This window comes from Anopheles stephensi, unplaced genomic scaffold (genome assembly GCF_013141755.1).
Source record: "Anopheles stephensi strain Indian unplaced genomic scaffold, UCI_ANSTEP_V1.0 ucontig365, whole genome shotgun sequence".
NCBI classification, from domain to species: domain Eukaryota; kingdom Metazoa; phylum Arthropoda; class Insecta; order Diptera; family Culicidae; genus Anopheles; species Anopheles stephensi.
Window position 1 is genome coordinate 174570 of NW_023405308.1, and position 58874 is coordinate 233443.

The 58874-nt window shown below is 41.5% G+C and overlaps 3 protein-coding genes and 1 long non-coding RNA gene across 22 annotated transcripts; 3 read left to right on the forward strand and 1 right to left on the reverse strand.

Moving 5' to 3' along the window:
- Window positions 1-26366: 26366 nt before the first annotated feature.
- Window positions 26367-31141, forward strand: LOC118516616 (protein ALP1-like). Of its 6 annotated transcripts, XR_004907968.1 has the most exons (4): window positions 26367-26591; window positions 27084-27383; window positions 29725-29736; window positions 30139-31141. XR_004907968.1 is itself a non-coding variant. In XM_036062589.1 (3 exons), the coding sequence occupies exons 2-3, from the start codon at window positions 27085-27087 to the stop codon at window positions 29602-29604; spliced, it is 1167 nt and encodes a 388-aa protein (XP_035918482.1). In that variant the 5' UTR covers window positions 26367-26591; window position 27084; the 3' UTR covers window positions 29605-29670. The 6 variants fall into 6 exon arrangements, 2 of the variants coding, with proteins under 2 accessions (XP_035918482.1, XP_035918483.1); XR_004907965.1 differs by lacking the exon at window positions 29725-29736; XR_004907966.1 differs by lacking the exons at window positions 29725-29736; window positions 30139-31141 and adding an exon at window positions 28010-28336.
- Window positions 26635-32427, reverse strand: LOC118516618. Of its 8 annotated transcripts, XR_004907974.1 has the most exons (4): window positions 32033-32427; window positions 31708-31919; window positions 28402-28584; window positions 27751-28335 (listed from the first exon to the last, which is right to left on the reverse strand). XR_004907974.1 is itself a non-coding variant. In XM_036062591.1 (2 exons), exons 1-2 carry the CDS (start codon window positions 32178-32180, stop codon window positions 27971-27973), a joined length of 513 nt encoding a protein of 170 aa, XP_035918484.1. In that variant the 5' UTR covers window positions 32181-32427; the 3' UTR covers window positions 27751-27970. The 8 variants fall into 8 exon arrangements, 1 of the variants encoding a protein (XP_035918484.1); XR_004907975.1 differs by lacking the exons at window positions 27751-28335; window positions 28402-28584 and adding an exon at window positions 26635-27019 and having other exon boundaries at window positions 32033-32421; XR_004907973.1 differs by lacking the exon at window positions 28402-28584 and having other exon boundaries at window positions 32033-32420.
- Window positions 32428-34699: 2272 nt separating this feature from the next.
- LOC118516619 lies at window positions 34700-38929 on the forward strand. 6 transcript variants are annotated; one of them, XR_004907977.1, is made up of 5 exons: window positions 34700-35071; window positions 38224-38309; window positions 38393-38590; window positions 38639-38773; window positions 38904-38929. XR_004907977.1 is itself a non-coding variant. In XM_036062595.1 (3 exons), the coding sequence occupies exons 2-3, from the start codon at window positions 34964-34966 to the stop codon at window positions 38081-38083; spliced, it is 2127 nt and encodes a 708-aa protein (XP_035918488.1). In that variant the 5' UTR covers window positions 34700-34865; window positions 34933-34963; the 3' UTR covers window positions 38084-38104. The 6 variants fall into 6 exon arrangements, 4 of the variants coding, with proteins under 4 accessions (XP_035918488.1, XP_035918489.1, XP_035918490.1 ...); XR_004907976.1 differs by having other exon boundaries at window positions 38393-38773; XM_036062595.1 differs by lacking the exons at window positions 38224-38309; window positions 38393-38590; window positions 38639-38773; window positions 38904-38929 and adding an exon at window positions 36126-38104 and having other exon boundaries at window positions 34700-34865; window positions 34933-35132.
- Window positions 38930-38931: 2 nt separating this feature from the next.
- LOC118516620 lies at window positions 38932-42082 on the forward strand. 2 transcript variants are annotated; one of them, XR_004907979.1, is made up of 4 exons: window positions 38932-40381; window positions 40528-40853; window positions 40939-41021; window positions 41574-42082. It is a non-coding gene; the product is annotated as an uncharacterized LOC118516620 (long non-coding RNA). The 2 variants fall into 2 exon arrangements; XR_004907978.1 differs by having other exon boundaries at window positions 38933-40853.
- The last annotated feature ends 16792 nt before the right edge of the window (window positions 42083-58874 follow it).

A 58874-nucleotide genomic window follows, 5' to 3' on the forward strand; every position in this document is an offset into this window, starting at 1 on the left:
ACGTAAACTCCTTTTGGTGTCGTTGACTGCCTTCAACCGCCTGTAGTACCTCAACTGAATTAGACATCCAGTTGTGCAAAGGGAATCCTCCCTAAAGGTGGATGAATTTGACTTCTTGGGCTAGTTTTATAGCATCTCCAACGTCTTCAACGCTTGCCAACATGTCATCAACATAGTGGTCCTCCTTTATACATGTTACAACTTGTGGGTATTGATCTCGGAACCGATCTGCGTTGATGTTCCTAACGAACTGAGCACAACTGGGTGAACAGGAGGCTCCAAACGTCATTCGTAACATGACGTATTCCTCAGGTTCCGGTTGATCGCGCTTCCACTTCCACAGAAAACGTTGACTCTGTTGATCTTCCTCTAGAATGCGAACCTGGTGATACATTTCCGATATGTCTGATGCAACAGCTACCTTTCCTTCTCGAAATCATTGCAGGACACTGGACAACGGGGAGAGCAGGTCCGGCCCAGTCGACAGTGCTGAGTTTAGGGAATGTCCACGGAACGAAGCGGCGCCATCCCATACAATTCGGACTTAGTTGGGTTTGTTCGGGTTGAATACAGGGAATATAGGCAGATACCACACCCTCGGATGATTCGACTGATTTTCTTCAGCAGTGAGCAGTCGAGTGTAGCCCTTCGCCAAGTACTCCGTCAGCTTGTTGTTCATGACCACTCTGAGATGAGTTCACGACCCATCCTCCGCTCGAGGCACTCCATTCGTCTCAGCGCTAAGGTCCGGTTCTTGGGCAGTACCATGTCTTTATACAGCCACAATAATCCAGTGGTATACCTGCCTCCTGTTGGCAAAGATAAATTAGGCAGAGAGACACCTTGTGGATCGAGTTCAGAACGCAGAGAGAGAATTTATTATACCTAGCTTTGTGCTTTTATAAATTAGGTAACAGTATATTCATGCAAGGTTGGTTCATGCAGACTTGCTATAAACTCCATATTTCCACACTCCTCGTCATAAATATAGTGTTCAATTTGATCCTGTTTTAATAAGTCCTAATGCTGTTGCAAATCGTGTTATCTTTTGTGCTCCTAACGGTTTTGTAAGTAAATCTGCAAGCATACATTCAGTTGCACAATATTTCAATTTCACTATATTCTTCCTACACATATCTTTTGTATAATGGTATCTCGTATCGATGTGTTTTGATTTCCTCTTTTCATAATCCATTAACGCGAAATCAATAGAACTACTATTATCTTCTTGTATAACAGTTGCTTCCTTTTGCTCTAAATTCATTTCTTCTAACAGTTTACGTAGCCAAATTGCCTGTTGTACAGCCTCAGATAGAGCTATGTACTCAGCTTCCATTGTAGACATCGATACGCAAGTTTGTTTTCTACTTGTCCAGCTTATAGTGGCTCCTCCTAAACGGTATACATTTCCACTACATGATTTTCTATCACTCGTATCGCCAGCCCAATCTGCATCGCAATATCCTACAAGTTCAATTTTCTCATTTGGGCTTCCTAACTTTAACGCATGATCTATAGTAAAAATTAAATATCTTACTACCCTTTTTGCTTCCAACCAATCGGATTCTGTAGGATTACTAACCAATCTGCTTAATATTCCTGTAACGGCCGCTATATGTGGGCGTGTATAAGTTGCCAAGTAAAGTAAATTTCCTATCAGCTGATGATACGTGTAATTATTTTCCATTTCTTTACTTTCGATTCGATTATTGTATTGATTTGGATCCATGGGATATTTAGATATTTTTGCTTGTTCTAAATCGAAACGTTTTGCTATTGTTCGTATGAAACTGTCTTGTATCAAGCTGAAAAATCTATCTTTGTTCCTGATTACGCGCATCCCTAAGAACCAATTAATGTCTCCTAACGATGAAACTTGTAATGTTTTACTTATTGTGTTCACCACGGTTTGAATTAGGCTTACATTATTTCCTGCGATAATCATATCGTCCACGTATATCAGTAAATACAATATTTCATCTTTACGTTTCATCTTGAAAAGACATGTATCTGCCTTGCATTGATCGAATCCTATTTGCTTCAATATGTTTGATATTGTTTGATGCCACACCCTGGCTGCTTGCTTCAATCCGTACATACTCTTTTTCAAACGACAAACTAAGTTTTCTCCGCCTTTTTTAACAAATCCTTGCGGTTGTTTCATGTAAATTGTCTCGTTAAGCGTACCATACAAATATGCAGTTTTTATATCCAAATGTTTAACGCAAAGCTTTTCGTGTCCTGCTATTGTTAGCAATATTCGTAACGTGCACTGATTCGCTACAGGTGCTGTAACTTCCTCATAATCAAATCCCTTCCTCTGTCCAAATCCTTGTGCAACAAGTCAACATTTCCGTTCGCACCCAACTTCCTTTTAAACACCCACTTGCATCCGATGATGTTACAGCCAGATGGAGGATACGTGAGCTCCCATGTGTTGTTGCTCGTTAGGGATTTTAACTCATCGTTTATAGCCTCTCTCCACTTCTCCTTTTCCACGGATGCTAGAGCCTCGTTGTATGTCGTCGGCTCATCGAAACTTGTCTTCACCAGGCCTAAAAAATAGTCAAACAAATTAGCTGGTGGTTTACCTCTCGTCGAACGTTTTGCAGGTAGTTCAGCAGGTTGGTCTTGGTCATCTGGACTTGATTCAGAACTTTCGTTATCTTCCGCCGAGTCAAAACTCTCCTCCTGCTCGTTTATCGGGTTGCTTCCTTCATCAACATCGTCACCACGATATTGATGTCGATCGGGATCAACGTCTATCTCGATCTCATCATCCGGAACTCCATCACATTCCGCGGATGGTACTGATGATTCGTTGAATGCAACGTCGCGACTTATCACGATGCGATCGGTGCTTGTGTCCACAAGCCTATAAGCTTTTTCATGCTTACAGTACCCGACGAATTTCAATCGCTTCGCTTTAGACTCCATCTTGCCGCGTTTTTCTTTTGGTATTTGTACCCACACTTCACACCCGAACACTCTAAAATGGTTGTAAGATGGCTTCCTCCCATACCATTTTTCAAATGGCGACATACCAATTATTCGCGATGGTAGTCGATTCTGGGTATACGTTGCAGTAAGTATTGCTTTGCCCCAATAGTTGCTTTCCATTTGTGCGTCTTGCAACATACACAATGCCATTTCTTGCAAATGTCTGTTCTTTCTTTCGGCAACACCATTTTGTTGTGGCGAGTATGGCACCGTTAACTGGCTCATAATGCCCTCTTCTTTGAAAAAATCCTGCAACTTTTTCCCCGTATATTCACCGCCATTGTCCGACCGTATGGCCTTAGGAATCGTACCGAATTGAGTTTTGCAAAATTTCACAAAATTACGTATCACTTGTTCCGCGTCCGATTTATTCTGCATCAGAAACACAAACGCCATCCTTGTGTGGTCATCGATAAAAGTGATGAAATAACGATTACCACTTGGTGTATGTGGAAAAGGCCCACATACATCGGTATGAACAATGTCTAATTTCTTTTCACTCCTTTTGTTCAATCTTTTAAATGGCGCTCGAACCATTTTCCCTTCTAAGCAACTCGTACATACACTACTCACACCGCACTCTTCCAGCTTCGATTTATCGTTAAAAAGTTGCTTTATGATTCGAGGATCTCGATGCCCAAGCCGTCTATGCCATAAGTGATGACAATTGTTACTAACGGTTGTACTCACCAACGCATTTTCGCCGCTACGTAGTTTGTACAAATTTCCGCTTCTGTCCGCCACAGCAATAACTCGTTCCTGACTTTTTATTTCACATGCATTTTCTTCAAAAATCACTTGCATTCCCTTTTTCATTAATTTGCTCACAGATATCAGTCCGCTTGCCAATGATGGTACATACAGCACATCACACACTTTGATCACGGCTCGTCCACCATCTTCTGATACGCACACTAATGTTCCCGAACCTACGCCTTCGATTTTTGCTTTCTCACCGTTGGCCATCGTCACGTACATTTCGCCGCAACTTTCCATTCTTTTAAAGAATGATCTATCGTTCGTCATATGACTCGATGCACCACTACCACTATCTAGTGGTATACTTGCCTGGTTCTACACAACCAGCCATCCACGCAAATTCTTCAGCGATATCACTATTTGCTACTCTCGCAGAATTTGTAGCATCATCCTTCGCTCTTCTTTGCACTTGCGTTCGGTTCAAAAACCTACATTTGCGCTTAATGTGCCCGGCTTTGCCGCAATGGAAACACACTGTGCTGGTATGTGTATTTCGCTCACTAGTTTTGTGCTTACTTGCCGAACACTGGAATACTTTACTTTCGGCTGCACTAGTACCGGCGCGCTCTCGTCGTTTCTCTCCTTCAGTCAGGAGTTTACTCTTCACCAACTCTAGCGTTAAATTGTTGGCGGAAATCTGATCTAATGCCGTTGTAAGTGGATCATATGATTCCGGCTTTGAACATAACAGCATAGCCACTTGCCATTTTTGCGGTATCGGCTCTCCCAAATCTGCGATCTGTCTGACGAGATTGGAAAACTTTTGCAGATGTTTTTCCATATCTCAACCTTCTGCTAGTTCCAAGCGCGTAAGCTGCTTTAGCAGGTAAACCTCTGATCCCGCCTCGTGATAGCTTTTCAAAGCATTCCACGCATCTTTAGCTGATTCTACATCACGCACTAAACCGACTTGGCTATCGTCGACACACAGCCCGATTGTCGCACGAGCTTTCGAATCTTTCTGTGTCCAAACAGGCGTCACAGGTTCTGGCTTTGCTTTACTAATAGTGCACCACAGCTCGTCGCGCTCGAGGAGCATTTCCATTTTAAACTTCCATGTTTGGTAGTTTTGATTCGCGAGCTTCGGCACTAAGAAACGTTGCGAGTCAGCCATATCACCTGGGCCCATAACCTGTTGGCAGAGATAAATTAGGCGTAGAGACACCTATCTATTCTTACCTCGATGTCTCGGCATTCGCAAAGCTGTACTCCGTGTGATGTTACCGATTCACGTCCAGCATATTGTTGGCCATTTGCGTAACATCGTCCAGACACCACCCATCCAAGACGCGTTTTTGTAGCAATCGGTTCGTCAAGATGTCCTTCTACGGTTTTAAGAGGACGTATGAGATGGTAATTATCCATACCTAGTAAGATCCGGGGAGATGTAGCTCCCTAGATGGTATGGGCAGCGATGATAGGTGCTGATATTTGGCCGTAAACTGATCCATCGTCAAACGTTGACTGGGCAACCCTAAGCAACGAACCGTACGGATTGCAGGTACCTCGTAACGGCGATCATATTCTCGAATACCAGAAAGGTTGACACTGACTTCCACTGACTGCGCCTCGTCGCAGTGTTGACCCCCAGTCCAGCTAAGACAGAGCGGTTTCGGAGTACCACTTATTCCGAGTTCCTTGATTAGGGCGTGTTCCATGAGACTCACGGATGAGCCTTCATCTAGTAGTGCAATCACGTTTACTTGGCGTCCCTTAGCGTTTCTTTGTAGAGTTAGCATTTTGCCTTTGATTTTGTTTATGTTAGTACGTTCATTTAGATTTCCATAAAAGTTTTTGTATGAATTATTTAGTTGCTGTTCAAGGTTTTTATAGGAATTATTGTAATCTTTAAAGAAAAGGCTATTTTTCCATCTGAAGAAGGATTTAATTTTAGGTTTAGTAAACTTAATCCACCAGTCTATCCATGTTTTGTAGTGTTATTCTTGTTTTGTCCAATTGATCCAATTATGCTTAAATTCATTTTTCACAGCTTCATTAACGGAATTTTCCAAATGCCCATAGTTTTTGTTTAGGCATTGGATTTACAATGAAACTTGGAGCTCCTAATCTGATCGTGTAAGCTTTATGGTCACTAAATGATACACTAATAGTGTAAGCACTTCTCAAATTATTACGTAGATTTTTTGAAATGTATATTCTGTCCATACGAGAGGCTGAGTTGTGTGTATAAAATGTGTATTCTGTTGTTGTTTTTATAAGTCCGAGCTATCGTAAATTTGAAGATGTTCTGTCGTGTTTTTCAGCGCTGAGCTATAGTTTAAGGTTCCAGTAGCGTATTTTTTTAAATAATGCAGTTGAAATCACCGGCGATCACTAGATATTCATATGGTTTTCTTAACACGTTGTCTGCCACCATACATGCCCACTGAATTGCCCCGTCAGGCCACGGAATCACTCTTTGAAACGATTGCATTTGCTTTTGCATTTTTTCTCTTTTAAATCAAATTCACCAATTCTCTTTGTTGTCTCAGTCGCTCCACAATGTCGTTTGTTGGGCTAATTCCATGGAATTTCATTCTTGGAACCCCCTCTCCCCTCCCTTCCCTTCCCTTTCTTTAAGTCTCGCAAAAGTCGGTGACATTCCGACTCCAACTACTGCTTGCAAGGGAATCGGATGTATCAGATTCTGACAAAATCATTTCTATAAATTCCTCATTTTTACCTATAATCAATTGTTCTACTGTGTGCTTCCCTACGAGGTGATGATTTTTTTCGCTGGGTTGACAACCTGCTGTTTTGATCACTTTAGTTGCACTTCGGATTTTTAAGCGCAAGGTTCACTGATCACCCCAAGAAATGTTTGAAGCAAACATGCCAAAGTTAATCGAAGCACAGAGCAGCGATGAGGAAGACATCAGAATACCAAAAAAGAATACTAGAAACAGAATAGTATCCTCTGATTCTGAGTCTGATAATTACGATGGTAGTGATTGTGATTGTGATGAATCTGCACTTCCAGATGTTTTTAGAGAATTGTAGTTAGAAGAAGAAAGAAATCCAGAGGGCTCACCGCAACAAAAAAGCACAATCCAATCAACTGCATGGAGTGAATTTATCGGTCGACAAAAATCATTTGCTTTTGTGGAAGAAAATTAGTTAAGTTTGCCGCCTTTGGATATGACACTTCCATCTACCGTTATGTCGCGGAACAGGTTCGAGATATTACTCAGTAATCTCCATTTCACCGATAACACGTCCATATCCCCTAAAGATCGGCAAGGAAAAATAATAAATTTGATGGATAAACTACAAGAAAAGTATCAAAAAGTGTACACACCAGGAGAAAACATCGTTATTGACGAAACATTGATTCCATGGCGTGGCAGACTCATCTTTAGACAATACATTCCAAGTAAAGCACACAAATACGGAATTAAATTGTTTAAGTTATGTTCAAGCGAAGGATTCACATGGGCTTCTAAAATTTACTCTGGAAAGTCTTCGGAGGGTATCAGAGAAACTGGATTGGCTCATAATGTTTGTATAAAACTTGCTGAAAAACTTTTCGAAAAAGGACGAACATTATATGTTGACAATTTCTACACAAGCTATGAGCTGGCTTTAACATGCTTAGATCGGAAAACTCATCTTGTAGGAACCTTACGGCATAACAAAAAATCTATGCCAAGAGATGTTTTGGACTGTAAATTAAAAAAAGGTGAAATGATTGCAAAAGAAGACGAACACGGAATTGTGGTTCTGAAATGGAAAGACTCTCGCGACGTAAGAATGTTATCAACGAAGCAGGCTCCATACATGGTACAAACTACAAAAAAATATAACTCGAATCAGCCTGCTACAAAACTAAAACCACTAGCTGTAGTAGACTATAACAAAGGAAAATGTGGGATTGATGAATTATTCGGACCAAATGGTCGCATATGCCACAACAATGAGGAAAGGTTTCAAATGGTACCGCAAACTAGGAATCGAGCTTTTATTGGGAACCTCTGTAGTAAACGCCTTAGTGGTTTTAAAACTGCAACAAAGAGAAACATCGGAATAAGAAAATTTAGGGAGATGATTGCTTCGGAATTGCTACAAATACCCGTCAAAAACACAACCACATTCGGTCCGCAACAAGAAAATCATGTTTTAGCCATCCGTCAAGATTCCAATGGGAAAAAAATGCGACGCGCATGCAAACGATGCTACAACAATGACAGGCAAAGCATGGGCCGATCAAAGGCACGTAAAACTGTGAAAAGATCGTTTACGTATTGTCCAAGCTGTCCCGATCAACCTCAACTTTGTGATGAGTGTTTTATGATTGTGCATCAAAAGTAAAGGATGAATAAATGAACTCCAAGATCTTATAATTATTGTTCATTCTCATTCTCATTTATTTATGAAAACATAATAGAAACTCATTTTGACATTTTAATCATTTTTTAAGAAATAATAACCGTGAAAGAAAAGCACTCTGAAAGAACCGATCAAATACGTGCAAATGTATCTCTTGTAACTCGTCTTTTACAATGCATAATGTGTCAGTCACTACGTGGCTGACGTGGCCCGATCGGAAAAAACCCGTCAGCCACATAGTGGCTGACGTGGCAGACAACGTGTTAAATAGTAAGCCAGCGTTTGTCGAAAAAAGTATTCTCTGTTTTGCTTTTGTTGTGTGCCAGAGGGAGCGTATACATTTAATACTTTGATTTTGTCGTGAATACACAATGTGATGAGTCTACTATCTATGCTCTTCTCCAAATTTGAATATTTTAGTCCGTAACGTATAGCTATAGCCGTTCCTCTCTTATGATGATTTATGTTAATGAAAGTTGTGTAATTTCTAATGGATAGATCATGCTGATACACTTTTGCATGCAGACTATGTCTACATCCGTTTTATAAATAAATGATTGAAGACTTCCTAGTTTAGTTTTTTTTTATTCATAAAGAACTGCCTGGCCGTATTGCTTAAATCTAAATAACAAATAATAGTACAATTCACGATGGTTTGGAGACATTTCCTTCTCCAAACCGTGAAAGGGCACCTTATCCCGGGTGAGCTCGGTTGATCCGTTAATAATACAACCGTCATCCAGTAGCCGTGGTAGTGTTGGTTGCGAGGGTCGGTATCGTAAGTGATCATCTCATCCCGTTTGTTTTGGGAAATGCCATTTTCAGATTTCGGCGTGTCGAGATCCAGCGTTCTTCCATCCCTCTGCCTTGTCAGCACTGATTGACCGTTGCAATATGCCCTTGCAACGGTGTAACTTTTGGTCCTGGATCATCCAGGATATTCCGCCAATGCCATACCAAGCCCCTCTACAATCGCACTCATTCATACATTCATTCATTCAATCAGTCATTCATCATCATACACACAAGCGGGATACAACAAATATAACAGACAAACAGTAGGAGTGAAAGGAAAGGAGGAAAGGTACTAAACTACAATACTATTTACTCGGCAGAACTCAAAAATAGTCCTCAGGTAGGCATCATCCCCGCCCCCCAGCAGATCTCGAATTGGAACGTTGGGCGTTCTGCCAATGTCCCGAACTGCGTCCAATAAGGAGGGTCGTGCTGCCTCGTACTCCAGACAAGACCATAGAATATGATCTATGTCATGGTATCCGAGGCCGCAGCCACATGTTTTGGAGTCTGCCCGTAATATACGCTGGAGATGCGCACCCAATGCTAAATGGTTAGACCTAAGCACGATCATCATTCGAATGAACGCACGATCTCCTGAGATGCCTTGGAACCAGGGCTTCAAGCTAACTTGGGGAGTGATCGAATATAAAAACCTTCCAAGCTCATCTGTGTCCCACATACTCTGCCACCGAGCCATGCAGAGAGATTGTGGGGCACACATATGCTCGTGAGGTAGGATAAGCCTATCAAAAAGAGACCCTTCCGAAGCGCCCTTTTTGGTCAATTGATCTGCCTTGACGATTTACATTTTATGGACTGCTGGGGTGTACCTGTACAGAGGCAAAATCATGATACGTGCTCATGATTTTGCATTTAGATACTATCTCATGCAGTGTGTTGAAGTTCTCGATTATCGATGGGTTTGAGACAGTAGAGCGTATGAGAAAGCGAAGCGAGAGTAGCTCAAAACGGAGCGCTAGCGGCATCCCTCCACACATCACTTTGAGTGACATCGTGTGGGTTGATTTCATACAGCCCAATGCGATTCTTAGACGACGATACTGGATGCGTGCTAGACGGATCAGATGCGTCTTGGCTGCCAAATGGAAGCATATGCATCCATATTCCAAGACGGACAGTATCGTTGTCTTGTATAGCTTAAGGATGTCTGATGGGTGCGCACCCCACCAGAATCCGGTAATCGTTCTGAGAAAATTAATTCTTCTGGAGCATTTTTTGACAAGATAGTCAATATGTGACCTCCACACATTCTTGCTATCGAACCAAACGCCTAGGTATCGGAAAGTTATGGCAATGGATATCATTTTGTTATGCAGAAGTATATCAAATTTAGGGTTCACCAGATTTTTGCGTCTATTGCTCTCGGTGTCATAGAAAAACAAGAAAATGAGCATTTCTCGGGAGAAAACTCGATTCCTAGGTTTCTGGCCCACACTTCTAGGTTGTTCAACGTGGTTTGCAAAGGTTTTTGAAGATCGGCGATGTTGTTGCTGGCGACTGATACAACACCGTTGTTTCATAGCTCAACCAATTTCGGATCGCTCTTCACAATGTTGACTGCTCTGGTGGTGTTTCACTTTAAGACTAATTACAATATATTCAGGTACTTCATACAATTACTGCTTACCAATACTAATATGCCCTAACTGCTATAAAATATTCTAATTCATCGCAATACATGCCTTCTTATTGCCTACTCATAGGCGCATTCCCAAACAGTAGTATCAGTGCTTATAGGAGACATGTGTCCCAGTTCTAAGTACTCCTTCATGAATGCTTGGTATGCTTTTCTAAGTGCTGGATCGCGTTCTAGTCTTCGCTCAAAAAGTTTAAACCGACGGATGGCTTGAGCTCTGGACAGGCCGAGTTTTTCTCCGAAGTCGGGCTGTTTTGGTAGACGGACAATATATCTACCTGTGTCGTCACGTTCAGTGGTTGGTTTATAAAATGATTCGCAATGCCGTTCCTCGGGTGAGTATGCATCATTAACCGTTAAATTTTCTAGTTGCCAAAATCGTTGTAGGGATTCCTCCAATGATGCCATGCAGACGATTGAATAGGAAGTGGTAGGATGGGTTTTAGATGACACATTCTGATCAGCTGTAGTACCGGTCACTACTCAACCGAAAGCACTATTAATCATGACGAGTTGATGAGGTGCGGGACGAAGCTGAGTTGCATTCTCAAATAATGCATGGTAATGACAAGCGCCGAGAATGATATCAACGGGAGCAGATTTGTCGAACATCGGATCTGCTAAATTCATGCCAGGCGGTATCTTTCAGTTCTTGGTGCAAACATCGCGCGTTGGAAGATTCGCTATCAAATTGTCGACCATCAAAAACTCAGTGTTGATCGTAAACGCTGTCACTCGAGAGGCAATCTGTCTTCGTAGATTGTCCTGCTCCAACAATGGTAACGTGTACGTTACTCTTCTTCAAATTAAGCCGTTTCGCGAGTCGATCGCTAATTAGCTTCGGCTGCGATGCGCTGTCCAAAAGCGCGCGCATAGGATGAGCAATTCCGAAATTATCAATGATATTCACCAAAGCAGTTTGGAGCAATACCTGCTCGGGTGCTTGCTGTAGTGCTGCTGCAAATGTGCGTTGTGTGTTATCGGTGGCCGTGTGATCGTTAGCGGTGTTGTGTGTGTGTGGGATTCTCGCGTAAGCAATATATGCATAAACGCGCGGTCATCGCGAAACGATCGCCATCCTTAGGCTCCATTCCTTCAAATCGTGGGCATTTTAACAATGAAGGCGAGGAATTGCATAAAATGCAATTTGGCGTTTCATGTGACGTGGTACCAAAACTAGTTTTACGCGGAAAGGTTATTCGCCGTGAGTGATTCAGTTCATGACCCTGTGACGTATGAAGGTTGTTTACTAACAACGTCTCCAATACACGCAAACGACGGTGCCGGAATGTAATCAAATTATCGTAACTAGGCTCTGTGTTGCTGCATTGGTTCTGTCAAATCGTCTCGAGCAAGTCAGGTTTGGTATCGGCTCCACTAAAAACGTGAAAAATTGTGTGTAAAATTATTTGTCCGTTGTGCTTCCCTGCATCAATCGTTTGTTTGTGTATCATTCTATCCGTACTTACCATCTCCTTGCTTTAACGGTTGTTGTTTGTGTCCTAATTTGGTCAATTTTGTTTAGCGTCGCTCAGCTGTTTGTTGTTGTTTATTCCGTGGGCTTGTGTGTTGCGCTGTGTGTGTAAATGGCTCCTGTGTGTTCGGCCTGTGCAGCGGATGCCTCCGTGGCCAACGATGTGCTGTACTGCTGCTTTTGTGATGCGGTTTGTCATAGAAACTGCACCTCAGTTCCTGACGCCGTTCTGGAATGCATCGGCCCTTACCAAAATGTCCACTGGAGCTGTTCCTCTTGCACTGTAACCGTTGAAAACCGCCGCAGATTGCCCACGAAGGATGGTAGCTTCCAAGCGGGCTTCCAGACGGCGCTAGATTCCATTGTCGCGTCGCTCAAAGACGCCATTCTGCAGCCTCTCACTAGTGAGATTCGCTCTCTGCTATCTCCTCGGAAGGCCGGCTTAACTCTTGTCTCTCACCAACCAGATCATGGTGCGCCCACCTCCTCTCCGATCAGGCTTCCTCCTATCCTTAGCACCGACCGTCCTTCTTCCTATGCCGCGATCGCAGGACAAACCCCCGCTCCGAGCCTTGTCGGAATTTCGGGCACAAATGCGGTGACGTCACCTAATCTAGTAGCGACTCAAGCGCGCAATCCTCGCAGATTTTGGTTGCACCTCCTTGGAGTTGCACACCATATCACGACCGACCAAGTGAGAGCATCGGTGATACGCCGTCTCAACACCGAGGACGTGCTTGCTTTCTCTCTCTTGGCTAGAGGTGTTGATCCAGCTTCTCGACGCTCTCTATCTTTTAAAGTGCGTGTTCCAGATTCCTGTCGTGAGTTGGCTCTCTCCCCTGAAACGTGGCCTGTTGGCCTCCGTGTGAGAGAGTTTATCACCGCTACTCATCACGATCCAGTTAGACGTCCACCGGCTCCATACAATACTCCTGTTTTCACAGCTAGTAACTCTCTCATCGCCGCTCGACACCGTCGTAGAGAGGCTCCCTACATCAACCGCACTCAGTCTCTCCACAGCACACCTTCCTCTCCTGGACACAGTTCGGACTTGACTTTGATCCACGCTACACCACTCACTTCACTTCCTCATCCCGCTCCCCCTAGCAAGCGTAAGAGAGTTCTAACTTGTAGTCCCCATCAGCAAACATTGGACCAATTCTTTCGTGCATAATTCGGCGCCCAGGAAAAAAATTTATGCATACTATCAGAACGTGTGGAGTCTCCGCACGAAACTCATTAACTTCCACCAGGCCTTTGCTGAATCTGACTATAACATATGTGTCCTGACCGAAACCTGGCTTGATGATTCGATCCTATCGTCGCTTCTTTTCGATGAAAACTTTATCATCTTTAGATGCGACCGCAACAATAGGAATAGCAACCTTTCGCGTCGTGGTGGTGTGCTTATTGCATGCTCATCACAACTTGCGGTCTCGTCGATCTCGTCACCATGCGCATCGTTGGAGGCGGTGTGGGTTCGCATCAACCTGGGGACCTCGCACCTGTACCTTGGAGCCATCTACATTCCGCCATACAGCAGCTCATCCTCATCTGTAATTGATGATTTGATGGAGGGCATCGGTGTAGTCCTGGGGCGCATGCGCTCCGAAGATAAAATTATGATTTTTGGCGACTTCAACATGCCGGGCATCTCGTGGACTGCTGATCCCCATAATAAACTGTGGTTTTATCCTTCCGATTTTAGGCAGCGGGATACGACGTTCATTGACGGTCTGAACTTTAACCACTTGAAGCAACTCTCAGGGGTAACTAACGGTAACGGACGTCAACTGGACCTGATATTTGGCAATTCCGCTGCAGCCGCGATCTGTGATTCAGTACACCGAGTGCCTTTGACGATTATTCCCGAGGACGCTTATCATCCAGCATTGGAGACGTGCATCACCGTCATCGCGTCGCCCTCTGATCGTCCGTCTCGTTTAGTTTTGACGCGTGAGCTGAACTTCAGGAAGCTCGACAACAGAAAATTTATTCGTCTCATCTCGACATACGACTGGAGCTCCCTGGACGCTGCTCCTAGTATTGACGAGGCTGTAGCCAAGTTTACGTCTGTGATTTTGTCTTTCCTCTCCCAGTGTTGTCCCTTTCGTACCCCTCCTCCAAATCCCTTGTGGTCAGATAGACACCTTCGTTCACTTAAGGCGGATCTTAAGCGTGCGCTTCGTGCGTATCGAATGCACCGCTCCACTTTTCACCTGCGTGTCTTCAAATACGCAGCATCTGCTCATCGCAGTTATAACAGGATCCGCCTTCGTACCCATAACGCGCCCAACAATCCCATCTTTATACAAATCCTAGGTCATTCTGGAGATACGCCAATAGACAACGTGGATCCTCCGGTATTCCAACAAATATGTCTTTGGGCGATTGCTCTGCTTCCTCCCCGTTGGAAATATCTAATTTGTTTGCGCATCACTTCGAGGGTCTTTTTGTTGATCCGACCCACTCTACCGCGTCTCTTGTGGCCGGGCTCTCGAGTGTTCCTTGGGACTATATTAACGCTCACTCGGTGCATATCGACGAGCAGATGGTGCTCACTGCACTTTGTCAGCTTAAGCGCTCCTTCTCTCCTGGTCCTGACGGCATCCCTTCTTCCGCACTCATTGACGCTAGAGAGGCGATTGCTCCTGTGTTGATTCGCCTATTCACTAGGTCGGTTGATACAGGAGTTTTTCCCTCTCTTTGGAGATCAGCTTGGCTGATCCCAGTCTTTAAGAAAGGTTGCCGGACGTCCCCCTTAAATTATCGAGGCATCTCCATCCTCTGTGCAGCGTCCAAAGTCCTCGAGTCTGTGATCTACTCTTCTATCCTTCCTATTGTTTCCCCGTTAATCCCATCCTCCCAGCACGGTTTCGTGCCGAGACGCTCTACCCTGTCGAACCTTATGTCGTTGATGATCGATCTGTTTCCGCACACAGCCGCTGGTAGGCAGGTTGACGTCATCTACACAGATTTTTGAGCTGCGTTCGACTGTTTGTCGCATCAATTGCTTATGGCAAAGCTCGAGCGAATGGGCTTCGGTGGAGCCCTTCTTCTCTGGCTCTGTTCCTTTTTGAAGGACCGGTCGTACAGGGTAAGGGTCGATGGGGCTCTGTCGGACCCGTTCATCAGCAAATCTGGGGTTCCTCAAGGTAGTGTCTTGAGTCCTTTATTGTTTTCACTCTTCATCGCCGATTGCATTCAATCGCTTCCCCATAACGGTTGTTTGTTGTATGCCGACGATGTCAAGTTTTATCTTCCTGTGTCTTCGTCCCGCGACTCCCGCTCCCTCCAATCCCACATAGATGCTTTCGCTGGCTGGTGCATATCCAACGGGCTCGTTCTTTGTGTCTCGAAGTGCTGTGTAATTTCGTTTGGTCGCTCTTCTTCCAAACATTTACACCAGTATCGGCTCTACGACTCTACACTTCCGCGAGTTTCATTGGTCAGGGACCTTGGGGTGTGGCTGGACGACAAATTGTCCTTCGAGCCGCATCTCAACTCGGTCCTTGAGCGGGCTAGCAAGGTGTTGGGTCTAATCTCTCGTATGTCTACTGAGATTCGAGACCCGTTATGCCTGAGAGCGCTGTATTGTTGCTGGGTGCGTCCCATCCTGGAGTACGCCAGTGTTGTATGGTCCCCCGCTGGTGTCACCGCTATGAACAGGTTGGAGAGGGTGCAGAGGAAATTTACGCGGATAGCCGCTAGACGTTTACTGAACGACCCCAGCACAACCTTACCTTCTTATTCGGAGCGGTGCCAGCTGCTGGGTTTGGTTAAGCTGGAGGATCGTCATGGTCATGCTCGCAAATTATTTATTGCCAACATCCTGCTTTCCAACATTGACTCCCCCGCCCTTCTGGCAGCTATCCCTTTATATGTCCCCTCCCAACGCTTACGCGTACGTCCTCCCCTGCTTATCCCTTTTTGTCGTACGCGGTTTTCCCAGAGCGATCCATGGATGCGCGCGTTACTAGCATTCAATTCGGTTGGTGATCTGTTTGACCACAATATCTCCATTAATTGTTTCCGCTCCCGTCTTTTGTCTTCTTTATCCTAAAATCTGTTTTTCTTTTCCTCACTAGCCATCTCTGTCTGCTCCCTATATCCTCTTTACGCGTAATGTATGTTTAGTTATAAGATAAATTTACTCTGTAATGCCCTTGTGGCAAACAATTTGAATAAAGAAGAATAAGAAGATGCGTGCTTTTCCCAATCGCGTAATGTTATAATTGGCAATTTAGTGCATAGTAGGTGCTCAAGTATACTGCCCCAAGTGTCCGTTTCTTCTCCTAAGTGTTGCAATATCTTTTTGTGCCTCTCAAATTAATCCACAAGATGGTGTAGTGTTGTAACGCTCTCCTTTTGTGCAGCCGAAATGGCAAACATTGCTTGCAAATGGCATTTTTTCAGCAAATACTCATTAGAGTATCGCTCCGCCAAAGTGTTCCAGGCTAACTCATAATTAGCTGCGCTTATGGTGATTGATTCTATCACCTGAGCCGCTGCTTCTTTTACTGCGGCGCGCAAGTAATGAAACTTTTGTATCGCTGGTAGATCGGCGTTGTTATGAATCAAGCACTCAAATGTGTCGCGGAAAGTCAACCATTGCATATAGTCGCCTGTGAATTCTGGCGGCGCGATGGTGGGAAGCTTGATGCCCTTAAGTGGGTTCGATCCAGTGCTCGGGTGCGCGGTAGGAGCTGGTTTTGCCTGCAGTTGAGATTGGACGTGAATCAATCTATCCTCGAAATTCTCTCGTAATGCAGCATTCTGCGTTGTTTCTTCCAGCGTGGAAGCGGAATCCTCCAACCCTTGTTGAACACTCTCTAGATCCTTGCATAATATTTCGAATTTTCCTAAACGAACCTCCACCTCTACTTGATCCCGTGCGTGAACGAAACTATCCAAAAACTTCTCGTACCGCGTAAGGGACGCCAACAAAATTGTCCGACGGGACGCCAAAACAACGGGTGGTACGGGCATTGTGCAATCGTGTGTGTGTGTGAGTGGGTGACCTGCAGTGTAATGCGTGATGCGGCAAAAACAGCTGTACGGTGCACGAAAATCCAAACCAAATGTGGTACGACACAGAAAACGGTGAACGATGGGTCGATCAAACTCGCAAAAAACACCAGAAATTCGAGCTATATATCTGGTCACGGCACCATGAAGAATTCGCGGAGTTTCGGATCGATGTGTGTTGCAATAGTTACCAAGCGTCGTATTCAGATTCCAAATTCGAAGAGGGGTATAATTGTGTTTTCTGCCCTATTTATAAACTTTCTTATGAGCGTCTCCCACGCGAGCGACACTCATCCCTACTCACTGTACCCATCTTGAAATATTTCATGTATCATAAACTTGACGAAACTAGCTTTCGTCAAGCAGATTTGACGTCTAAGCGTTAACACCCAACTGACATCTGTTATACAAAAGAGGCTAAATTTCAAAAAAGAAAATTCCCGATCCTTGCCATAGCTGCTCGCTTCATGCGCGAATGCCAGTTACGCTCTTAGAGCAGCTCAGCACCATACCAGTTTGCCGTTGGAACGAGCAGCACAGCACACACCCGTTCGCTCTCGCGTGCAGTGGCGCTCAAACATTTTCTCGCTTTCCGCAATGTGCCGTGCACTGCTCGAACCATAATCCTCCGCTTGAGAGCCCCTAAGTGGGAGAGAGCGAACACACGTGTGCAGGGGCGCTCGAACTGTTTCTCGCGCGCCGTTTTGGTACTGGCATGCAGCGCGCATTTTAAAACCGTCTGGAAACCCCTGCAAATTTTTGCTTCTCTCTTTCTTTATTCGCTCTGCCCTGAGCACGCTGAGCGACAGTCGTGTTCTAAATGTGATGGAGGGAGGACGTCGCACGCGCACGGATAAGCCGAAGCGCATGACCCGGTGTTTCAATGCAGATGGTGTTGGAATTGTTCGTGTATTTGCGTGTAGGTGAGCTGCGGTAGCCTGGAGTTTCACACGGTGATGATCGATTCGTGTTTGCCGCTTCCCGTAACATGTTTTCTGTGAGAGATGAGGTATGATGCAGCATCTCATCTACGACGAAGAGCACCATTTCTCAACTCACCCTCTTGTTTTTTCCCCTAAACGAACACTGGCGAACACGAGGAGTGCAACGGAATAGTGAGATACATGAACGGGTTTGTTAAATAAATAATAATTCAGCGTAATATCACAATTTAATCCGAGTGTTATTGTTTGTTTTGTTTTCATTTGCGCTGCCATGGCGCCTCTGGCCTATGACAGCTTGGATCCGAAGGAAATGGGTGAAAAAACTACGTGAAACCACGCGTTCGAACTGTTATAATTACCTAAATCTGCTGCTCTCTAAGGCAAGATTAAGTATCGAAATTTAGGTAAAAGAACTCGAAAAACGCCATAAGCCTGCTATAAAATGTCAGTTGGGTACCCAACTGACATCTGTTATACAAAAAAGCTAAAATTTACGCTCTTAGAGCAGCTCTGCACCATACCAGTTTGCCGTTGGAACGAGCAGCACAGCACACACCCGTTCGCTCTCGCGTGCAGAGGCGCTCAAACATTTTCTCGCTTTCCGCAATGTGACGTGCACTGCTCGAACCATGATCTTCCGCTTGAGAGCCCCTGAGTGCGAGAGAGCGAACACACATGTGCAGGGGCGCTCGAACTGTTTCTCGCGCGCCGTTTTGGTACTGGCATGCAGCGCGCATTTTAAAACCGTCTGGAAACCCCTGCCAATTTCTTCTTCTCTCTTTCTTTATTCGCTCTGCCCTGAGCACGCTGAGCGACAGTCGTGTTCTGAATGTGATGGAGGGAGGACGTCGCACGCGCACGGATAAGCCGAAGCGCATGACCCGGTGTTTGAATGCAGATGGTTTGGGATTGTTCGTGTATTTGCGTGTAGGTGAGCTGCGGTAGCCTGGAGTTTCACTCGGTGATGGTCGATTCGTGTTTGCCGCTTCCCGTAACATGTTTTCTGCGAGAGATGAGGTATGGTTCAGCATCTCATGTACGGCGAAGAGCATCATTTCTCAACTCACCGTCTTGTTTTTTTCCCCTAAACGAACACTGGCGAACACGAGGAGTGCAACGGAATAGTGAGATACATGAACGGGTTTGTTAAATAAATAATAATTCAGCGTAATATCACAATCTAATCCGAGTGTTATTGTTTGTTTTGTTTTCATTTGCGCTGCCATGGCGCCTCTGGCCTAGGACAGCTTGGTTCCGAAGGAAATGGGTGAAAAAACTACGTGAAACCACGCGTTCGAACTGTTATAATTACCTAAATCTGCTGCTCTCTAAGGCAAGATTTAGTATCGAGATTTAGGTAAAAGAACTCGAAAAACGCCATAAGCCTGCTATAAAATGTCAGTTGGGGGGGCAAGCCCACTGGTCCTGTCGAGCAGTTTCCGCACAAGGTCCTCAGCTTTGTACCCAATTTTGTGCTCGTGTGCAACATTCCATATTGCTATCCCTCTTTGCCAGTACGGCAATGATCGTCTGTGCTGCTCTGTCAATTCTTCCACAGCCTGTGTCGATGTGTATGCGTGTGTATGGCACTGCTCGACCGTGTAAACGCGCGGTATTGGTCGCGTCGGTGTAGACTTGACAGGTACGGTGCCGGCACGGAAACAAACCATTGGCCGCAGTTGTTGTTATGGATTAGAATTGTGTTTAGGCAAAGCAAATTTGCCAGCCAAAACATCCGCGTCACGTCGAGATCGCTCCTGTATCGGAGGGACCGTCGCATTAATCAATTGTGTTAAAAATTTGCGGGAAAAACGTAGTGCAATGAAAGCCTTTGGCTCTCTTTCGGAGCCGGCGTAGGAAGCTTCCGGATGTGTTTCGGAGCCGGCATCGGATACTATCGGAGTGTTTAAAGAGGCGGATGAGGTCTCTGAGGGCCAAAGCCTCTTTTAATAAATGATTTAAAAAAGAGCTGTTTTGTTTGTGAAGCAAATAGTGGCAAGGCGAAAGAAAACACATATCACAATACATACAAACAGCGTGATCACACACACATGTATACCCCTGGAGCGCAAACGCTCACGCACACCACTCCATAAGCCCGAATCCGAACGTCCTCAGAATGTCCTCAGCCCATGTAAAAACGTCCTCAATTTTGTATGGCCGGCGGGCTTGTGACACAAAATTAGGACGTTGCATGCGGATTCGAGCACTTGTATGACGAGTGGGAGGTTAACTGTCAGTGAGAATAAAGCCATTCTTTCGCGCGTTCTCTTTCAGTTCGGACCGAACAGAAACAGAACAGAACCTTCCGTCTCCTAAACATACGCCATAATTCCTTCCGAAACCCTTCCGAAAGCCTTCCGTGGATGTAAATCCGTTGTGATAACCGTCCGCCATCCGGTTTACATTCGATGAACATGGTTCCGGTTCATTTTATGAGCAGGGTTGTGTTGGATAGAAATGTTAACAAACAGAATCTCAGAAACATACACAAGTTATCCTCGAAATAGTTTGGAATTTCGTAAATCTTGTTGAGGAAGTTTCGTTAACGAATATATTTACCAAAAAGGGCGTAAAATTGTGCTCGATCCACCGAATATTATGCACAATGGAGGTAAAATGGCAAGTTTTACTGTACAAAAGTGAAAACGGCTCCAAAATCGGTGAAATAATGTGTATATAAGTGGCCCATGGTTCCCGCACATAAGTGCGGTAAGCAGACGGAGATGGACACAGTTTTCCCGGTGATGGTGAACCGATCGGAGCGCGGTTTGTGTTTCAGTTCAGTGATAAATGGCCAATAAAGTGGTTTCAGTGAAGAAACGGTGCATTTCCGCTGCTTTTAGGACGAAATGTAGCGCGTGTAGGCCACACAAACAACAACAACAACAACAACAACAGCCGTCAAGATTGGTTGACACACAATTTCTCGGGAAATCCCCGATTTCTCGAGTTTGGAAGTGAGTGAAAACGGTCGATAAGGTGGTCAAAATGTTGCGCAAGCCGAAAACGGGGTAAAAATCGGCCGATTAGTGCGAAAGCTACGTGGTCCAAAAAGTGCATCAGAGGTGGGGGTGATGCAGTGTCGGGTGTGTGTTTTTGCGGCCAATTTCGCACGGATCTGTCCGGAAGCGGTCCTTTCCGGTGTGGAAGTGTGCAATCAATTGATCGAACCCAAAAAACCGCAGTGAAATACGTCTTAAGTAGGCTAAATAAGTGAAAAAACGGAGGTGGCAGAAGTGTGACAGTAGTGTGACAGCACCACCACGTGGCGGATATACCGCGTTTAATGCAAAAGTGTAAATAACTTGCTCATTTATGGATCGAATTGAGTGCGGTTTGGATTGTAGTGATGTGAACCGAGTGTGCAATCCGTTTCCATCGGAAAAACGGTGGAAATGCGGAAATTTATGGCAATTTTTAGGCAGACGGCTTTCCGGCTTCCGAATTTTGACACAAGCAAAATCGGTTTTCCATCCGACAAAAATCGCCAGTACCCAAGCGACAAAAAATAAAACTGCTCAAATTGCAAGCAGCTTTTCTGGTAAAATCGGAAGTGGGTTCGGAATAGCTGTTGGTGGCTGGGAGGGTTTGCTGGGACATGTTGCAGTTGCTCGACAACTGCTCGACTACTGCTCGAATATGGATGCTGGAGCCAAAAGCGTCAGGTATACTTTGGTGTCAGATTATTCGTCACAGCGTCTCAATGAGTGGATTTGAGTTGGCGAAAAGTGCTCGATGTTTTTCTAGCGCTGTTTGAATTAATCAAAGCGTTTGCGAGTGCTGCTTTGTTATTTGAATTGTACGGTATCTTAAAAAACTGCTCTAAACTGCTCGGATATCCAGACAGGTGCAAATAGTGCATGATATATACTTTGGAGTGTGTGTGTTTACTGGTTCAGAGTGTCTTTAAGAGTAAAATGAAGTGTGCGATTAGTACTCGATTCTTCAGGCACTGCTGGAGTGACACAAATTTTCGGTAAGTGCGTGTTTTGTTGTTACTACCAAGGCTACTATTGCTAGTAATAGTTCAGAATATAACACTCCTCCCAACTTTAAATGAGATTTAATTCATTTCTAATATTCTGATTATTCTTTCATTTGCCTTGCTTTTATCCTCTTTGATCTGCGTAGTTTAGGCGAGGATGATTCACTGCTTTATCTTTTTGAATGCATATTTTCTCTTCTGGTAGGTACTCTAGTTTCATTATTTCCTGTCGTAGCATCATTGATATAGGTATAGGCAAAGTAAGGTGAAATTCATCTGAGAGCTGAGCAGCACGAATCTGATTGGTATGCACCATTCTAACATTCCAATGTAAATTAATTAAGTAAGTGCTAGGACTTATTTTCTCTAATACCATCGCGGGTATCCACCTAACAATGTCTTCTTGATGATTTCTATATAATCTCCACGGCTAAAGGTATGATGAGTGGGTCTAACTGGTTTCGTTACACTGTTAGTGTTAGGATCTTAACTGGATTGCTCGTATTTAGTAATGTGCGAAGCACATAGTTAAACAATAACGAAGATAGAGTTTTGCCAGTGGACGTAGATGGAATTTTACAATAACTTAAAAGAATCTTGGTAATCTTTTTCTGAAGTGGTGGTATTGGTTTAAATTGCTCATCTATCAGATATTTTTTCAACACATTCTTGATCGTCTGTACCCCCCTCTCCGCTAGTCCGTTGGATTGAGGGTGATAAGGAGGAGATCTCAATACTTTTATATTATTTGAATTACACGCATGTATAAACCCAGATGAGTTGAAAGGTGGACCATTATCCGAACACACTTCAGAAGGCAACCCAAAATACGTATACATTTCTTCCAATCGTTCCAATACACTCTCTGTACACGTTCTTCGTAGTATTTTTACATCTACAAATTTTGAATAGGCATCCACTATTATCAGAAAGGTATTTCCATCAAAATGAAATAAATCCAAATGGATTCTTTGGAATGCATGAGAGGCTAGAGGCCATCTAGACGTAACTATTTCCCTTGGTACCTTTTGCGTTTTTTGACACGCGGGGCAAGACTTTAAAAAATTCACAATATATTTATCAAACCTTTTCTACCAAAAATATGATCGTCCGATCATTTTCATTCTGATCACCCGATCATGATTTTCATGTAGTTTCTCCAGCACACGGCGTTGAAGGGCCTTGGGTACCACTACACGAACCTCAAAATAAAGACAATCATTTTCTATTTCAAAATTATGTCTGATCGTTGCATATTGCTTAATTTCTTCCACTACTTCTTTAGGCCAAACGGTTTGTGTCATTTTGAGCAGTTAAACGATCACAGCATCTTTGTGCTGATCATCTTTTATTTCTTCGTTACCAATAAATCCCTGTACTTTACTTTCAGTAACTGATATGTGCTCAATCCGGTTTTCAGTTGGCAACGGTAAACGAGATAACGCATCGGCATTGCTAATACATTTACCAGGCCTATGTACTACGCTATAGGAGTAATTAGACAAAATTACGGCCCATCTGTGCAATCTAGAAATTGCCACAGCAGAAGAACTCTTGTGTGGGTTAAACATTTGTTTGAACGCGGAACTATCGGTAACGAGAGTAAAACTCGTACCATACAAATACCTGTGATTTTTTTTTGTTCCAAATACAACTGCTAATGCTTCTTTATGTATTTGCCCATAATTTTGTTGTGCGGGTGTGAGTGTTGATGACGCAAAATACACAGGCTTCTCTAATTGTCCCGCTAAGTGAGATAAAATAGCACCAACTCCGTACGGGCTGGCATCCGTAGTTAGTATTAGTGGCTTTGTTGGATCGGACGTCTCTAATACGTCATTGGAGATCAACAAGTCTTTACACTTTTTAAATGCGTTTTCACACTCGACTGACCACGAGAATCTACTTTCTCTCCTTAACAATTTATATAACGGATGTAATTCCAACGACAGATTTGGCAAAAAATTGTGGAAGTAGTTCAAAAGACCAAAGAACGGCTGTAATTTCTTAAGAACGACTATATCTTTAGGTGCTGGAGCAAGACAGCACTTAAGCTTGACATGGACGAATTCCGTCAGATGTGAGCATGAAACCGAGATGTTCAATTTCTGTTTCAAATAATCGCGATCTGGCGCAATATATTTGCACTTTATGCTTATTTACTTAATCCAACACATGGAATAAATTTTCCTTGCATTCGTGTTGCGTACTGCCACCAATAAGGATATCATCTAAATACGGAGTAGATTTTGTTCCTAGCAAAATTTGATCTATTATAGACTGAAATACTGAGGGCGCCGAACTCATCCCAAATGGCATTCTTGTTTACCTGAACAATCCACGGTGGTTATTTATAGTACATAACTCTTGAGCTGTGCGTGACAATCGTACTTGGAGAAAGGCTCCCGTTAAATCGATTTTGCAAAAATAAATTGAAAATCGATAAATTTGCTAAGATGTCTTCAATAGCAGGCAACGGATAATGCTCCGTACAAATAAAGCGATTCAATGTAGCTTTCCCATCTAAACAAATTGTAATAGTGCCATCTTTTTTTGGCGTAATTACGATTGGACTAGCCCAGGTGGACGAACGAACAGGGACTATAATTCCCTTATTCACCATGCGATTTATTTCTTCTGCATTTTCGCGAAATTTAAACGGTTCCGTGTATGGCTTATGAAAAATTGGTACAGCACCTTGTTTAAGGATAAAATTTGCTGTAAAACCTTCTATTGCCAGACTGGCATCCCCAGAAAATACGTATGGGTATTGGTGTTCAATTTCAGACTTTCGACTGGGTTGAATAGAGACTAAGAGACGAGTAATGAAGACTTACCATTTATCTCCGTTCTGGCATTAGGACATCTAAGCTCGAGCGACCGAGGAGCGGTATAAGCATCTTCTTTTTCGCCGGTTCTACAACAAAACTGTAAAGTGAAACGAAATCTTCATACCTGTTTTTTACGCCTACTGGTAACTCTCCTATTGGACGAATAGTTTGCCCTGATACCGTTTGCAACACCCTTGTCGTCCCACGCATCGGAACGTGAGATAGTTGCTCCTCGTACGTCTCTCTCGAAATCACCGTCTCGCACGCACCAGTGTCCACTTCGAACCGCACACGCACACCTTCAATCTCCAGATCCATCATTGCGGGTACATCCGTCCGCAATGTACTCGTACTGTTGGCACCGGCTCGAACGATCAAGTTGGTGATCCTCTCGTTTTGGCTCGTAGTTTGCGTAACACTTCCATTGTTTGGCAGGACAGGCTCTCGGGGCTATGATCTCTACCACAACGAAAGCATTTATTATCTCGATGCCTTGCTGGTAAAGAACGCGTAGACAAACGCTTGCTCTTTCTTACTGGCGTTCGATCCGACGACTTCCACGATGTGCGTTGCTTGAACGCTGCCAATTTCGATGATCCTTGCATTTCTCTGCATTCCTGCTCCGATGCTTCCCAACTTCTTCCAATCTCACAAGCTTTTTCAAACGTGAGATCACCTTCTGCTAGGAGCTTGGTTCGCAACCCGGAGTTTTGCAATCCTGCGACGAATCGATCTCGTAGCTTGCGACAAAAACGTGCCGAAATCACACGATTGTGATAACGATTTTAGCTCGATGATGAACTCCGTTATTGTCTGGTTTGCTGCTTGTTCGCACTTGTGGTACTTGCAGCGTTCGGCTATTATGTTGTCCTTTGGCGCCAAATGCTGCTTCAGCAGCTCGATCTGGTTCTTATACGTATTTGAACACGGATCCTCTGGCGAACATATTCGATTGGCTATCGAATAAAGTGACGGTCCAGCCATTTTCACTAACATTGGCACTTCACTGCTTTCTTCCACATCATTACTACACTACCGACACTGATCTCCGACACGAGATTTACCGACAAATCGTCGGATGAACTGCTTTACTATCGATTAACTTCACACGATGTACACAAAAGCAAAAGTTCCGTTCCGCGTTTATCCTTTTTAATCCTCGTCGCCAAAATTATGTTATGGTTGCGGGTAGTTACGGTGTGTTGATACTTTACTTTATGACATATAACGGAGAAAGAACGGTTTAATTAGTTTGACGAGGGCTTTTATACTAATACTACCTAAGATGTACGTGTGATCAAGGTGGAGCACTACTTCTACTAAGGCTACTATTGCTAGTAATAGTTCAGTATATAACAGAAACATACGTGGTGCCCGAAGTAGAAGGATGTTAACTCACACAGTTACCCTACGATGGGGTTCTCGAAACTAGTCAATTAAGATGTTGGGCTGAGCCCACCGGATGGTAAATTGAGGGTAATTTATGTTCAGGATAACCGAGTTGTAACGTCCAGATGAATGTTACCCATTGTGTACACGAATAGACCTTTGCGACCTGGGCAAGGCTAAGGCTGGTGGCATTGCTCGGTTGTATACGACTTTGGTTGTATACGACCTCGAGAAGCGTGTCATTGCTCGTCAGATTTGGTTGCACGACTTTTTTCGGTTTGACATTTGGATGTAAACAAACAAAGAAGGCATAAACACAAATAAATCAGGTTCGCGAGTTATCCGTTTCGACAAAATAAGCGAGTTCATCGTTTTTAACGAAAAAAGAAAATTAAATGTGAGTTTATCTGTTTTAAACTGGTTATAATATTAACCATATATATGGTTATATATTAGGTTTATTACAAAAACAGCTGCAACATGATCGCTGCAGCAAACACCAGGAGGAATACACCTCCTCCGACATACGGCCGACACAAAACAGCTTCTCAGTTTCGGTAGCCGGGCCTGTCCACCGGAGTGATGAATATTGGTCATCTTGTCGTGTATAATTTGCCCTGAGCATCCTTTTGGTACTCGGTTACATTGTGAACAGACACATTCGGCATTGTCTCGCTCCGCCTTTCGAAGCCTAGCACCTCCGCATACGAAGGAGTTTCTCTTTTTTATTTTATCTGTGCCAGCCAGTCCTGTGAGACTGAATCACACCCCGGGCCGATCAAGTTCAATAACGTTTTTGCAGACGCATGTGGAAACGTCTGTTATCTGTTGGTTAGATGTTATAAACAATACAAAGTTTTTACTTCAAATATTTTTTTTCTATTTGCAGAATGGATTCTGATACTGAACAAAAGATTTTACGGAGTACGAGCCTCGCCTTGCGTTACTTATTGTTGCAAAAACAAAGGCGGAATGAAGTCAACAGTATATTTAAGGATCGCAAGCTAAACGGGCAATACTACGTGTTGTTTCCAAAACTTCAACAAGACGAACAGAAGTTTTTCGAATATATGAGGATGTCAAAAAGAACATTTGACTACATTTTGGGAAAGATAGAACATCTCATCACAAAACAGCCCACACACGTTCCATACATTAGTCCAGAGGAGAGATTAATGGTGACTCTCAGGTATGTGGTTTTAAATCTTAGTTGTAAGGATTTTTGTAAATCTATGGCGGTTTATATTAAAGTACTAGTATCTTTGCTCATAGTGTTAAAACGTTATGTTACAAAGGAAAGCGTCAGAGTTCCCATGACATACCGAAGGTGAGCCGAACTCACCAACGATAGAAGTTAAGGATAGGATGTAAGGATATAAGGAGATGTTTAAGCTAGGGCAAAATTTTGATCGGATTGAACGAAAGCCGAAGCCACTTTCATTAAATACGGAGCTTTCGGCTCCTTGCAAAATTTATAAATAATGGTACAAAACTTAGAATCAACTCTCTTTCTACTGCGCTCTACAACCGAATGGTAATTGAATTGAATTGGTAAATGAAGGCATATTTGGTAGTTTATTAATTTTTAAAGTTTATAGGAACATATGAATTCTGTTAAACGTAAATAAAAACACTTAAACAATAACGTAATGCAATTCATGTTAACAAAAAATCATTTTTTATAGATAACTATCATCTAAACAAACTGTAACTATTACCTTTTCCCTTATTACCTTACTATTACCGTAACTATTATTATTTATTATCTTAAATATCTTAACAATTATCCTTATAATTACTAAATTTCTCTTTTAGCACGCGGTGCCCAAAACGCAAAATTTCGTCGCGTACTTCAATTTGATCCTCTATCTCTAATTTGTCCATTAACGTAACCAAACTCATCATCGCGTAATAGTTGCCAGTCTTTTGTTGTTTCGCCATCTCGTGCCTTTCCTTTTCCATGAGCAACAGATTTTCTAGTAACACAGCATCAGAAGCGCGTTTTGGCCTGCTGCCTGATGGTTGGCTACTTGATGTATGCTTTTCTGCGTCTGCTGCCTTTCCATAATCCTGCGGCTGGTTATATTGGTTCTCCTCCGTCATGAGTTCTTCCTCGAGGTACTCTTCGGTTTCATGTGCGGCTAATAATCATACATGAAATGATGAATGATTTAATGTAAATAATTCGAAATATTTTTCATACATACATCCTGCTAATTCCAGATTACCCATTCTGGGTCTGGATGCAAGCGTATCTTTCAAGAAACTCATCTGCTTGAAAAATTTCCATCGGATATGCTTGTATCCTGACCCAGATGGCTGCTGCGTTTCAGAAAACTTGCGTGCAAAGATGTCACGCAAAATACGCCATTTGTGTTTTGCAATTTCTCCTGAAACAAAACAAAATGTACCACACATTACATACATGTTATGAAGCTTTACACTAAATTTAATATTTTGTAATAAGTTATTTTTATATAATTTTAATTTCTTCTTCAAAAATTCCTTTGTAACCAATATTTTGTTTTTTTTTTGCTTTCAGATTTTTATCAACTGGAATCCCCTTCAAGTCATTATCGTTCAGCTTTTGTATGGCTCATAATACAATTGGAAACATTATTTATGAGACATGTGATGCGATTTGGAACACACTCAACTCAGAATTTATTCCGCTTCCGACGACGTCTGCATTTGAGAGAGTGGAAAAAGAATTTTTGGACCAGTGGAATTTTCCTAACTGTCTTGGGGCCATTGATGGAAAACATGTGCGGATTAAGGCTCCCGCCAAATCTGGAACACAATATTTTAATTACAAGAAATATTTTTCTTTGCATTTGCAAGGTGTTGCAGATGCTAACTGCAAATTTATTTGCGTAGATATAGGAGAATACGGAAGCCGCTGTGATAGTGGTGTATTTAATTCATCCACATTGTATGAACTCATACGTTCTAATCGTTTGAATATCCCGGCTCCCAAACCTCTTCCGGGGACTACGCGAAGCTTACCTTATGTCTTCATCGGCGACCAGGGTTACCCTCTGAAGAACTTTTTGCTGCGCCCCTACCCAGACAACAATGCAGATGCTGCAAAATTGCATTTCAACGAGAGGCTCTCCATTGCAAGGCGATGCGTAGAATGCGCTTTCGGAATACTTGTAGCAAAATGGCGGTTCTTAAAAACCGAACTACAAATAACACCGGACCACGCTACAGTATTAGTGAAAGCAGCATGCTTGTTGCATAATTTATGCATTGATTTTAGAGAGACTGTTACAACTCCTGGTGATTCAAATTCAGGTTCCGTAAATTGCAATTCTAACGCAAGATATAGGGCGAATAATCATGCCTCTCGTGAGGCAACAGAAATTAGAGACAGTTTCAAGGACTATTTTTGTAGTAGACATGAATAATTTCATAAATGGTTTGTAAAATAAATAGATTTCACAATCTTTAGGCAATTCGACTGCTTTAATCGATATGGCTGTTTAATTACTTTCTTTTTATGATGCTGCACATTGTTTGGCTATCAGTATACATTGTTGGTTTGTAGATTATATCCTTTCTCCTATTTGCAGTGATGTTTGCATTGTTTTTAGTTAAATTTATGTATTCTCGTTTCATGTTGTTATTCGTAACTATACGACTGTAAGTGATTTTTTTATCATGCCAATTCTATCAGCTGTTTTGCTGTAAGCATTTTTTTCTCATATTTTAAAATGTATCATGTGCATACCTTTTTTAAGCTTGTTTTCTCAATACTTTCAAAAATTCCCTTTTTCATCGAACGTTATTTTCCAAACATACAACTTTCATCAGGAAAATTTTATTAAAATTATGATTAAAAAAAGGATTATTTTATTTATCAATAAACCTATATTTTTTGCTTATACATGAAAAAAATTATATGTACATTAATATCAATATTTTTTGGCCATACTTTTCAGCAAAAGTATAATTTTTCGGATGTCGGCAGTTTTTTAATTATCGTAAATGAATTGAGCGATTTCGATTACAGTATTCGAAGCGCAAGATACTAAAGAGTCTTAAATACACATACCACAGCACCATTCGCGAAACGTAGTGGTACACCGTTCTAGCTTCATCATGACCACGAGCAACATTGTACGTTTTACTGCTGTTTTCTATGGATTCTCCATCAATTCGGGATTATGCTTTTTAATGCTAGAACCGGCAATGCAAAAAAACCATTCATCGTAGCGGATATAGAGCGATTCATCTTAGTTTTTCATCAATTGTGGAAAAAATATATAAATGTAATAAAAATATTAAATAAAATATTATTAAAAACATTAATTATGTGACATTAATATTATAACTCCTTAGAGAGACTGAGATAATGAGATTAAGAACTACGTAATACTGAAACAAAACAGCAGCGAGACGTAATTATAGATTACATTTTAAAAAGATAACTACTTTATAGTTGTTATGGGTTCATATGTTCTGATGATGTGAGTATTGTTATGTGCTCATATGTATCGATGCTGTATTGTTAGTTATTGATTGATTTTAAAGTAACGTTTTCTATCCTAAAACCAGCGTTGTGGTCCATATTATATTTTGCGTTAGTACTATTAAAACATTTCTATCCATATAAAACTATTTTGGGGTCGAGCAACGCCATAGCAATGCACATAACATAGTAAGATAAAAAATACGCTAGAATGGTAACAATTGTAATAGAACAAAGTGTACCAATTCATTTGATTTTGCGCATTAAAATGAGAATACTTTCATTTTTATTTACTTGGATGTAATCCAAATTTTCGATACAGTTATAACGTTTGGGAATGAATAGTTCCTAAAACTTACAATTAGATTTAAATCATCCGTCTGATGAGACAGTAAATGGTTCGCATACTTATTGTCTTTGCTATAAATAAGTACCACAAAACAATAATAAATATTACCTGTACATGTGTGAAAGTGTGTGTCTCGAAGGAGTAGCGACGTACTATATGCAACCGTGAGAATGGTCCTCTTATTGTGCTAACATGTAACGAATGAAAACTCATTGAGCCTCGACTCATCATTATATTAAAAAATATATGATATTTTTGAAATCAAATAATTAGCGAAAAATTACTAAAAAACGGTACAAACCCTGGATGTAAATTATTCCTTTTTCATTATAAAGTTATTACACTTTACTTTTAAATCCGTCTGAACCTCGATGCTGCTAGGATCGTATTGATAAGATTGACAGGAACGTAAAATTTTACTTGTCGACGACGATTTCAAATTGGTAGATGAGTTGTCCTAACTATGCGAGTATGCAAACGATGTCAACATAACTAGTCATCGTTCATGAATCTTCTATTTTCTTGCATGCCAAAAACAAAGAAAAACTATAACAAAAATCAAATCAAGATTTCTCTACTCGGTAGAATTAATGATCGGTAGAAATCAGACGTTCAATAGACCTTGCGAGAACAATACACTACTGTTTAAATACACAGCTGTTTCAGATTGCAACAGTTGTTCTTACTCACCCAATCCTAAAAATACGTTTACCGGAAAAAGATCGTTATCAACAAGGGTCCGCCGTTAATATCCGATTCTGGTTAATCAAGGAAAAGCCCAATCTTATCATTATCATCCGGGGTGATATACAACGCAACGAAGAAACTAGCGCGAGAGTATCGGGTCTGTTCATTCTTCACTTATTCAACCCACTCGTTTGCCGGTTTGTTCCCGCAGCAAACTGGATACATGGATGGATCGATAAGATACAACGAAATATCAGATGCAGTTAATGAAAGACTAGTTTTATGAGAACCTCCATGCCACACACAGCGACTTTTAACAGATACATACCTTCAACATTAAGCTCCGCTCCTATCTCATTCCACGCTTTATTTGTCACCGCTCTATTCTTATACATGCGATCGCGCAGATCCCAAAGAAAGCGCCGTTCTTGCACTAAAGAGATCAAAAATTCTTCGTCAATTACAGTTTTTGCCATGGCGATGTAGCTGTTTGTAGCAAAATCACTTGTTTACAAATAATCCCGCAATCCGTCATTTGAAGAAAAACAAAGGTTTTTTTTGAGTTTATACCAGCGAGTTCACTCGGTTTACACGACCGTCCGACCAAAATCAAAAATTTTTGATTTTGGTCGGACGGTCGTGTACAACCAAATCTCAGCTGTCAAATCCCATACAAATCCATCCGACTAGTTGTATACAACCGAGCAATGCCACCAGCCTAACTGTCAGTGAGAATAAAGCCATTCTTTCGCGCGTTCTCTTCCAGTTCGGACCGAACAGAAACCTTCCGTCTCCTAAACATACGCCATAAGCCCTTCCGAAAGCCTTCCGTGGATGTAAATCCGTTGTGATAACCGTCCGCCATCAGCGGTTTACATTCGATGAACATGGTTCCGGTTCATTTTATGAGCGGGGTTCGTTCAAAATGTAATCAAACAGAATCCAAACATAAACAAGTTATCCTCGAAATAGTTTAGAATTTCGTAAATCTTGTTGAGGAAGTTTCGTTAACGAATATATTTACCAAAACATTTACGAAAACTGGGGAACCAGATAACTTGGGAAATGGTGCTGGTGCTCTGTCAAATCGACCGAAATTCACCTTCTGAATACATACACCTTGTTCTAAATACATACACCTTGCTCTAGATACATACACCTTGGTTGTGCCTGGTCAGTGTTATGTCACTGTAGCAGTGACAAAGTGCGCTCCGTTTTTATATTGTTAAAAAAGGGGGTAAAATTGTGCTTGATCCACCAGATATTATGCATAATGGAGGTAAAATGGCAAGTTTTACAGTACAAAAGTGAAAACGGCTCCAAAATCGGTGAATTAACGTGTATATAAGTGGCCCATGGTTCCAACATATAAGCGCGGTAAGCAGACTGAGATGGACACAGTTTTCCCGGTGATAGTGAACCGATCGGAGCGCGGTTTGTGTTTCAGTTCAGTGATAAATGGCCAATAAAGTGGTTTCAGTGAAGAAACGGTGCATTTCCGCTGCTTTTAGGACGAAATGTAGCGCGTGTATGCCACACCACCAACAACAACAACAACAACAAGCCGTCAAAGTTGGTTGGCAAATAATTTCTCGGGTTTGGAAGTGAGTGAAAACGGTCGATAAGGTGGCCAAAATGTTGCGCAAGCCGAAAACGGAGTAAAAATCGGCCAACTAGTGCGAAAGCTACGTGGTCCAAAAAGTGTATCAGTGGTGGGGGTGATGTAGTGTCGGGTGTGTGTTTTTGCGGCAAATTTCGCACGGATCTGTCCGGAAGCGGTCCTTTCCGGTGTGGTAGTGTGCAATCAATTGATTGAACCCAAAAAACCGCAGTGAAAAACGTCTTAAGCAGGCTAAATAAGTGAAAAAACGGAGGTGGCAGAAGTGTGACAGTAGTGTGACAGCACCACCACGTGGCGGATATACCGCGTTTAATGCAAAAGTGTAAATAACTTGCTCATTTATGGATCGAATTGAGTGCGGTTTGAATTGTAGTGATGTGAACCGAGTGTGCATTCCGTTTCCGTCGGAAAAACGGTGGATATTCGGAAATTTATGGAAATTTTTTGGCTGACGCCTTTCCGCCCACTCGTCATACAAGTGCTCGAATCCGCATGCAACGTCCTAATTTTGTGTCACAAGCCCGCCGGCCATACAAAATTGAGGACGTTTTTACATGGGCTGAGGACATTCTGAGGACGTTCGGATTCGGGCTTATGGGGTGGTGTGTGTGAGCGTTTGCGCTCCAGGGGTATACATGTGTGTGTGATCACGCTTTTTGTATGTATTGTGATATGTGTTTTCTTTCGCCTTGCCACTATTCGCTTCACAAACAAAACAGCTCTTTTTTAAATCATTTATTAAAAGAGGCTTTGGCCCTCAGAGACCTCATCCGCCTCTTTAAACACTCCGATAGTATCCGATGCCGGCTCCGAAACACATCCGGAAGCCTCCTACACCGGCTCCGAAAGAGAGCCGAAGGCTTTCCTTGCACTACGTTTTTCCCGCAAATTTTTAACACAATTGATTAATGCGACGGTCCCTCCGATACAGGAGCGATCTCGACGTGACACGGATGTTTTGGCTGGCAAATTTGCTTTGCCTAAACACAATTCTAATCCATAACAGCAACTGCGGCCAATGGTTTGTTTCCGTGCCGGCACCGTACCTGTCAAGTCTACACCGACGCGACAATACATACCAATACCGCGCGTTTACACGGTCGAGCAGTGGCATACACACGTATACACATGGACACAGGCTGTGGAAGAATTGACAGAGCAGCACAGACGATCATTGCCGTACTGGTAAAGAGGGATAGCAACATGGAATGTTGCACACGAGCACAAAATCGGGTACAAAGCTGAGGACCTTGTGCGGAAACTGCTCGACAGGACCAGTGGGCGCCCACTGGTCCTGTCGAGCAGTTTCCGAACAAGGTCCTCAGCTTTGTACCCAATTTTGTGCTCGTGTGCAACATTCCATATTGCTATCCCTCTTTGCCGGTACGGCAATGATCGTCTGTGCTGCTCTGTCAATTCTTCCACAGCCTGTGTCGATGTGTATGCCTGTGTATGCTACAGCTCGACCGTGTAAAAACACGACAATTCTACGTGAAGTGCGATATTGGTATGTATTGGTGCGACGGTGAAGACTTGACAGGTACGATGCCGGTACATAAACAATCTATAAGGCAAACTGAACTAACATATATTTTGTTTCTTTTTAGAAAAGCGAATTTACCAGCCGAAAAAAACATCATGACGTCGAAATCGTCCCTGTATCGAAAGCGTCGTCTCATCCTTGAAGAAGAGGAACGAATTATGCGGGAAGAACGTGATGCAATGGAGGCTTCCAGCTCTGTTTCGGTACCGGCATCGGGGGCTTCCGGCTTTGCTACGGAGCCGGCATCGGAGCCCATGAATTTAGGTAAGTTACACAGGTTTTCTAGGTTTGCTTGCACATTTTTAAAGCTTGTGAAATGGTTACAAACTGCGTTTGTTCTTTTATGCGTTGGTTTACGTTTTCGACCGAAATTTGTCGATGCTGAGCAGAAGCAAAGTGTAGTGTAGTGGGTGGAAAAAGTGCAGTGCAGTGAAAGTTGCCTCGTTTTCAACCCCATTTCGGAAACGATAATTATTTTTGTAGAAAAAACTATTCTCAGCTACTATCGTTTATGTTAGCTAGTTTATACACTGTTTCGTATAGTTTTCTTCCGTGCTAAACAGAAGCTTTTGTTTGGTGTTACGAGAGTGAAAGATAGAATAATGAGTTTCCTCGTTCTTTAATCCTGCCATTGCAAGAGAATCAATTAATTCAGATAAACCCTGGCGAGAGGCAAATTAGTTATTTTCCGTCACCATCCGGGAATCGCGAACCCACCGGGTTCTAATCCGTTTAGTCGCGTTGTGTTTTTAGCGTCAATGTTGTAGCATTCGCTTCGCAAAGTCGATATGCGAGGTCATTCGTATGGCCATTCGGGTTGTTATTACTGTTATGACGATACGTGAAGATCCGTAAAAACACCTATTTTACGTGGTAATTGTTAAATAGTTAAAAACGTATTGATTGTCTCTAATAACTATGCGTCCGTTGGTTACGCTTTCGGGTGGATTCATGTGGCAAGCCTTTCTGGAATTGGTTTATTTAACCCTACAGCGTGCATATGCGGCAAGTTACAGTTTAAGTAAATGGTCACATTCTAGAATTAAGTTTCAAATGAATTTACATATTTCTCTGCTTCTACTGAGTATCGTTTATAATGTGATTGCTCTGCTACACATGTTTAAAAGGTTAAAACTCAAACCGCCTAATTTATTGATAACTTGTATCAAATGGTCGCGTTCGCAACAAGTCAGATGTAAGCAAGCTTCAAACGTCTAATTTTATTTTTTATTTTGCTTCGTTTATGTTTCTCTACAGATGTTTTATATGATTCCAATACTGTATCAGTAGATAGCGTTGGTGGTGGTATAGTGGGTAGTAGTATAGATGTAAATACTAACGATATTTATGATGAAGTAGAAGAACCGGCTGAACTTCGCGATGATTTTTGGACGGAAGCTTATAGCTTCTTGAACGATTTTTCAACGTTGAAAGACGCTTTGAAATATTTGGCAGTGGCAGGGCATCTTTCTCGAAGTTTTCTCAACTTGCTGTTGGCGATTTTAAGAAAGTTTGGACACCCTGATCTACCGAAAGACGCTCGTTCGCTTCTCAAAATACCCAGAGTAAGCAATGAGATTCAAACCGTTGCAAGTGGACGTTTTTGGTATCCGGGTATTGAGGTTGCCCTTAGAAATGTTTTTAAAAATAGCCCTCCACAAGTGACGAATTTAAGCCTTCAAGTATCGATTGATGGACTTCCACTCTTCAAAAGTAGTGTCACTCAGTTTTGGCCAATTCTATTTAAGGTAGAAGAGATATCCGATTGTCCGGTAATGGTAGCGGGTGTATTTAGCGGCCAAACCAAACCCGGTAGTCTCGAGCAATTCCTGCGTCCAATAGTTGACGAAATTAACAATTTACGGTCAACAGGCATACAGTTTGGTGATCATGTACTTCCAGTATGTATTAAGGCCTTCATTGCTGATTCACCAGCACGGGCTTTTATTAAGTCTGTTATGGGATTTTCGGGTAAACACGGTTGCACGAAGTGCACTACCGTTGGAGTGCATGTGCAACCCGAAGGTAAGGTAATTTTTAATCCTTCACCTGCACCCCCGCGTACTGATACTAGTTTCCGTGCAAGAGAGGATAAAGAACACCATAAGACAATACATACCCCCTTAGAAGACATTGAAGGTTTAGATATGATCAAGAGTTTTCCAGTTGCTGATCGATTGCATCTTCTTGATTTGGGTGGTAGTCGTAAATTTCTGCAGGGATTTATGAATAATAAAATGGTTAGCTTTGATCGGTGGACAAGTGATCAAAAAAAAAATATTTCTCACTTTTTGGTTAAAACCAAGCTTCCTTCCGAAGTACACCGACCATTTCGATCGCTGGAAACAATTCAGTATTGGAAAGGAACCGAGTTTAGATCTTTTCTGCACTACGTTAGCCCTGTAATATATAAAGATTTCATGCATGAGGTAGGCTATAATCATTATCTACTCTACTTTTGCAGTATTACAATTTATTCTTCGTCAACCCATGCGCACTTACATTCTCTTGCACGTAGAATGCTTCTTAAATTTGTTTTAGATTTCCCAATTCATTATGGTCGCACCCATATGAGCAGCAACATACACAATCTTCTGCACGTTCATGAAGACGTTGAAGTGCATGGTGAATTGGACAACTTCTCGGCATATCCTTTCGAGAACTTTTTACAGTTTCTTAAAAGGTGTGTGAGGAAAGGTTCTAAATGCTTAGAACAAGTAGCTGGTAGATCCAAACTGTTTGCCTCGATGAATGTAATCTCTAGTTCAAACAAAAACGTGTATCCATGTGTAACTTCGGATGGCTGTGGGTTGCATATTACTGCCAGTTTTGTTTTAAAACCTGTGTTTAAAGATCAGTGGTTATTAACAACATCTAACTCAATAGTTAAATTTGTAAGGGTGGAAATCTCCTCCCAAAATATTTTTATTATACATGGCATTCAATACGAAAATAACGTAGATTATTTTCACGTTAATATTGAAGACGATGTTTCGCGTATTGAATTAAAATCTAGTGAAATTGGTATTTACAAACTAAATTCTTTTCTTCCATCATTACCAGTCACCTTGACCATTGAATCTATAAAATGTAAATTAGTAGCCGTTAATTTGCCTCCTCGTCCTCTAGTTTATTTCAATGTAGATGAATTTGTAGACGATACACCCCCACTTATATTATTTATTCCTTTGTTACACAGTTTTAATAATAATTGATAACATGTTAATGGTGGTGGCGAATTGGTGGCAGTAAAATTATTATAGTCATTAAAACCTAGTACACAGTTGGAAGACAGTAGAGATGCATGAGGATCAACAATCCAACTAAGTTGAAATGAGCACCATTTTTCAATTAGCAACAGACGTTGACGACATGGAATAATGCCCTAACGAATCGCCAGGGAACACATCCTTTTCAGAAAGGAAAAAAAGTAAAAAATGAGTAAGGCATCGGTTCTGAAGCTTGTATAATGTGCTTGTAATTACGTTTTATTTAACCCATATACTTTGCTCCAATTTCAACAGGTGCAATCCAGGAATACGTTTTCACCCAGTCTGCTTTACACATTGCTCATCGTTTTCCTACTGCTAGGAGGAGATGTGTATCGAACACCGGCAGACGGAAAATTGTTTGTGTCTCACTCAACATCGGACATCGGATCGGCAAGTCGAGGGAATCAGTTTCATCATAATGTTTTAATAAATACAAATTTAACAGCACAGGTAACTTAAAAGCAAAACTCAGAAATCGAACTGCTTACACAATTTTAGTTTCAATTTTTTTTTCTTTCTCCCTGTATGATGGATCGCGACAACCATAACCTTTTTTTCCGGGGGCCCACACCGGAAAATGGGGGAACTGGGACGAAATTTGTTTAAGTTATTTTACCGATGTCGAACAAAAGGGTAAGCATACCATCGATTTAATGTTGTACAGTAGCAACTAACTAACCACGTATTGTGTATCCAATTTAATTATGTTTCCATGTATACCACGTCTTTCATCGATCCTCTGGAAACACACGTGCTCAATCAGGACGCTTTTCTATCACGGAAAAAGGTAAGCACATTATCAACTAATAGCACGATTTTCTAGCATTTCAATCCATAACGACTAATATGACCCGGTAGCAACAATATTCAAATGACAGCAATATGCAACCCAGTACCGTACGCTACACAAATCACTGAATAAGTCATCAGTTGGCTGATGAATTATGAGAAACTTTTTAACCCTAACCCAACAAAAACTGCAACCTTCTCTTGTAGTTTAAAATATCAACAACCAGTTGCCTATGTTGCATACAGCGGAAAACTTAAACTCAGTTGTAGCTCGTTTTGTAGAAAATAGTGCACTAATTATCATTGTATCTAACCATGTGATTGAATTTCTTGGAAAGTAAAATAGTCTTGTAAATGGGGCGGTCCAGTGGCCTAGGCGATAACGGCGCCGGTGTTCACACGGCAGGACAAGGGTTCAAATCCCATCCAGACGGCCTCCCCGTGCGTAAGGCTGACTACTTTACTAAGGGTAAAATCAAGTCACAGAATGCCAGAAATGGCCTCTCGAGGTTGTAGTGCCAAGGAAAAAAATATAGTCTTCTGATACATTTGCGCATTATTATATTTGCACCTTCTTGCACACGCATTAGCCGTGGCCTGGAGAACTGGATGGAATGGTGCCAGCTCTTACCTCTCATCATCTGGATGATAGTGTAAGATGTCTATTGGCAAGTGCACATGATATATCGAACAAAGGCTCTCACCTATCATGCAAATGATAGTGTGAGAAGCCGATCGATGAATGCATATGGTCTCCAGGTCACGGCCGATACGCTTCTGCCTGCCGTTACGTTACCTAACCACAGCAAGATACTCGGCCCAACGAACGGGGAACGATCTGTACAAAATTCGTAACCGTTCCTGTCATCGTATTAAAGACCAGCGCCACCGTAACCAGCTATACTCATAGGATGCAAAAAGAATAATCTGGAATATTTTAAATTTAAACTTCTAGCCATGATTCAATAATTATCCACATTGCAATTGCATTTTATGTAACAGACGATTATTAAGCATTCTTTCACAATCAAAGAAATGGTTAGATGCGATGAAAATTAATGTACTGTTTCCTACAAATCGAGTTTCAGTTAAGTGTCTTTTTCCCCTTCCATGCTACTTGTGCATCTGATTATTGGTTTTTTAGACTATGCAAAACATTAGAACGTTGCTGTTTTTGTTTGGTTAGGGCTAAGACGTTTCTAATCATTCATCAGCTAACTGAAAACTTATTGTGTGATAAGCGTAGCTTACGGCACCGTGTTGCGGAAGCTATCGTTTGAATTTTGCGTTTTCTGGGTTTTGTTGGCTCATTCTTCGGGAGTTTTTGAGCAAAGCATTAACATCACTTACTAAATACGTCCTTTTCTCTTTTAACTATACTTCCATGCACCCATCGAGTTTCTTGCGTTTGGAGCACATGTGGACACAAACCATCACAAGCGGCAAACAAAGGTATACCCAAAAATCCTACCAACTATAACTACCATCTCAAACCCCACTACATACTTTCTTTTTCCTTTTTTTCTTCTTTTTTTTACATTAAATGCACTCAACTATCATTTCTTGGACTCACTGCGATGGCAATGCGTGCTGGCAAGCCTGGATTAAGTCAACTCGAGGAGGGGTTTACTGGGCAAGACATCGATTGTAACACTTGTATCGAGTGATTGTGATCGATGAATCCCACATTTCTCGTGGATGGTTGGTTGATCCAGGTTGTATTATGAAGATATCCCTCCTAGTAAAAAAATCAGTTATATTAAATATTACATAATTATAGCAAGATTCTACCTAATTCTGCCTTACCATTTACAGGAGCAGTGCTGTGAAACTTTGAGAACGAATGCGCCTAACACATCGCTCGTTTTTATGGACACTCGAATAATCTTTCAGGAGAATATACATTTGAGTTATCATCAACAAAGTAAGAATTGAAATATTAAAATAGATTGTAAATTGTAGCTAATCCTACCACATCAATTAAACTATATAATTCACATTATTTACAGAATACGGAATGGACGGGATGGACGCTTAAGGCAACCAGAATTATTTGCATGTTTAAGCAAATGGATGGATTTGTAATTTAGAAGTGAGTATGTAACATCTATTTATTTATTAACGGGATGGTGATATTTAGTTGGACCAACAAACACGTAATTTAGAAATAATTCTGTTGTTTTTAATTTATTATGAACGGATATTGTGCTAGGCTTACTAATTAAACAAAAACTTAAAAATGACTTAATCTAATAATAAACATCAACTTAACATCAACAAAATTAAATCTTAATTCTTATCTTACCTAACTACTACGGGACCTACGCTCATGGCAACTAGACTTATTTACAAACTTATTTCTATTAACATTATCACTATGATTTAATTTTAACTTTATCCATTCCTTTACCTGTGTATCTGTACAATTACCACCTAATTCCTTAATAACTAACAAAATATTTTTTAATTCGCAAAACGGTTTTTTTTTCGTTTTCCCCCTTCCTGTCCAAGAAAACTTCAATAAAAGATTAGGGTCTAAAATCAAATTTAATGTGTCACTAGCACGCTGTTTTTCGTTAGTGTCTGTTGCTATATTCATTTTTACCCACTTTATGAACTCTTCTTTTTCTTGTACATCTTCCAGCTTAGCTTCCAGGAAAAGAAGATCTTCTACACTATCCACAGAGCGGAATCGTCCCGGTTTGTTAGGCTGGCTAGTGTTAGCTAGTGGTTGCTTCTTGCCCATGAATTCTTCCACCAATCCGGCTATATATTCTACTCTGCCACTGAGCTGCCGAATTTCCTGAGTAATTATGTCCTGCCGGACCTGGACGTTCGCAAGCATTCGGCGCATGGATTGAAATTCCTGCGCCGAACCCGTCGCGGATGATGATACCGGCACATTGTTGTTGCAGTCGGAATTTTGCTTGGAATCCATCTAAAATTGAAAAGAGCGTAGTTAGGGACATCTTAACTTTCCACTGTGTTATTTAAAACAGTTTTTTCTTGCCTTTTTGCGAAAATTATCGGAACACTCGTCACAAGACTATCCTGAACCAGAACTAAAGCAAAATGAAATGTTCACCATTCTTCGAATTTGAATTTTGACAGAAGAATAAATGTATGCGAAAGCAAAACAATATCACAACGACATTCATAACGCGTATCGAGAGTGTTCACTAACACATACACATTATACGGTCTCACCAATACACTCATACATTTGAGCCACAAACGCTCACGCACACCACCTCATAAGCCCGAATCCGAACGTCCTCATAATGTCCTCAGCCCATATAAAAACGTCCTCAATTTTGTATGGCCCACTCGTCATACAAGTGCTCGAATCCGCATGCAACGTCCTAATTTTGTGTCACAAGCCCGCCGGCCATACAAAATTGAGGACGTTTTTACATGGGCTGAGGACATTCTGAGGACGTTCGGATTCGGGCTTATGGGGTGGTGTGCGTGAGCGTTTGCGCTCCAGGGGTATACATGTGTGTGTGATCACGCTGTTTGTATGTATTGTGATATGTGTTTTCTTTCGCCTTGCCACTATTTGCTTCACAAACAAAACAGCTCTTTTTAAAATCATTTATTAAGAGAGGCTTTGGCCCTCAGAGACCTCATCCGCCTCTTTAAACACTCCGATAGTATCCGATGCCGGCTCCGAAACACATCCGGAAGCTTCCTACGCCGGCTCCGAAAGAGTGCCAAAGGCTTTCATTGCACTACGTTTTTCCCGCAAATTTTTAACACAATTGATTAATGCGACGGTCCCTCCGATATAGGAGCGATCTCGACGTGACGCGGATGTTTTGGCTGGCAAATTTGCTTTGCCTAAACACAATTCTAATCCATAACAGCAACTGCGGCCAATGGTTTGTTTCCGTGCCGGCACCGTACCTGTCAAGTCTACACCGACGCGACAATACATACCAATACCGCGCGTTTACACGGTCGAGCAGTGGCATACACACGTATACACATGGACACAGGCTGTGGAAGAATTGACAGAGCAGCACAGACGATCATTGCCGTACTGGCAAAGAGGGATAGCAATATGGAATGTTGCACACGAGCACAAAATTGGGTACAAAGCTGAGGACCTTGTGCGGAAACTGCTCGACAGGACCAGTGGGGGCCGGCGGACTTGTGACACAAAATTAGGACGTTGCATGCGGATTCGAGCACTTGTATGACGAGTGGGCGGCTTCCGAATTTTGACACAAGCAAAAACGGATTCCCATCGGACAAAAATCTCCAGTACCCAAGCGACAAAAAATAAAACTGCTCAAATTGCAAGCAGCTTTTCTGGTAAAATCGGAAGTGTGTTCGGAATAGCTGTTGGTGGCTGAGAGGGTTTGCTGGGACATGTTGCAGTTGCTCGATAACTGCTCGACAACTGCTTGAATATGGATGCTGGAGCCAAAAGTGCCAGGTATACTTTGATGTAAGATTATTCGTCACAGCGTCTTTATGAATGGATTTAAGTTGGCAAAAAGTGCTCGATTTTTTTCGAGCGCTGTTTTAATGAATCAAAGCGTTCGCGAGTGCTGCTTTGTTATTTGAATTGTTCGGCAGCTTAAAAAACTGCTCTAAACTGCTCGAATATCCAGACAGGTGCAAATAGTGCATGATATATACTTTGGAGTGTGTGTGTTTACTGGTTCAGAGTGGCTCTACGAGTAAAATGAAGTGTGCGATAAGTGCTTGATTTTTAAGCACTGTTGGAGTGACACAAATTATCGGTAAGTGCGTGTGTTGTTGTTTGTGATGTTAGGTAGGGCGTGAATAACTGCTCGAATTTGCTGAGTGTGTTTGGTAGTAAGCGTGAAGGTGACAAATGTGCTAGGAAGGTGTTAAAACTAATCGTTTTGCGGTCAGTGCTTCAACCGCCGCATTTCAGGATTACGACGGATATCGGCAGTTGTACGCGAATTGGGAGTCCGGATGGGTCGCTGTATGTGAGTATTGCGGTGATCGTTTTATGTTTTCGCCTTGCTGCTGTTTGTCACACATCAAATTCAAAGCAAAAGTTTTATCGTTCAAGCAGAACACGCAATGTGAACCCCATTTTCCGTGTGGTTCCTTTTTTGCTGGTTAAAGGTAATTATTATTAGTAAATTGCACATTTTTCCAAATGCAATATATCTAACAATTTTTTTTATGAATTTTAGATGGATGCGAAGAGCTGGAAGGTAATAGTAACAAACAAATACAGTCAGCGATGGCAAAGGAGATGTTGCGGAAGCGTATAACAGGCCTAGGGGTCCAGATGGATGTGATGAATGAGAGAATGGACAAACTCATCGCAATGTCGCGGCAAGGGGAGAAGAGCCAGGTCGTTTCTAATCATAGTCAACCATAGGCACCTATGCCCACCTCTGAGACAACATTGCTGCTGTAAATTAAAAGCAACGTGCGGGCGACGCTCTAAATGTAATGATAGGGCTAAGCCTTTTAGTGTTTGTAGTGATGGACAATAGAAAAAGACCACTCCTTTACCCGATTTTCAAACGACTGCTTGCGATATTTTTACAATGTATAATTTAAATTGTTTGAATTATTATAATTAATATTATTATTATTATCATCTTACAAAACTTTGGCAAAAGCATTCTCAACATCATAAGTTTTGATGTTCATTGTATTTTTTTTTGTCAAAAATTCACAAAACATTGAGCAAAAAAAAAACTTCAATGGAGTTAACAAAAATTTAGACTCAAATCAATTCAACGTTTTTATAACAAAGCTAGACGATGTGAAGGTTGAAAATGCGAAAGAGCGGATGTCCAGGACTATAAAAGAAAAATTTGGTCGATTTTAAAGTGTGATAAATAAGATTATTTTATTGTACAAAATGTTTTGGTCATAGTGTAATGGGAGTAACAAAACGATGCTTAAAATCGATTTATCGTTTGATCAAAGGAAAGAAACGACTTGCTAACATTTGAAACTAAATTTTGCAGAAAAAACTTAGTTAATCCGTTGAAATTCGACACCATAACCTCAGCTTCAAACGTTTGTTAAACATCAAATCTGACACTCTGATGATCTCAGACTCTGATGGAAGTCTGATATCAAAAACTGATTTAATTTCCTTTGAAATTCAGTATTTTGAATCATGTAACTAATAATTGAATCTTTCACCGTTCTCATCGCTCTGTCCACTTATCCATTAGATTGTGGGGGGCAAGGTGGTGATTTGCTGACTTTAGTACCTTTTGAATGTTAAAATGATTTTTACTTCCCTGAGTTGAAAAGAGGCCCATTGTCTAACACTTTTTCTCGTGGCATTCTCAAACATGTGAAAAATGTATCTTGCTCTTGGATAACACGCTCTGCCCTGATACTTGTCATGATGTTAGCTTCTGTAAACAACGCTAAATTTAACTTTACTTTGTTTCGGAAGTACTAAAAGACCGAAGGCAGAAGTCCGACACAAACAACGATCTTGTCCGGTCGGCAGGCGGTTTCTGAATGCCCAGCCGCGGGGACATTTTGTATTTATTTCCATTTGACATATTTAAATCAAGATATATGCAGATATATAAAAACATAAGGTACTTAAAACTTTGGGAGCCTACAGTTGTATGAATTTCGTCAACTATCACTTGTGAGCTATTCTCGAAGTAACAAAAATCTATGAGTATTCGCTCAAATGGACTTAAATTTTCTTGCCATTTAGTGGCGAATGTGTCTTTCATTATAATCTGTCTGGATGACAGATTGGAAAAAATAATGACGTAATAGAAATCCCGATCCATATTCTTCCACCATGGTTAGCTACTTGCTGCCATTTTCATCCTCTTCGCCAGCGTGGCGTAGTTTTCTCTTTCAGTTTCTATGGTACTATCACTCTATCATGGAAAAGCAGCATTCCGTTCTCGATTCCCAAATAACTCTTAAGCTTAGCGTAATCTTTAAATTGACTCTACACATTTTGTGACCATCCGTATTTTACGTTCTTATAAACTTGTTGCATTGTCATATCGTTTTTCTGACACTTCCTTACCATTTTAATGTCTATGTGTGAGAAGTACTGCTTCTGTGATTTTCTTTAACGCGCACACGTTCCGTTAGGATGCGGATTTCAATCTGAACTTTATTCCTTGATCCTTACTAGCTAACCTTACTTTTATACTTCTTGCACTACGACTTACAAAACGTCTTCTACACACTACTATTACTATTAAACATAAAGCCATTCTTTCGCGCGTTCTCTTCCAGTTCGGACCGAACAGAAACCTTCCGTCTCCTAAACATACGCCATAAGTCCTTCCGAAAGCCTTCCGTGGATGTAAATCCGTTGTGATAACCGTCCGCCATCAGCGGTTTACATTCGATGTACATGGTTCCGGTTCATTTTATGAGCAGGGTTCATTCAAAATGTAATCAAACAGAATCCAAACATAAACAAGTTATCCTCGAAATAGTTTGGAATTTCGTAAATCTTTTCCAGGAAGTTTCGTTAACGAATATATTTACCAAAAAATTTACGAAAACAGGGGAACCAGATAACTTGGGAAATGGTGCTGTTTGCTGTGTGAAATCGACAGAAATTCACCTTCTGAATACATACACCTTGTTCTAAATACATACACCTTGTTCTAAATACATACACCTTGCTCTAGATACATACACCTTGGTTGTGCCTGGGCAGTGTTATGTCACTATAGCTGTGTCGAGGTGTCATCCGGTGCGCGTGGCACTTTGTGCAAAGTGCGCTTTGGTTTTATTTGGGTTAAAAAGGGCGTAAAATTGTGCTCGATCCACCAGATATTATGCACAATGGAGGTAAAATGGCAAGTTTTACAGTACAAAAGTGAAAACGGCTCCAAAATCGGTGAAATAACGTGTATATAAGTGGCCCATGGTTCCAGCACATAAGTGCGGTAAGCAGACTCAGATGGACACAGTTTTCCCGGTGATAGTGAACCGATCGGAGCGCGGTTTGTGTTTCAGTTAAGTGATAAATGGCCAATAAAGTGGTTTCAGTGAAGAAACGGTGCATTTCCGCTGCTTTAAGGACGAAATGTAGCGCGTGTAGGCCACACCACCAACAACAACAACAACAACAAGCCGTCAAAGTTGGTTGGCAAATAATTTCCCGGGTTTGGAAGTGAGTGAAAACGGTCGATAAGGTGGCCAAAATGTGCGAAAGCTACGTGGTCCAAAAAGTGCATCAGTGGTGGGGGTGATGCAGTGTCGGGTGTGTGTTTTTGCGGCCAATTTCGCACGGATCTGTCCGGAAGCGGTCCTTTCCGGTGTGGTAGTGTGCAATCAATTGATCGAACCCAAAAAACCGCAGTGAAAAATCCTAGTCAACCATAGGCACATATGCCCACCTCTGAGACAACATTGCTGCTGTAAATTAAAAGCAACGTGCGGGCGACGCTCTAAATGTAATGATAGGGCTAAGCCTTTTAGTGTTTGTAGTGATGGACAATAGAAAAAGACCACTCCTTTACCCGTTTTTCAAACGACTGCTTGCGATATTTTTACAATGTATTATTTAAATTGTTTGAATTATTATTATTAATATTATTATTATTATTATCTTACAAAACTTTGGCAAAAGCATTCTCAACATCATAAGTTTTGATGTTCATTGTATTTTTTTTTGTCAAAAATTCACAAAACATTGAGCAAAAAAAAACTTCAATGGAGTTAACAAAAATTTAGACTCAAATCAATTGAACGTTTTTATAACAAATCTGGACGATGTGAAGGTTGAAAATGCGAAAGAGCGGATGTCCAGGACTATAAAAGAAAAATTTGGTCGATTTTAAAGCGTGATAAATAAGATTATTTTATTGTACAAAATGTTTTGGTCATAGTGTCATGGGAGTAACAAAACGATGCTTAAAATCGATTTATCGTTTGATCAAATGATAGAAACGACTTGCTAACATTTGAAACTAAATTTTGCAGAAAAAACTTAGTTAATCCGTTGAAATTCGAAACCATAACCTCAGCTTTACGTTTGTAAAACATCAAATCTGACACTCTGATGATCTCAGACTCTGATGGAAGTCTGATATCAAAAACTGATTTAATTTCCTCTGAAATTCAGTATTTTGAATCACGTAACTAATAATTGAATCTTTCACCGTTCTCATCGCTCTGTCCACTTATCCATTAGATTGTGGGGGGCAAGGTGGTGATTTTCTGACTTTAGTACCTTTTGAATGTTAAAATGATTTTTACTTCCCTGAGTTGAATAGAGGCCCATTGTCTAACACTTTTTCTCGTGGCATTCTCAAACATGTGAAAAATGTATCTTGCTCTTGGATAACACGCTCTGCCCTGATACTTGTCATGATGTTAGCTTCTGTAAACAACGCTAAATTTAGCTTTACTTTGTTTCGGAAGTACTAAAAGACCGGGCATCTGAATGCCCAGCCGCGGGGACATTTTGTATTTATTTCCACTTGACATATTTAAATCAAGATATATGCAGATATATACAAACATAAGGTACTTTAAACTATGGGAGCCTACACTTGTATGAATTTCGTCAACTATCACTTGTGAGCTATTCTCGAAGTAACAAAAATCTATGAGTATTCGCTCAAATGGACTTAAATTTTCTTGCCATTTTGTTACGAATGTTTCTTTCATTATAATCTGTCTGGAATGACAGATTGGAAAAAATAATGACGTAATAGAAATCCTGATCCATATTCTTCCACCATGGTTAGCTACTTGCTGCCATTTTCATCCTCTTCGCCAGCGTGGCGTGGTTTTCTCTTTCAGTTTCTATGGTACTATCACTCTATCATGGAAAAGCAGCATTCCGTTCTCGATTCCCAAATAACTCTTAAGCTTAGCGTAATCTTTAAATTGACTCTACACATTTTGTGACCATCCGTATTTTACGTTCTTATAAACTTGTTGCATTTTCATATCGTTTTTCTGACACTTCCTTACCATTTTAATGTCTATGTGTGAGAAGTACTGCTACAGTGATTTTCTTTAACGCGCACACGTTCCGTTAGGATGCGGATTTCAATCTGAACTTTATTCCTTGATCCTTACTAGCTAACCTTACTTTTATACTTCTTGCACTACGACTTACAAAACGTCTTCTACACACCACTATTACTATTAAACATAAAGCCATTCTTTCGCGCGTTCTCTTCCAGTTCGGACCGAACAGAAACCTTCCGTCTCCTAAACATACGCCATAAGTCCTTCCGAAAGCCTTCCGTGGATGTAAATCCGTTGTGATAACCGTCCGCCATCAGCGGTTTACATTCGATGAACATGGTTCCGGTTCATTTTATGAGCGGGGTTCGTTCAAAATGTAATCAAACAGAATCCAAACATAAACAAGTTATCCTCGAAATAGTTTGGAATTTCGTAAATCTTTTCCAGGAAGTTTCGTTAACGAATATATTTACCAAAAAATTTACGAAAACAGGGGAACCAGATATCTTGGGAAATGGTGCTGTTGCTGTGTGAAATCGACAGAAATTCAGGTAAAAGACTCGAGAAGGCCCCCCCCCCTGACAAAATTTGTTAGGCGCTGTAGGATTTACGCCTAAAGGTATGCAATCCGCAGTACACGTTGCGGAAGCTTCACAGTGAGCTTTCAGTGTGCTTTCAGTGTGGTCAAAATTGGTTGAAGAAAGTCGAATAAAATATTGTTATTATTTGATTAAAACCTCCTCTCCGCTAACCCTACTATTCATTTTGGCTTACTGGGGCTCGGTACTAGTTTTCGGTCGCACTAGGGGTGAACAATCGGGCCTAACACATGCACGGCGTTCTCGGACGGTAACGGAACAGTAATTCGATAAATACTTGTTAGCTTGCATTGATATTCAGCAAAGGAGGAAACATAAGAATATCATAATCACAAACCACTTGTTACAATGTATTGTATCAAGTTCTACTCGCTGTCTATTAACAGTATTAAGGAACAATGCACAATGTTTACATCAAATGGGTTTTGACCATACAGAAATTCCACTGTACAATAAAAATGACAGGCCACAGTGCTGCACACAAAAGATTCTAGGGGGGGCCTTCTCGAGTCTTTTACCGAAATTCACCTTCTGAATACATACACCTTGTTCTAAATAGATACACCTTGCTCTAGATACATACACCTTGGTTGTGCCTGGTCAGTGTTATGTCACTGTAGCAGTGTCGAGCTGTCATCCGGTGCGCCTGGCACTCTGTGCAAAGTGCGCTCCGTTTTTATATTTTTAAAAAGGGGGTAAAATTGTGCTTGATCCACCAGATATTATGCATAATGGAGGTAAAATGGCAAGCTTTACAGTACAAAAGTGAAAACGGCTCCAAAATCGGTGAATTAACGTGTATATAAGTGGCCCATGGTTCCAACACATAAGCGCGGTAAGCAGACTGAGATGGACACAGTTTTCCCGGTGATAGTGAACCGATCGGAGCGCGGTTTGTGTTTCAGTTCAGTGATAAATGGCCAATAAAGTGGTTTCAGTGAAGAAACGGTGCATTTCCGCTGCTTTAAGGATGAAATGTAGCGCGTGTATGCCACACCACCAACAACAACAACAACAACAAGCCGTCAAAGTTGGTTGGCAAATAATTTCTCGGGTTTGGAAGTGAGTGAAAACGGTCGATAAGGTGGCCAAAATGTTGCGCAAGCCGAAAACGGGGTAAAAATCGGCCGATTAGTGCGAAAGCTACGTGGTCCAAAAAGTGTATCAGTGGTGGGGGTGATGCAGTGTCGGGTGTGTGTTTTTGCGGCCAATTTCGCACGGATCTGTCCGGAAGCGGTCCTTTCCGGTGTGGTAGTGTGCAATCAATTGATTGAACCCAAAAAACCGCAGTGAAAAACGTCTTAAGTAGGCTAAATAAGTGATCAAACGGAGGTGGCAGAAGTGTGACAGTAGTGTGACAGCACCACCACGTGGCGGATATACCGCGTTTAATGCAAAAGTGTAAATAACTTGCTCATTTATGGATCGAATTGAGTGCGGTTTGAATTGTAGTGATGTGAACCGAGTGTGCATTCCGTTTCCGTCGGAAAAACGGTGGATATTCGGAAATTTATGGAAATTTTTTGGCTGACGCCTTTCCGCCCACTGGTCCTGTCGAGCAGTTTCCGCACAAGGTCCTCAGCTTTGTACCCAATTTTGTGCCCGTGTGCAACATTCCATATTGCTATCCCTCTTTGCCAGTATGGCAATGATCGTCTGTGCTGCTCTGTCAATTCTTCCACAGCCTGTGTCGATGTGTATGCCTGTGTATGCCACTGCTCGACCGTGTAAACGCGCGGTATTGGTATGTATTGTCGCGTCGGTGTAGACTTGACAGGTACGGTGCCGGCACGTAAACAAACCATTGGCCGCAGTTGCTGTTATGGATTAGAATTGTGTTTAGGCAAAGCAAATTCGCCAGCCAAAACATCCGCGTCACGTCGAGATCGCTCCTGTATCGGAGGGACCGTCGCATTAATCAATTGTGCTAAAAATTTGCGGGAAAAACGTAGTGCAATGAAAGCCTTTGGCTCTCTTTCGGAGCCGGCGTAGGAAGCTTCCGGATGTGTTTCGGAGCCGGCATCGGATACTATCGGAGTGTTTAAAGAGGGGGATGAGGTCTCTGAGGGCCAAAGCCTCTTTTAATAAATGGTTTAAAAAAAGAGCTGTTTTGTTTGTGAAGCAAATAGTGGCAAGGCGAAAGAAAACACATATCACAATACATACAAACAGCGTGATCACACACACATGTATACCCCTGGAGCGCAAACGCTCACGCACACCACCCCATAAGCCCGAATCCGAACGTCCTCAGAATGTCCTCAGTCCATGTAAAAACGTCCTCAATTTTGTATGGCCGGCGGGCTTGTGACACAAAATTAGGACGTTGCATGCGGATTCGAGCACTTGTATGACGAGTGGGCGGCTTCCGAATTTTGACACAAGCAAAAACGGATTCCCATCGGACAGAAATCTCCAGTACCCAAGCGACAAAAAATAAAACTGCTCAAATTGCAAGCAGCTTTCCTGGTAAAATCGGAAGTGTGTTCGGAATAGCTGTTGGTGGCTGAGAGGGTTTGCTGGGACATGTTGCAGTTGCTCGATAACTGCTCGACAACTGCTCGAATATGGATGCTGGAGCCAAAAGTGCCAGGTATACTTTGATGCCCACTGGTCATGTCGAGCAGTTTCCGAACAAGGTCCTCAGCTTTGTACCCAATTTTGTGCTCGCGTGCAACATACCATATTGTTATCCCTCTTTGCCAGTACGGCAATGATCGTCTGTGCTGCTCTGTCAATTCTTCCACAGCCTGTGTCGATGTGTATACGTGTGTATGCCACTGCTCGACCGTGTAAACGCGCGGTATTGGTATGTATTATCACGTCGGTGTAGACTTGACAGGTACGGTGCCGGCACGGAAACAAAACATTGGCCGCAGTTGCTGTTATGGATTAGAATTGTGTTTAGGCAAAGCAAATTTGCCAGCCAAAACATCCGCGTCACGTCGAGATCGCTCCTGTATCGGAGGGACCGTCGCATTAATCAATTGTGTTAAAAATTTGCGGGAAAAACGTAGTGCAAGGAAAGCCTTCGGCTCTCTTTCGGAGCCGGCTATCGGAGTGTTTAAAGAGGCGGATGAGGTCTCTGAGGGCCAAAGCCTCTTTTAATAAATGATTTAAAAAAAGAGATGTTTTTTTTGTGAAACAAATAGTGCAAGGCAAAAGAATTCACATATCACAATACATACAAACAGCGGGATCACATACACATGTATACCCCTGGAGCGCAAACTCTCACGCACACCACCCCATAAGCCCGAATCCGAACGTCCTCAGAATGTCCTCAACCCATAAAAAAACGTCCTCAATTTTGTATGGCCGGCGGGCTTGTGACACAAAATTAGGACGTTGCATGCGGATTCGAGCACTTGTATGACGAGTGGGTGTAAGATTATTCGTCACAGCGTCTTTATGAATGGATTTAAGTTGACAAAAAGTGCTCGATTTTTTTCGAGCGCTGTTTTAATGAATCAAAGCGTTCGCGAGTGCTGCTTTGTTATTTGAATTGTTCGGCAGCTTAAAAAACTGCTCTAAACTGCTCGAATATCCAGACAGGTGCAAATAGTGCATGATATATACTTTGGAGTGTGTGTGTTTACTGGTTCAGAGTGGCTCTACGAGTAAAATGAAGTGTGCGATAAGTGCTTGATTTTTAAGCACTGTTGGAGTGACACAAATTATCGGTAAGTGCGTGTGTTGTTGTTTGTGATGTTAGGTAGGGCTTGAATAACTGCTCGAAACTGCTCGAATTTGCTGAGGGTGTTTGGTAGTAAGCGTGAAGGTGACAAATGTGCTGGGAAGGTGTTAAAACTAATCGTATTGCGGTCAGTGCTTCAACCGCCGCATTTCAGGATTACGACGGATATCGGCAGTCGTACGCGAATTGGGAGGCCGGATGGGTCGCTGTATGTGAGTATTGCGGTGATCGTTTTATGTTTTCGCCTTGCTGCTGTTTGTCACACATCAAATTCAAAGCAAAAGTTTTATCGTTCAAGCAGAACACGCAATGTGAACCCCATTTTCCGTGTGGTTCCTGTTTTGCTGGTTAAAGGTAATTATTATTAGTAAATTGCACATTTTTCCAAATGCAATATATCTAACAATTTTTTTTATGAATTTTAGATGGATGCGAAGAGCTGGAAGGTAATAGTAACAAACAAATACAGTCAGCGATGGCAAAGGAGATGTTGCGGAAGCGTATAACAGGCCTGGGGGTCCAGATGGATGTGATGAATGAGAGAATGGACAAATTCATCGCAATGTCGCAGCAAGGGGAGACAGGTCGTTTCTAATCCTAGTCAACCATAGGCACATATGCCCACCTCTGAGACAACATTGCTGCTGTAAATTAAAAGCAACGTGCGGGCGACGCTCTAAATGTAATGATAGGGCTAAGCCTTTTAGTGTTTGTAGTGATGGACAATAGAAAAAGACCACTCCTTTACCCGTTTTTCAAACGACTGCTTGCGATATTTTTACAATGTATAATTTAAATTGTTTGAATTATTATTATTCATATTATTATTATTATTATCTTACAAAACTTTGGCAAAAGCATTCTCAACATCATAAGTTTTGATGTTCATTGTATTTTTTTTTTGTCAAAAATTCACAAAACATTGAGCAAAAAAAAACTTCAATGGAGTTAACAAAAATTTAGACTCAAATCAATTGAACGTTTTTATAACAAATCTGGACGATGTGAAGGTTGAAAATGCGAAAGAGCGGATGTCCAGGACTATAAAAGAAAAATTTGGTCGATTTTAAAGCGTGATAAATAAGATTATTTTATTGTACAAAATGTTTTGGTCATAGTGTCATGGGAGTAACAAAACGATGCTTAAAATCGATTTATCGTTTGATCAAATGATAGAAACGACTTGCTAACATTTGAAACTAAATTTTGCAGAAAAAACTTAGTTAATCCGTTGAAATTCGAAACCATAACCTCAGCTTTACGTTTGTAAAACATCAAATCTGACACTCTGATGATCTCAGACTCTGATGGAAGTCTGATATCAAAAACTGATTTAATTTCCTCTGAAATTCAGTATTTTGAATCACGTAACTAATAATTGAATCTTTCACCGTTCTCATCGCTCTGTCCACTTATCCATTAGATTGTGGGGGGCAAGGTGGTGATTTTCTGACTTTAGTACCTTTTGAATGTTAAAATGATTTTTACTTCCCTGAGTTGAATAGAGGCCCATTGTCTAACACTTTTTCTCGTGGCATTCTCAAACATGTGAAAAATGTATCTTGCTCTTGGATAACACGCTCTGCCCTGATACTTGTCATGATGTTAGCTTCTGTAAACAACGCTAAATTTAACTTTACTTTGTTTCGGAAGTACTAAAAGACCGAAGGCAGAAGTCCGACACAAACAACGATCTTGTCCGGTCGGCAGGCGGTTTCTGAATGCCCAGCCGCGGGGACATTTTGTATTTATTTCCACTTGACATATTTAAATCAAGATATATGCAGATATATACAAACATAAGGTACTTTAAACTATGGGAGCCTACACTTGTATGAATTTCGTCAACTATCACTTGTGAGCTATTCTCGAAGTAACAAAAATCTATGAGTATTCGCTCAAATGGACTTAAATTTTCTTGCCATTTTGTTGCGAATGTTTCTTTCATTATAATCTGTCTGGAATGACAGATTGGAAAAAATAATGACGTAATAGAAATCCTGATCCATATTCTTCCACCATGGTTAGCTACTTGCTGCCATTTTCATCCTCTTCGCCAGCGTGGCGTGGTTTTCTCTTTCAGTTTCTATGGTACTATCACTCTATCATGGAAAAGCAGCATTCCGTTCTCGATTCCCAAATAACTCTTAAGCTTAGCGTAATCTTTAAATTGACTCTACACATTTTGTGACCATCCGTATTTTACGTTCTTATAAACTTGTTGCATTTTCATATCGTTTTTCTGACACTTCCTTACCATTTTAATGTCTATGTGTGAGAAGTACTGCTACAGTGATTTTCTTTAACGCGCACACGTTCCGTTAGAATGCGGATTTCAATCTGAACTTTATTCCTTGATCCTTACTAGCTAACCTTACTTTTATACTTCTTGCACTACGACTTACAAAACGTCTTCTACACACCACTATTACTATTAAACATAAAGCCATTCTTTCGCGCGTTCTCTTCCAGTTCGGACCGAACAGAAACCTTCCGTCTCCTAAACATACGCCATAAGTCCTTCCGAAAGCCTTCCGTGGATGTAAATCCGTTGTGATAACCGTCCGCCATCAGCGGTTTACATTCGATGAACATGGTTCCGGTTCATTTTATGAGCAGGGTTCATTCAAAATGTAATCAAACAGAATCCAAACATAAACAAGTTATCCTCGAAATAGTTTGGAATTTCGTAAATCTTTTCCAGGAAGTTTCGTTAACGAATATATTTACCAAAAATTTACGAAAACAGGGGAACCAGATAACTTGGGAAATGGTGCTGTTTGCTGTGTGAAATCGACAGAAATTCACCTTCTGAATACATACACCTTGTTCTAAATACATACACCTTGTTCTAAATACATACACCTTGCTCTAGATACATACACCTTGGTTGTGCCTGGGCAGTGTTATGTCACTATAGCAGTGTCGAGGTGTCATCCGGTGCGCGTGGCACTTTGTGCAAAGTGCGCTTTGGTTTTATTTGGGTTAAAAAGGGCGTAAAATTGTGCTCGATCCACCAGATATTATGCACAATGGAGGTAAAATGGCAAGTTTTACAGTACAAAAGTGAAAACGGCTCCAAAATCGGTGAAATAACGTGTATATAAGTGGCCCATGGTTCCAGCACATAAGTGCGGTAAGCAGACTCAGATGGACACAGTTTTCCCGGTGATAGTGAACCGATCGGAGCGCGGTTTGTGTTTCAGTTAAGTGATAAATGGCCAATAAAGTGGTTTCAGTGAAGAAACGGTGCATTTCCGCTGCTTTAAGGACGAAATGTAGCGCGTGTATGCCACACCACCAACAACAACAACAACAACAAGCCGTCAAAGTTGGTTGGCAAATAATTTCCCGGGTTTGGAAGTGAGTGAAAACGGTCGATAAGGTGGCCAAAATGTGCGAAAGCTACGTGGTCCAAAAAGTGCATCAGTGGTGGGGGTGATGCAGTGTCGGGTGTGTGTTTTTGCGGCCAATTTCGCACGGATCTGTCCGGAAGCGGTCCTTTCCGGTGTGGTAGTGTGCAATCAATTGATCGAACCCAAAAAACCGCAGTGAAAAACGTCTTAAGGGGACTAATTAAGTGATCAAACGGAGGTGGCAGAAGTGTGACAGTAGTGTGACAGCACCACCACGTGGCGGATATACCGCGTTTAATGCAAAAGTGTAAATAACTTGCTCATTTATGGATCGAATTGAGTGCGGTTTGAATTGTAGTGATGTGAACCGAGTGTGCATTCCGTTTCCGTCGGAAAAACGGTGTAAATTCGGAAATTTATGAAAATTGTTTGGCTGACGGCTCTCCGGCTTCCGAATTTTGACACAAGCAAAAACGGTTTCCCATCGCACAGAAATCTCCAGTACCCAAGCGACAAAAAATAAAACTGCTCAAATTGCAAGCAGCTTTTCTGGTAAAATCGGAAGTGTGTTCGGAATAGCTGTTGGTGGCTGGGAGGGTCTGCTGGGACATGTTGCAGTTGCTCGACTACTGATCGAATATGGATGCTGGAGCCAAAAGTGCCACGTATACTTTGGTGTAAGATTATTCGTCACAGCGTCTTTATGAGTGGATTTAAGTTGGCGAAAAGTGCTCGATTTTTTTCGAGCGTTATTTTAATGAATCTAAGCGTTCGCGAGTACTGCTGTTTTATTAGAATTGTTCGGTAGCTTAAAATACTGCTCTAAACTGCTCAAATATCCAGACAGGTGCAAATAGTGCATGATATATACTTTGGAGTGTGTGTGTTTACTGGTTCAGAGTGGCTCTAAGAGTAAAATGAAGTGTGCGATAAGTGCTTGATTTTAAGCACTGTTGGAGTGACACAAATTATCGGTAAGTGCGTGTGTTGTTGTTTGTGATGTTAGGTAGGGCTTGAATAACTGCTCGAATTTGCTGAGTGTGTTTGGTAGTAAGCGTGAAGGTGACAAATGTGCTAGGAAGGTGTTAAAACTAATCGTTTTGCGGTCAGTGCTTCAACCGCCGCATTTCAGGATTACGACGGATATCGGCAGTTGTACGCGAATTGGGAGTCCGGATGGGTCGCTGTATGTGAGTATTGCGGTGATCGTTTTATGTTTTCGCCTTGCTGCTGTTTGTCACACATCAAATTCAAAGCAAAAGTTTTATCGTTCAAGCAGAACACGCAATGTGAACCCCATTTTCCGTGTGGTTCCTTTTTTGCTGGTTAAAGGTAATTATTATTAGTAAATTGCACATTTTTCCAAATGCAATATATCTAACAATTTTTTTTTATGAATTTTAGATGGATGCGAAGAGCTGGAAGGTAATAGTAACAAACAAGTACAGTAATAGTAACAAACAAGGAGATGTTGCGGAAGCGTATAACAGGCCTGGGGGTCCAGATGGATGTGATGAATGAGAGAATGGACAAACTCATCGCAATGTCGCGGCAAGGGGAGTAGAGCCAGGTCGTTTCTAATCATAGTCAACCATAGGCACCTATGCCCACCTCTGAGACAACATTGCTGCTGTAAATTAAAAGCAACGTGCGGGCGACGCTCTAAATGTAATGATAGGGCTAAGCCTTTTAGTGTTTGTAGTGATGGACAATAGAAAAAGACCACTCCTTTACCCGATTTTCAAACGACTGCTTGCGATATTTTTACAATGTACAATTTAAATTGTTTGAATTATTATAATTAATATTATTATTATTATTATCTTACAAAACTTTGGCAAAAGCATTCTCAACATCATAAATTTTCATGTTCATTGTATTTTTTTTTTTTGTCAAAAATTCACAAAACATTGAGCAAAAAAACTTCAATGGAGTTAACAAAAATTTAGACTCAAATCAATTCAACGTTTTTATAACAAAGCTAGACGATGTGAAGGTTGAAAATGCGAAAGAGCGGATGTCCAAGACTATAAAAGAAAAATTTGGTCGATTTTAAAGTGTGATAAATAAGATTATTTTATTGTACAAAATGTTTTGGTCATAGTGTCATGGGAGTAACAAAACGATGCTTAAAATCGATTTATCGTTTGATCAAATGATAGAAACGACTTGCTAACATTTGAAACTAAATTTTACAGAAAAAACTTAGTTGATCCGTCGAAATTCGACACCATAACCTCAGCTTTACGTTTGTAAAACATCAAATCTGACACTCTGATGATCTCAGACTCTGATGGAAGTCTGATATCAAAAACTGATTTAATTTCCTTTGAAATTCAGTATTTTGAATCATGTAA

Excerpts from the sequence above, each read along its gene's own strand:
- LOC118516616 (XM_036062589.1), top strand. The coding sequence starts at position 27,085 with ATGGATTCTGATACTGAACAAAAGATTTTACGGAGTACGAGCCTCGCC. Across the intron at positions 27,384-28,736 it reads AGATTAATGGTGACTCTCAG|ATTTTTATCAACTGGAATCC; the intron begins GTATGTGGTTTT and ends TTTTGCTTTCAG.
- LOC118516618 (XM_036062591.1), bottom strand. The coding sequence starts at position 32,180 with ATGGCAAAAACTGTAATTGACGAAGAATTTTTGATCTCTTTAGTGCAA. Across the intron at positions 28,336-32,032 it reads AGCGGAGCTTAATGTTGAAG|CCGCACATGAAACCGAAGAG; the intron begins GTATGTATCTGT and ends TATGATTATTAG.
- LOC118516619 (XM_036062593.1), top strand. The coding sequence starts at position 34,778 with ATGCTACAGCTCGACCGTGTAAAAACACGACAATTCTACGTGAAGTGC. Across the intron at positions 35,133-36,125 it reads ATCGGAGCCCATGAATTTAG|ATGTTTTATATGATTCCAAT; the intron begins GTAAGTTACACA and ends GTTTCTCTACAG.